At 34.8% G+C, this 70,547-nt stretch overlaps 1 protein-coding gene and 2 long non-coding RNA genes across 24 annotated transcripts; 2 read left to right on the forward strand and 1 right to left on the reverse strand.

Annotated features, from left to right (window-relative positions):
* The first annotated feature begins 26,851 nt into the window (after nucleotides 1-26,851).
* On the forward strand, nucleotides 26,852-33,238 carry LOC114261084 (magnesium transporter MRS2-4-like). 5 transcript variants are annotated; one of them, XR_014362721.1, is made up of 6 exons: nucleotides 26,852-27,085; nucleotides 27,172-28,099; nucleotides 28,744-29,193; nucleotides 30,182-30,287; nucleotides 30,579-30,697; nucleotides 32,031-33,238. XR_014362721.1 is itself a non-coding variant. In XM_082917203.1 (5 exons), exons 3-5 carry the CDS (start codon nucleotides 28,915-28,917, stop codon nucleotides 30,608-30,610), a joined length of 417 nt encoding a protein of 138 aa, XP_082773329.1. In that variant the 5' UTR covers nucleotides 26,852-27,085; nucleotides 27,172-28,099; nucleotides 28,744-28,914; the 3' UTR covers nucleotides 30,611-31,736. The 5 variants fall into 5 exon arrangements, 2 of the variants coding, with proteins under 2 accessions (XP_082773329.1, XP_082773330.1); XR_014362722.1 differs by lacking the exon at nucleotides 32,031-33,238 and having other exon boundaries at nucleotides 27,172-27,303; nucleotides 30,579-31,736; XM_082917203.1 differs by lacking the exon at nucleotides 32,031-33,238 and having other exon boundaries at nucleotides 30,579-31,736.
* A 1,960-nt stretch (nucleotides 33,239-35,198) lies between these two features.
* On the reverse strand, nucleotides 35,199-54,410 carry LOC114298844 (uncharacterized). Of its 18 annotated transcripts, none has more exons than XR_014362733.1 (7): nucleotides 48,706-54,410; nucleotides 48,152-48,265; nucleotides 46,503-46,574; nucleotides 46,322-46,384; nucleotides 45,545-45,680; nucleotides 45,394-45,432; nucleotides 35,199-39,558 (listed from the first exon to the last, which is right to left on the reverse strand). It is a non-coding gene; the product is annotated as an uncharacterized LOC114298844 (long non-coding RNA). The 18 variants fall into 18 exon arrangements; XR_014362740.1 differs by having other exon boundaries at nucleotides 35,199-35,407; nucleotides 39,478-39,558; nucleotides 46,322-46,574; XR_014362730.1 differs by having other exon boundaries at nucleotides 35,199-37,053; nucleotides 39,478-39,558; nucleotides 46,322-46,574.
* Nucleotides 54,269-54,513, forward strand: LOC145820694 (uncharacterized). The gene is made up of 2 exons (XR_014362742.1): nucleotides 54,269-54,377; nucleotides 54,410-54,513. It is a non-coding gene; the product is annotated as an uncharacterized LOC145820694 (long non-coding RNA).
* The last annotated feature ends 16,034 nt before the right edge of the window (nucleotides 54,514-70,547 follow it).

Raw genomic sequence — 70,547 nt, forward strand, 5'->3', positions numbered from 1 at the left:
GGAGTCTTGTTAATCATTTGAGTTTGTTGTGTTCGGAAGTTCTTTTCAAAAGTTCTTGTTCTTATTTATTCTGGCGTGGAGTTTCGTTTGTTCCGGAGGGTGCGAGGTCAGTCCGGAGCATCGGAAATCGAGCTGAGATATTTCCGGGCTGAGGACCAAGGCCGCACGTGCGGGGCCTTGGGCTGTACGTGCGGAATTCAGAGAAGGGAACAACCAGCACACTGCTAAAAATGCAGGTGCGGAAGTGAGGTGTAGGGAAGGGGCCGCACGTGGGGGGATGAAGGCCGCACGTGCGGGGGGCACACTCAGCACGTGAGGAGGTAGGTGGATCCAAAAATGTTGTATTTTCTCCTCTTTGGGCTGATTGAGTGTCACTTTTTGTATGTCTCTTTTTCTCTAAAAACATTTCCTTTTCTTTCTCTCTACATTTCCTACCAAAAACCTCACAAGATCCTTGATTTCTCCAAATCCATTGGGATTTAGATCCAAGTTCCTCATCAAAGTCGGTTATCTAGGCGAGGGCTATGTTGTGTGCGGTGGAGATCGAATTTCATCATCGTTGATTTTGGGGTTTTTAACTCGTTTTTTCTTCAAACTTGAGGTAGGGATTTCCTTTGAGTTATATATATAGTTTTGCAAGATCTAGATGATTTTTGAAATCATCCTTTGATTAGCTTTGAGAAATTGATTGTTGATTTCAAGAAGATGAGTGATTTTGAAAAAGGGTTTATTTCTTTTCCTTTTAAAATAGAAATTGAGGGTTTTAAACCATATTAATTGAAGAAAGATGATTTCGGGGAGATTCTTCTAAATATTTTGGAGATGAATGGTTTTGGTGAGAAAGCCTAGAAATTGGGTTTTTTTTTTTAAAGATGTTGAAAATCCTTGGAAGATGTTGTCATATTTATTTTGTGTACCAAAATAAATGGATGTTTTGAAAATTGGTTATATATATAAATGACGAATTTTGTAAAAAAATGAGAAATGTTGTTTATTTTTGAAATTGTTGTCAAAATGTTGATTTAGTCTTGAATTGACTAAATTGTTGAGATTGCTCGAAATGTGGGAATTATGTTATTTTCTTGAATGAATTGGATATAAAAGTATATATATATATATATATATATATATATATATATATATATATATATATATATATATATATATATATATATATATATATATTTATCTTGTGGAATTGTGTTGGGAATTTTGATCACAATTGTATATTGTGTAGAACAATTGAATATGAAAGTAATGTTGCATTGCACTATTAATCATACATTGGCATTTCAATTCATTAGACTATGTTAAGCTTTGGAAATTTTCATTGAGAAAAGAATTTTGGGAAATGAGTTTTCATGAAAAGATTTTGGGATAAATACGGTGGTAAGTCTTGATAGGTGGTGTAGATGAAATTGTTTAAGTTGGCCTAAATGTCCTTGGTGAAAGACTAAAAAGTCGCACAGATAGGTGTCGAGCCTTCCGGTTAATACCGGTAAAAATGACAATTGGTAGTACTCGTATAGTCTACTTGCAGACACCGACCTAGGGATTACCAGAGTTGTATTTACCGCCCCTTGAATTAAATTGTTAAATTTTGAACAGTTGAAGTTGTATAACATCATCGAGTATGATGGTTTTTCAAACGATGAAGATATGTTTTATTTTCAAAAAGGCATGGCATGGCACGTGCATTCATCTCTTGAGATTTGTATAAAATATATGTACTTTGTTAAGGATTTCCTACTAGGCTTTATGCTCACCCCACCGGATTTTTGTGCAGGAAATGACGTGGTGAATCCGCCTAATTGAGGGCGTGGAAATGGGTGTGTTGAGAGCACTAAAGTTCGCATTTGATATGATCCTATTTGTAAGCCAAGGGCTATGTATGTGTGGGTTTGAATAACCATTTTGTGTAACCGGGCTTAAGCCTTGGAAGATTGTAAACCCTTGGGGGTGCTTATTTGGTTATTTACTTGTTGTTGAATCAATGTTATATCGCATGAGGAACTATTATTATTACATAATGCAAGTATGGTAAGTTATATTTGGTTTTCCTTTAAGAGAGCCATGATTGTTGCATTATCATTTGAGCCAGAAATTTGGGGCGTTGCATAATTTCTTTCCTAAAATTTACACATTTTGCTAAAACTTACACCTTTTCGTGGAAATGCTTACACTTTTTATGAAAAGTTACTCCTTTTGTGAAATAATTTTTTTTCATAAAATTTACACCTTTTATTGGAACTTACACCTTTTGTGAAAACGAAACTTATACCTTTTTAAAAATAACTTATATCTTTTGTGAAACAAGTTACACATTTTTTGAAAATTTACACCTTATGTGTGTAGACACCCCATTTTTGACCGTCCTCAAGACTTGGACGTCATCGTTTGAATACTCGATGATCATCCATGTTCGTGTTCGTTTTGAGTTTCTGAAGGTCTCGGCCGTGCGCCTTGCCTTAGAGCCTCTTGCCTTGTCTGTTTTGTGCTTGGTTGTGCACCAAGAACTTGTAGCATTGCTTCTGGGGGAAGAGGGTGGCCTGTTGACCAACCTTGGTACCCACCGGCCAAGCCTAGTGGCTGTCAGCCTGGCCAAGTTCTCATCGGCCATCAGTGGTGGCTGGCCGGCCTCACTGATGGCCGGTCGGCCATGAGTGTTGGCCGAGACCCCTTTTTCTGCTTTTGCAGATATTTATTTTCCAGCTGGTGCCAGCTGCTGATCACAAAGTGTATCCTCCATACAAGTGTATGGATGGATTCAAGCAAGCTTCTAGCTTCTCAAGGAAGCTTTGGCTTACTTTTCTCTATATAAGGGGAGTTGCCTCCCCCTTAAAAAAGGTTCAGAATTTTGGAGAAGCAAAAACATATACTCTCTCTCTCTATATTGTTGTGCCTTATAGTGCTTAGAATTGCATATTCTTCACACTTTTGCACACAACCTCTTAGCCAAACACTCCTACTTTGTTGCTGAGGTGCTGGAAGGTCTTAAGGGAGCTTCAAAAAGCTGGTTTTTGCCTCAGAAGTGGCTGGCTTTGCTGTGGTTCTTCAAGGGTGAGTCTTTCCCCTTTTAAAGCTTTATTTTGATTGCATACTTAGCCACCTTTGCATGCTTCTTTTGGCTTAACTCTCAATTGCAAAAAGTTTTGTTTTTAAGTGTTTAAGATGTTTGTTTGAGGCCTTATTTGACTCAAGGGTTGTCTACCCCCTCTTGTGCTTATTTTGCTTTGTTTTGAGCTATTCTTTAAGGCCTTCGAGATCATCTTTGTTTGCCCTTTTCACCACTGAATTCCATAGGAATTTCAGTGGTGGAAAATGGGTTTTGAGACCCAAAATGGATGGGGGTGGTTCCCCCATTTTGTATCTTGTTTGCATGTGTTATTGGCCTATCAAATGAGCATGCATTTTTATCCTCTCAAGGCTTAGTTTGAGCATGTTTTTGTGAGTTTTTGGACCTGATATAACTCTGTTTTTGGTTGGTTTGGTTGTATCTTGAATGCTTTATACACTCGTAGTGTAATTCTACTAATTAACCTAACATGCTCTATGCTTTGGACCACCATTTTAGCATGTTTTTGGCTCCACTCCAGCAGGCTTTTATTCATATTTTGGCATGCTTTAGCTCTGTTTTGAGCCTTCTTGGTCGTATGATGCTTGTTGTGCATGCTTGTAGTGCAATAGCCTTGACTAGTTTTGAGTTTTGAGGTATTTTGCATGCTTGGTTTATGATGTTTGGATGATTTTGCGTCATTTAACATGTTATTTCAGAGCATATTTCATTACCACACTCTCACATTTTCCACTCCCTCAATGTGTTTGAGAGTTGTGTCTTTATGTCTTAATCATGAGCTAATTTGCATGCATTCTTGTCTAAGCTCTTGGCTCCATTTCAGCATGTTCTTGGCCCTTAACTTGGCATGCTTGAGCTCTGTCCAGAGCTAGTTTGGTTAGTTGTGCTATGTATTGCATGCTCCTTGTGTGTTGCTCTTTACTAGCCTTGTGCTCTAGGGCCTCTTGCATGCTATACTTGTGTTGTTTGAGTGATATGGCATCATTTAACACATAATTTCAGAGCATATAGTGTTGTCACACTTCCATGTTTTCCACTCTTTAATTGTGTTTGAGAGTTGAGCATTGTGCCTTGTTTGTGGCCTAACATGTATGCATGTTTATTCAGTCCATTGAGCTTCATTTCCAACATGCTTAGGCCTTTGTTTTGGCATGCATGAGGTCTATTCGGAGCTAGTTTTGTCCATTGGGCATTGCATTACATAGCCCTTGTGTTGTGTCCTTCACTTGTTTCAATGCTTAAGGGCTCTAACTTGCCATGCTCATGTTGTTTGCATGTTGTTTGGAATGTTGTTACATTGCATTGTGTTTGGATTGAACGTTAATCCAAACACGAGAAACGAGAGACGTTTCATACTTGAAGTGATGAAACATGACTCATTTCTCGGTCGCCGACCCTCTTGATCATGCATGATAGAGGTAGAGGCCCTTATGTGTTATTTGTGCATTCATTGACATTGAAATTGTGCAAACTTGGCTTCTCGGCCATCGTGCATTGCGATGCTCGGTTGGTGGCCCGAAAGTCGAGTACCGCACTCCCTTGAGCTTGAGAAATGATAGGGAGGGTAGTTGTGCACACATACCTTGCAAATACACTACCATGCCTCTGTTTGTGCTCTGTTGCAGCAAAAGCAGAAATTGCAGGAAGCAGTGGCCGACCGGCCATCAAAGCTGCCGACCGGCCACCAAGTCTGCCGATCGACTATCAAAATTGGCCGATAGCCATAAGCTCTGGCCGATGGCCATCCCTCTTGGCCGACCACCCCTCAGTATGTTCCTACGGTGGATCAGAAGCATCTTGGAAGTTGGCACAATTTTCAGAAGTCCAAAGGAGTGCAAACAGAGGCATCACGAGGCACGGTAGTGGATTTCTAAGCGAAGCCGACCAAGCATGCATCCCTCGTCCCGAGGCCTTTTAACTGTTTTGCTTAGCTAGTTAACTATTTGGTTCTGTACTTAAGTAGTTAATGCACTTAGCTATTCATTTATGTTGTGTAATAATTAGTCTAATTAGTTTAATTAGATTAGTTAATTAGCTTAGCTTAGCTAGCTAAGCTTATTCATTCAGACCCTCCATCGAGAGGGCAAATGTTGTAATAAGTGTGCGTGTGCGTGTGTGTGTGCATGTCTTCCAACTCCACGTCTTTCTCCCTTTTACTTATCTGCTTTCAGTGGTTAGATTAGGGCATATTTCAATTAGCATACTTATGCTTGCATGCGTGCATCATTCATTTTGTCTTGCATGCACCGGGCTCGACCCATCATACAAACTGCATTGTATTTCAATACCAATTTGAATACATGTTATCAAGTTGCATTCATATGCCATTCTAGGAAGCTGAGCCTATCTTAGTTGCATTTTTGCATGTGTTGCATTAGGCATCTTAACATAAGCTAAGATCATGCATGATTTCTAACATAGTTTTTGTTTTGACTCGGGGTACACTGTGAGTGTTTATGCTTTAGCATCCTTGCATTCGTGTAAGTGTTGCCATGTTTAGCATGCTTGCCATGAGGCTAACTGCTTAAGTGTTTAACTGCTTGAATGCATGTGGATGAAGGCTTTATTGCTTGGATTGGAACAATTCATTAAAATGTGCGTTTTAAGCCCACTTGAGAGTGGTAAATCATGTTTTAAGCCCACTTGAGGGTGGCAAATCCGCGTCTTAGCCTACTTGCGAGTAGCATTTCCAGACCATTTTCACAAACAAGCATAAGATGTTTTGTTCCAACTTGAGTGATTGAGTTTATACTTGTATGCTGTGCGCATCACATAGTAAGGTTAGCTAATAATCGGAATAAGAACACATGTGTTTTCAAAAACAACATATCATGTTAGTAGAGGCCGATCTTTGATCGGGCGAGCAGGGGTGCTCATTTCAAGACCTTCCCTTCTCGTACCCAACTTTGGTGATGACGGACACGTGGCCTTAGGCACGAGTCAGGGTTTCCTAAATTTCCCAAAACAAAATATTTAGGTGGTGACTCTGAAATCTGGTAAAGCAGTCAATGTTTGGCGCTTTTTGATTCAAAATTGATTTTTCAAAACCAATTGCCGGATTTAGACTCTTTGGTGATTTATCAGTCTTACATTGCACTTTGTGAGATTAGATTCAGAATCATGACAGGAGTCCGAACTGTAGTAGCATGAACCCAATTCGCGCCCTCGCGCGCAGAGCGGAGTTCGAGCGATCTACAATGTGAAAAATTTTCTTTCATAAAATTTACACATTTTCGTGAAAATACTTACACCTTTTTGTTTGAAATATATATTTTTTTTCTTTATAAAATTTACACATTTTGTTAGAACTTACACATTTTGTGAAGTTACTTATATCTTTTGTGAAAAGACTTACACCATTTATGAAAAGTTACACATTTTGTGAAATAATTTCTTTCATAAAATTTACACCCTTTGGCTAAAAGTTACACCTTTTCTGAAAACTTACACCTCTTCGGGGAAATACTTACACATTTTTTAAAAAGTTACTCCTTTTGTGAAATAATTTTTTTCATAAATTTTACACATTTTATTGGAACTTACACCTTTTGTGAAAACGAAACTTACACCTTTTGTGAAATAACTTACATCTTTTGTGAAACAAGTTATACATTTTCTAAAAAGTTACACATTTTGTGAAAAATTTTCTTTCAAAAAATTTACACATTTTCGTGAAAATACTTACACTTTTTGTGACAAAAAAATTTCATAAAATTTACACATTTTCTTGGAACTTACACCTTTTGCTGTAAGTTTTTAGAAAAGGTGTAAGTTTTAACAAAATGTGTAAATTTTATAACATAAATTATTTTCCAAAAGGTGTAACTTTTCAGAAATGATGTATGTTTTTTCACAAAAAGTGTAAGTTTTGTTTTCATAAAAGGTGTAAATTTTATGAAAAATAGTATTTCACAAAAGGTGTAACTTTTCACAAAAGATGTAAGTATTTTTACGAAAAGGTGTAAGTTTTCATAAAAAATGTAAGTTTTAACAAAAGTTGTAAGTTTTGTGAAAGAAATTATTTCACAAAAGGTGTAACTTTTCAGAAAAAGTGTATGTTTTTTCACAAAAGGTGTAACTAACTTCACAAAACGTGTAAGTGTTGTTTTCACAAAAGGTGTAAGTCCAAACAAAATGTGTAAATTTTTTGAAAAAAATTATTTCACAAAAGAAGTAACTTTTGAGAAAATGTGTAAATATTTTCATGAAAAGGTGTAAGTTTTAAGAAAATGAGTAAGTTTTAACAAAAGGTGTAAATTTGATGAAAGAAATTATTTCACAAAAGGTGTAACTTTTTAGAAAAGATGTATGTTTTTTCACAAAAGGTATAACTAACTTCACAAAACATGTAAGTCTTGTTTTCACAAAAGGTGTAAATTTTATGAAAAAAATTATTTCACAAAAGGAGTAACTTTTGAGAAAATGTGTAAGTATTTTCACGAAAATGTGTAAGTTTTAACAAAAGGTATAAATGTTATGAAATAAATTATTTCACAAAAGGTGTAACTTTTCAGAAAAGGTGTAAGTTTTTTCACAAAAGATGTAAGTAATTTCACAACAAGTGTAAGTTTTGTTTTCATAAAATGTGTAAGTTCCAACAAAAGATGTAAATTTTAAGAAATAAATTATTTCACAAAAGGTGTAAGTATTTTCACGAAAAGGTATAAGTTTTCACAAAAAGTGTAACGTTTCAAAAAAGGTGTAAGTTTTATCACAAAAGGTGTAAATAATTTCACAAGAGGTGCAAGTTTTGTTTTCAGAAAAGGTGTAAGTTTCAACAAAAGGTGTAAATTTTATGAAAATAAATTATTTCACAAAAGGTGTAACTTTTTACAAAAGGTGTAAGTATTTTCAGAAAAAAGTACAAGTTTTCACAAAAGGTGTAAGTTTTAACAAAAAGTGTAAATTTTATGAAAGAAATTTTTTTACAAAAGGTGTAACGTTTCAGAAAATGTGTAAGTTTTTTCACAAAAGGTGTAAGTTTTGTTTCACAAAAGGTGTAAGTTCCAACAAAAGGTGTAAATTTTATGAAATAAATTATTTCACAAAAGGTGTAAGTATTTTCACGAAAATGTGTAAGTTTTCACAAAATGTGTAAATTTTAACAAAATGTGTAAATTTAATGAAAGAAAAATTTTCACAAAAGGTGTAAACACTTCAGAAAAGATGTAAGTAATTTCACAAAAGGTGTAAGTTTTGTTTTCAGAAAAAGTGTAAGTTTTGACAAAATGTGTAAATTTTATGAAATAAATTATTTCACAAAAGGTGTAACTCTTCACAAAAGGTGTACGTATTTTCACGAAAAGGTGTAAGTTTTCACAAAAGGTGTAACTTTTATGAAAGAAAATTTTTCACATAAGGTGTAACATTTCAGAAAATGTGTAAGTTTTTTCACAAAAAGTGTTATTAATTTCACAAAAGGTGTAAGTTTTGTTTTCACAAAATGTGTAAGTTCCAACAAAATGTATAAATTTTATGAAATAAATTATTTTACGAAAGGTGTAAGTTTTCATAAAAGGTGTAAGTTTTCACAAAAGTTGTAGGTTTTAATAAAATGTATAAATTTTATGAAAGAAAAATTTTCACAAAAGGTGTAACCTTTCATAAAAGGTGTAAGTTTTTTCATAAAAGGTGTAAGTAATTTCACAAAAGGTGTAAGTTTTATTTTCACAGAAGGTATAAGTTTTAACAAAAGGTGTAAATTTTATAAAAGAAATTATTTCATAAAAGGTGTAAGTATTTTCACGAAAAGGTGTAAGTTTTCACAAAAGGTGTAACTTTTAACAAAAGGTATAAATTTTATGAAAGAAAAATTTTCACAAAAGGTGTAACATTTCAGAAAATGTGTAAGTTTTTTCACAAAAGGAGTAAGTAATTTCGCAAAAGGTGTAAGTTTTGTTTTCACAAAATGTGTAAGTTGCAACAAAAAGTATAAATTTTATGAAAGAAATTATTTCATAGAAGGTGTAACTTTTCACAAAAGGTATAAGTTTTTTCACAAAAGTGTAAGTAATTTCAGAAATTACACTTTTGGCGACCAAAAGGAATTTAGTCGCCAAAAGTTATATTTTTGGTGACTAAAAAATTTATTAGTCGGTGTTGGTTCAATGTTTGGCTACTATATTATTTTAGTTGATATATATTATTTATTGGCAACTGAAAAATGATTTTAGTCGCTACATATGATGTAAATAGGCAACTAAAAAAATTTTAGTTAGTATAAGTCTAAATTTTAGGGTACTAATCTGTCACGACCCCATTCCGCCCCTGATAGAATGGCGCCATGATGGCCAGTAATCCGAGGCCAACTGACAAAGATGCATACACAATCAGAGTATGCATATGGGGCTTACATATGCGAAAGCAATAAATTTAAATCTAAGTAGTCCATAAAAGCTATGCATAGATCAAATGAAATGACATACATCAAGACATGGTTTACAACTTGGATACAAATAAAATAAAGTACATATTACATCTTGATCAAAAGGCTTCTCAAGCCGAATTATACAAAAGACATGAATTACAACTAAGAAGCATAATCTTCAAGATGCTAGCAAAACATGAATCCAAAATAACTTGCAAATGACATCTAGGCGTCACCGCCCTCTTGCTTGTCACCTACATATATATAAAGAGAGGGCGAGCTTGGATACTCAGTGAATGATATTAGCAATAAAGGTTTGAATGAATGATATTCGAGATCTTTATCAAAACATTACATAGCATATCTTGTATAAATCAAGGGATGAACCAAGTTCATCTATCAAGTCTTTCAAAGCTTCAAGGGATGCTTACAAGCATTAATATAATACAAGGGATGACATTCTTGACAAAACAAGGGAATAATCGACCCGGAATCAATTAGACAAACCCACCCGCACAAGGTCGTTGGTGGCAAGGGAGATATCTCAAACAAGGGTATTAGTTGCATTATAGTCCCCTAGCACTAAGGACTTTCCAAGAATGTCATCAAAACAAGATAGTACTTGATACAAAACTAGGAATAATCATTCATAATTGAACAAACACTTTTTCAAAACGAAGCAAGCAAAGCTTTTATCAAAACATTAGAACATAGCTTTATTAAAAATACCACTCACATAGCTCTTCGGGTGTGGGGATTAAAGCAAGGATCCAAGGCCTACAAGTACATTAAATCCCATTGAATGCATTTCAAGAAGACAAGAAAAGATGCTCAAAGATGGATATGAAATGCATCCCTAGAACAAGTTTTACATGAGTGTAAATGATCCCGGCATTTCTTTCAAAACTAGGTCAAGACAAAGCAAAACATGTGCTGGGAGTTAAAACAATGTTTTTCATCTCGAGAAAACATGGTGGGTACCAACCAGGTCTTGGCCGATGTCCCACACCTCTTGGCCGAGGTGTGGTCTCTTAGGCCTAGGTGCGCATGCAAGATAGACTAAGGTGCAAGTGTTCATGTAAGGTAGGCCAAGGTGAGATACGATGCTTGGCCTAGGTGTGAGGTCTAGGCAAGAGTGGTTTCGGTGACCACACTTAGGGAAACAGTGAAGTTTGAAAATCTGGGTTTCCCCCTTGAAGAACAGGAAGAACATGAACATGAAGAACATGACTGCTAAAATCATAACTTCTTATTCCAAAATCTGAGATTTCATGATATGTGTTCAAAAACATGGACCTTGGTACCCATACTTGGAGATTTCATGAAAACAAACACAAAAACATGGATCTTGATACAAACTTTCGGATCAAAACAAGGTTTTTCTTCAAGAACACATGAACATCATTTTCTCTTTCTAAAACCAACTTCAAATCAATGCATGGCTCATGAATCATGCTAGATCATGCAATGTGATCGGATCAATACAAAGAACAACAAGAGTAGATCAAGAATCTAACCTCAAAACACGAATCTAACGGTTTAAGGTGTGAAGATCAAGCTTGGAAATCTAACTCTCTCTCAAAGAACTTCTCTTCTTCTTCCTAGAGTTTCTCTCTCCCTCTACAAAGCAAAGATATGATAAATGATATGTTTTCTCTCTCTTTGCCGGCTGACTTAACCCTCTGCTGGGACACATGGCAACGACTGGTTGGATCTTCTCAAAAAGGTGACAGAATGACAAGACAAGAGTATGACAAAGCGTATATAACAAGTAAGGTGGCATGGGCACTCTGGCAGGTAATGATCTTGGATTAGGACATAGGCTTCGGCAAGTAAGGTCTCAATGATCTCGGCTAGGAAGGATAACACTCGGCCTAGCTGTGCCACACCTCGGTCTAGGTCATACCAGTCCAGGAACAAGATCACTAGGTGCAAGGATCAAGGATATGGGATGCCTAGATGATAACATCTCGGCCTAGATGATACACATCTCGACCTAGGTGATGCACACCTCGGTCTAGATGATGACATCTCAGACAATATGCCAGGGTGAAGGTGGAGGTCAACCAAAGGGGTTCCAAGATGGTCCTAGGTATAAGAGGTTCAAGGGTGTGACCTAGGCTTAAGATGACCTCGGCTTAACACACACCAAACAAGGAACAAAGCATGCAAGTAACACTTAGACAAAACAAATCAAGGTCTGCAAATGCAAGCTTAACAAGACAAAAAATCATGTAAATGCATGTGAGCATGACTAAGACAAAGTGAGGGTTGTTACACTAATTCTTATTTGCCAACAAATGAAGTTAAGTCGCCAAATAACAAGCTTATTTTTTAGTTACTCTTTGTTGACCAAATAATTTTGTCAGCAAATAAAAATTTTTGGTGACTAAGAAAATTTAGTCGTTGTACGTTCAATTTTTGCAGATGACAAAAAAATTAATAGCCAAATTATACTTTTAGCTACAAAAGATTAGTTATTATTGATTAATATTTATTGACAAATAATAGTTTAGTTGCTAAAGGTTGAAAATTTTATTACCATCGGCGCCCTTCTTCTCTGTTTCATACCAACACTTTCTTTGTTCTCTCTCACACACACAGAGAACAATCACCACTAAACCTCACCCCCGCTCACCACCCAACCGTCGCTAGCCACCGTCGCACATCGCCACCGCCATCGCCATCGCCGCTGCCGCAAATCACCACCGCTGTTGTTGTAAATCACATGTTTTTTTTTTCTCTCTCTCTCTCTGTCGATCTCGGTCTCTCTCTGTCGATCTCGGTCTCTTCTTTGTCGATCTCTGTCTCTTCTTTGTCGATTTCGGTCTCTTTCTCTCTATCGATCTCGGTCCTTTTCTGTCGATCTCTGCCAATCTCGGTCTCTCTCTCTCTGCTGATCCCTGTCTATCTCGGTCTCTCTATCTCTATCGATCTCTGTCTCTCTCCCTCATCCTTCCTCTATATTAAAAACAGGTTCCCTTTTACATTAAAATACTTGGTTGTATTTGGACTTGGACCGGTTATTCCAAGTCCTCACAAACGCCTCTTCTATCTCACATTGCCATTATTTGAACAACACAAATACAGTTTGATTCGATTTTAGGAGCTCTTCGCAATTTTTGCTCCTCTCTCTCTCTACCCGAAAACATCAACAGATCTGGACTTGGATACCTTCTTGGCTCCAATTCGATCAGGTTTGATAACTTCTTCTCTCTTTTAGATCTGGGTTTGCTTCAATTCCGAATTGTGGTGATTGATCGATTGTTTCAGATCTGGGTTTGATTCGTTCTTGGGTTTTTGGATCTCGATTTTGTTGTTTTAACACAGACTGAGCTCTGAATCTATCTGAATTAGGGTTTTATGTTGTTAGATTGGCTATATTAATCATTTCTGTGATCATTTTCATTCATTGATCGTCTCATTTTTTTTGTTTGATACGTTAATATGGGAATTAGATTTGTTAATTGCTTAAATACAATCTTTTGCAATTCTGAAATTCTTATTGTTTCAATTTTTAAATTCAACATTGTAGTAACGACCTCTCTATTGAATTCATTATATACAAAGTTATTTTTTGTCTTTGGAATTCAAATATGAATTTAAGAAAATTTGAGACCTTTGGATGGCCGGTTTATTACGAGTCTGGTTTTATAATTTGAATTTTTTTTTTATAAAAAATATTATGTACTCTTGTGTGTATTATTTAAAAAAAAAAATTAGATTGATTTGATAATCATGACTTATTATTTGTTGCAATGAAATTCCCCATTCATGCTTTACTTTCTCTTTGATTTTAGCACTTTGTCCTTTTCTTCTAATTATGTTGTGAGAAAAAAAGTATTGAACATACCAATTTACATTGGCACCTCTATGATAGAAAATTTATTTAGTGCTCATATATTCATTTAGTGCTCAAACTGTGTCATTTTGCACTATTAATTTGCAAAAATGCCCACTTAAACTATTAACATCAATTCACTTTACAACATTTTACAATGTTAATATTTTTAACTGAATAGCATACCTGCCAGCACACACGTGACTAATTTAGGCTATTGATTCACTTTTACCCATAGTGAGTACACAAATATTTGGATAAATGCAACAAAACACAATCAATTATTTTTAAAATAATCAATAAAATAAAAAAAAAACACAAATATGACCTGTAGGAACAGACGGTGCATAAATAGGACATGTAGGTTGGGAGTTAGAGTAAAAAATGCCTTAAACTTAGTCGAAAAAGGCGTTCGGGGGGCAAAAATACAAAACAGCCCCCCAACTAATGTTGTGATGTAACGGCCAGCTTCCTTGTGCCAAATATGACCTATAGGAACAGACGGTACATAAATAGGACACATAAGTTGGGAGTTAGAGTCCAAAATGCCTTAAAGTTAATCCAAAAAAGGCGTTCAGGGGGTGAAAATACAAAACAGCTCCCCAAGCAATGTTGTAAAGGAGGTTCGGTGGTAGTGTGTGGAGCCGCCTATACTCTACCATTGCTAATCCTCTTGCATCAGGTAACACGCTTTCTCTCTCTCCCTCTCCCTGAATTCCAAACCCTATCTGTAATTTTCAACTTGTTAGATCTTTGCCCCTTTGTTGTTCAACCTCTCAAGAGTTTCTTCACCTTGAATTTGTTAAACCTGTAGTTTTTTCCTCCCGTAATTAATTTGATTGACATGGATTGAAGAAAACCCCATTTCCTTATACAATTGAAATATGAAAACCCCAAAAAATATGCTTAAAAATAAATAAATATATCAGATTACACAAACTTGAGCCCATTGTTATTTGCTTTCTGTGTTTCTTGAAAACCTAGAGACCATGCATCTATTTTTTTGTTTATTATATTTTATTAGTTTCCTTCTAATCTGATTTACTCTTTCATACAGAGGTTCTACAAGTCACCTAACTCAATCGTGAACAAGGCAAGGACTCAAATTAGGAACAAGCAGCGAATTTTGTCCCAGGTAATCTATTTTCAATCAAGATTAAATTCAACATGTCTTTCACCTGCGGTTTTATAGTAATTATTTACCTGTTCAATGTACGAACGGAGGTATCTATATCAATTAAATATGGTTTCTCTATAAAATGTTACAGTTTGTCATATCATGCTATGCAAGACTTTTTGACAAATGGTTACTTTTTCGTAAATTTTTGTCAATGATATGGGTTCCCATACATTTGACCTCATCTTTATGGTGTTTGGAACCTTGTTTTTGTGGTTTGGTTATTTTTTAGCGTATTTTCTAGTTCAAGGTGGCTTGATTGTCAACTGAGCTGCCCATTGGCTAGCTTCTGCTCAATTCAAGGGAGTTTTACCTTTAGATTCGATTCAGAATCCCCCTGCCTATCTTAAGGACTCGTTACTTTTTATTTTCCTTTGTAGCTTGAGGGCATTTCCTAGTTCCAAAAAAAAAAAAAAAAGTTGCTTGATTGGTAAAAATCTTTGTGTCAACAATTTTTGGAGTAAAAGAAACAGCAACCCAAAACAAATGCTTCCATTCCCTGCAACACTAACTACTAACATTGCCAGAATGTTGTTGATTCCCATCTATTAAATCCATGTAATGTGTTGGTTTTCTCGTGCAAGGTAGGAACACTGGATTTGGTTGTTTGTCACGTATCTTAAGGTCAAGTGGCAACTAAATTTGATTGCTGAATGAAGCAGGGTGATTGGTTTTGATCCCTATTTGTTGTTCTAGGACATTCCTTGTTGAATGGCCTTATGCTGTACTCTGTTGGTTACAGAGGACTCGTAGCTCATATTCATTGTATTTTGAGACTGAAAGAATATCCTGAGATACTACTAACATGGTTTACTAACTACATATTCACATTCTTACAGTTTTCAAAGGAAAAAACAAATATATATGAATGTTTGTTTTCCTTTTTTCCCTATTCTAGTAGCAGAGATGATCCAGACCCCCACTTGGGGGTGACCCCCACCACCCCCACATACACGTGGGGGGCAACGAGAGGAGGACAAAAAAAAAATGGACCAATCAGCATTCACTGGGGGTGGTGGGGGTCTCACTCTTTTCTCTTTTAGTAGTAACTGGAGAATTAATAATTAAAATTCAAAAAATATGTGTGCCCAAATTATATGCCTGGAGGTGATGGGAAAAGATTTGAAATGCTTCTTTCTAGGTCTCAACCTGTTAATGGATTCCCAGTTCTCATGTATTATAAAAGTGGCATACCATTATTCACCCATTGTCATTGATAGAAAACAAAAAAAAAAACCTAGTTCACTGAATTTTCTAGCACTCCGTGATGTTATTACACACTTCCCATATGTAAATGAATCTTTAAGTTTGATCATTGTTGTTAACATAATTTGCTCTTGACAGAATGAATTACCTATCTCTTTATAAACAGAGTGCATGAATTATTTGTATGCAAATTTGATATGCAGATTGTAATATTTGTATTGTCATAAATGTTTACTTTATGTGGATATCCTTAGATAGAACATATATCCCTGAGTTAACTTCTGATTCCAATTTCAGATCCAAGCCAGATCTATTCCGCCACTTTTGGAAGGCAAAGATCTTCTTGGAGCTGCAAGGACAGGTTCTGGAAAGACCCTTGCTTTTCTGACACCTGCTATGGAGTTGTTACATCAAATCCAAATAGGGGTAATTGTCATCTGCCCAACTAGGGAACTTGCCATACAGGTAAATATTCTGGTTTTTATTTTATTTTTATTTTTTTACTTATCAATATCAATCTTTTCCCAAGATAGCCTGTGATGTGATTCCAATTATTAATCCTACACTCTAATCCTCTCAATTACAACTCTTTTTGTGATATATGTACTTTCTAAACAAGCAAATTGAAATGAAAAAATCATTATAGAATAAAGCCATCCCTATTGTATCCTTTTTTTTGCAAAGATAATAAATCTAGAAGGTTAATATTGATTATAGAAGTATTTTTCCTTCATCATTTCAACTCTTTCTCAATCTTAGAGTGCATTTAGAATATTATTTTTTGGAAGTTACTTCTTGTTGTCTATGTTAGATCATCTTCTAAGCTTTTCTCAAGAATTTTTTTTCATCATTTTCTACTAATTTTGGAAATCGTGTTTTACCTTCCACTGATTTAATTTCATTTGGTTTAAATCATTAAGAAAAGAAAGATAATCCACTTCATCTTTTCTAATAACACTTCTTTTGTTTTGGGGGTATTGTTGCTTTCTATCTATGCCCGTCTTCCAAATTAGTTGCATTCAATTATAATGGATTGTCATTTTTCTAAGTAATGACCTGGACTAATCTTCAAATGAAATGATGCAGACACATGCAGTGGCAAAGGGCCTTCTTAATCATCATTCATAGACTCTTGGCTTGGTTATTGGTGGTGCAGTTCGCAGGGGAGAAGCAGAGCATATTGTGAAAGGAGTAAATCTATTAGTAGTAACCCCTGGCCAACTTCTTGACCACCAACAGAATACTAAGGGATTCATATATATAAATCTAAAGGTATTTTTATTCACTTATACATGTCCTCAATTTCTTCTATGCTCACCAATTATGTTTGCACAAACTTTATGTGGGACTTATGTAAAATGTACCTCCAACTAAACTTTCTTGGTTGTTTTGTTACATATTCTAATGCAGTTAGTTGTGTTCTTATCCCATGAATTTAAGTTGAAAGTCTAATTGAAATCAAGGTTGTTAAATTTATGTTCTGTCATTATTTGTTAAAGTGATTTCATATTTGCCTGTACTGTGGAGATGAATAACTATTGTAGGCTTTCTTGTAGGAAAAGAAGAGACTCAAAACCAATTTCCGGTTCTGAATCTAGAGTCTAATTCCCATTTGTGAAAATTTGTCCTTTAGAAACTATTTTTCCGAACTGGTTGACACACTAAAATGGTCAAACGGCGTCGGATGTCAACGAAACTTGACACACACGATTAACTAGGCACAAATGACATGTAGGAAAAGACGGGACTTGAAATCGGTTCCCAATTTTGAATCTAGAGCATAATTTCCGTTTATGAAAACTTGTAATTTAAAAACTCTTTTCCGGAATCGGTTGACACACTAAATTGGTCAAAAGGCATCGGATGTCAACGAAACATAACACACATGACCAACTAGGCACAGATGACTTGTAGGAAAAGACGGGACACGAAATCGATTCCCGATTTTGAATCTAGAGCCTAATTCCCATTTGTGAAAACTTGTTTGGAAACTATATTTTGAACCGGTTGACACACTAAAATGTTCAAACGATGTCGGATGTCATCGAAACTTGACACACACGACTAACGTGTAACTCCTAGAGCCTAATCAAGGTTTTTTTCTTCCTGTAAACCTTTATTCGGATGTTACAAATACTTAACCTGTTGATGCCTTTATTTTAGCTGTTTTTGTTTTTTATTTTTTATTTATTTTATGAACCAGTGTATTTTTCCTAATTTGTTGATCAGCTCACACTGTAACTCCTGTGTGTGTGTTGTTGTGGTTTTTGTTGAGAACAAAATACTTGAAATGTTGAAATTTTTTTCTTCCTGTAAACCTCTATTTAGATGTTACAAATACTTAACCTCTTGATGCCTTAATTTCAGTTGTTTTTATTTTTTATTTATTTTATAAACCAGTGTATTGAACAAATTAAACCTTCATATGTAACAAATAGAAATTGGCTTTTGATGATGATAATAGTACTACTTGCATCAAGTCCAAATCATGGTTAAAGTATCAAGACTTGCCACAAAGAATTATAATACAAAATAAAAATAAAACCAGGAACAAGAAGGGAAAAAATAAAAAAAATAAAAACTAAGAAATGTTAGGTTAGGGTTTAGTTTCCTTTATTTATTTTGGGATTAATTTTGGTCATTTTATTTTCTGGCATATGATGTGGTGCTTAATGGACATGAGCTAGTCACAAGACCATTTAAGTGACTTAACAGATGGTAACGCTTTTCAAACTAATTCTATAAACATTTCTCTATGAAGGTTGGCTATTGAATTTTTTTTTCCAGAGTTTGTTTGTTGCTTCCTCGCACGTTCTCTTCTCTCTTCACTTTCTTCTTCCTTCTGCATAGCTTTGAACAAGAAATTTTGTTGCATGTGGTTAAATATTTGATTGGCTACTTAATATCAGTTGATTTAAGCATTATTAAGTGGTTTACATGTTAATATCTTTGCAAATTATATGTTGTCTTGGTTATTTCCATTGATTGGAATGTATATCTACTGGACTTTGGGTGTTTGGCACTATTTTCATGTAGTTCTCCAACTTCATTATTTAGCCATGTGATCTTTATAAATTCAACAAAGCAAAACTAGATCATATAGCTAAAACTTTTTAAAATTTGTGGCCTGTTCAAAAATTGCAGATTAATAAAGAAAAAAAAAATACTAATCAATATTAATGGGTTATACCGAACTTGGAGCCCACTCCATGAAATCCACCCAATGTTGCACATGGCGGTGCGAGCCTAATAATTCAAATCTACAAAAAAAAAAGAAAAGAATTAGAACACAACTAGAAAACAAAATCATTCTCACCAAATAAAAAACAAGAAAATAAAAGCAATTTGATAGACAATTTTACAAACAAATGGTAGCCGATTAACCAACACTGCCTCTAGTGATCCTTTCTTTATAAAATACTAAGCTTGAAGAATGGAAAGAAGTCACGCACAACAAACTTAACTCTAATCAAAACTTTAAAAATTCAATAACAAAATAGAGAAGAGGAAGGTTGGGAGAATGAACTAACCTAGAAGCTATCTACTTCAGATTCAGGAAGTGTTTGAAAATTTCATCTTTCGGGTCCTTAATTGATTTATGCCTGTAGATTAGAATGAACAACAATGAAAACCTCATCTTCAAGCACCCTCCACTATTAATTTAAAAATCATGCAATAAAAACACTTAACGAAAAAATTCACTTTCCCCCTTAAACTGTGTCATTTTGAACTATTATTTTGCAAAAATACCACCTTAAACTATTAACATCAGTTCACTTTACAATATTTTACGAGATTAATATTTTTAACTGAATACCATACCTGCCAGCACACACGTGACTATTTTAGGCAATTGATTCACTTTTACCTATAGTAAGTATACAAATATTCGGATAAATACGACAAAACACGATCAATTATTTTTAAAATATTCAATAAAATACAAAAACACAAATATGACCCGTAGGAATAGACGATATGTAAATAGGACACATAGGTTGGGAGTTAGAGTCGAATTAAACTTAGTCAGAAAAAGGCATTCGAGGGGCGAAAATACAAAACAGCCCCTAAACCTATGTTGTCAAGTAAAGGCCAGCTTCCCTATGCCAAATATGACCTGTAGGAATAGACAGTACGTAAATAGGACACGTAGGTTGGGAGTTAGAGTCGAAAATGCCTTAAACTTAGTTGAGAAAAGGCGGCGTTCAGGGGCGAAAATGCGAAACAGCCCCCCAACCAATGTTGTGATGTAACGTCCAGCTTCCCTGTGCTAAATATGACCTGTAGGAACATATGGTACATAAAAGTTGGAAATGGTCTTATGAATTGTCTAGCTTCTCCTTAGAGTATCTTTTATCCTTCACATTTTCTATTCATTTCATCAAATCAAGGGAATCGTTTTTTTAATCAAATTAAAATAAAAGTTGGAAATGGTTTTGTGAAATGTCCATCCCCTTAATTTACAATGTATTTTCCATTAGTAGCGTGAATTCACCTCTGCAACTTGCTAACGTTGTGCTGAATCAGCAATGTTTTCTATTTCTCTTACTACTTTCTTTCTCTATTATGTCATATATATAGAGTGTTGTTGTTGGAAATCTAAAGGTGCAATACAGAGGGCAGGTAGAAAGAATGGATGCATTAGGGCTCTTTGGAGTTTTATATTTAACAATAAAAAAATATATGTAATAGAGTTTCGTATTGTTAAGTGATAGAGTTAGGTTTGGTTTCAATAGGCAACATGGTGAGAGAAGAGGCACGGTACAGGAAGTCAGGACAGAGAATTGGTACAGGGGATCCGCAGCTAATAATTTAAACATTATACTGTTATTCAACAATAAAATGATTACAATCAAGAACTTTGTCAAAACACATCTTAATAGAGATAGAGCGTATGAAAACCCCAAGGGGTTTATTTCAAAATGGTATGGATGCAATAAATGAACATAAGAGTTGTAGTGGTGTTTGGCTATAAGTACTCCTGAATCATAAGTATTGCTAGGGATTTGTAAACATTCCTTAATTAGGATTACAGGGTTTGTTGTTCATGTCGTATTTGATCATTAGTATTGCCAAAAGGTATTTTCATTACTATGGACAATTGCTACATCAGCAAAATATGCTACAGGATTATGTGAGGACAGGTTATATCACTGAGCTTTGATTTGTTACTTCCTGATCTTGTTGTAGGTATTCACCTTCTGTTTTTGTAATTAAAAATTCTTTGTTAAAGGCATATGTGTCATTGTGCTGCTGGTAAAATGCTTTGTATCTTGTCAAACTTTTTGTTTTTCCTTAATTGTAAAGAAATGCATGTCTATACTGAGTAGTTATAGATCACAAGGGGCATGTGTGAGTGACATGATAAACATGCTTGTTTCAGGAACATATTATGCTGCAGTCATTGAGAATTGCACTGATTTTGTTGGTCATGTGGTGGTGGATGTTGGTGCTGGTAGTGGTATTCTATCATTATTTGCCGCTTAGGTTGTCTAAGTTTTATCTGTGTTTGCGCATGAAAATATATTGACATAATGGATTTATCTTTGTCTGTTGGCCTTCTAGAATTCTATCCCAACTTCACCCTCTCCTTTTCTCTGCCTCATTTTTTTTTCTCATATCAGGTTGGTGCTAAACATGTTTATGCAGTGGAAGCATCTGAAATGGCAGAATATGCACGCAAACTTATTGCTGGGAACCCATTGTTGGCTCAAAGAATTACAGTGCAATTTTTTGTTTTCTTACTTTTCAGTTTAAATGTTAACGGAGTTAGTACACTGTTTCTTATTCTTTTTGGAGCAAGTTTTCACCTAAATTACAGGTAGTCAAGGGTAAATTTGAAGAAGTTGAATTGCCTGAGAAAATAGATATTTTGATCTCGGAGCCAATGGGTAAGCTTATCATGGCATGTGTGTTATTGATAAATTCTATTTAACTATGGCATTTTCTATGATATTATTACTATGCAATTTAGTCACACCATCAATGTTATGTTATCAAGTGTATAGCGATCCCGGGTTTACCCTTGTTGTACAGTGATCCGGACATGTGTCCGTGGATGTTGGTAGTTGTTTATTATCATGTTTGTATCCTCTTTACTTTGTATTTGAGTTATAGGATGTGTTGGGCAGGTTTGTTACAGGTTGGTTGTGCTTGGGAACCTAGTGTTGCTGCCCAGAATTTTGGACCTTCGCTCGAGCGAGGAGTTGGTCGCTCGAGCGAGAGTGGGGTTCGTGTTTGGTGGGTCGAGCCAGAGTGGCTCGCTCGAGCGAGCGGTTGCACCTGGTTTTGGACCTGAGAGCTGTCTTTCTTGGCTCGAGCGAGCTTCCTTCGCTCGAGCGGTCTGGGTTTTTATTCGCTCGATCGAGAAATTCTTGGCTCGAGCGAGAGTTTTCTGTGTCTGGTCGCTCGAGCGACCAAGTCTTCGATCGAGCGAGCGTGTTTTATATCAGCGGACAGTAGCGTTTTAAACATCACTTTTTCACTTCCTTTCTTTGAGCAAAACCTAAATCCGACACTCTCTCTCTCTACACTTATATTCTCTCTAAGATTTGATCTCCCTAGAGTGTGAATCTAGCTTAGGGCTTTTGTTAAAAAGATAGAGGGCGTTGAGAGCTTCGATTTAATCTGAAAAAGTTTGGATTTGGAGCAAGTTGATCTTCGAGTCTTCATCTCCTTTGTGGCTTAAACTTTGAGGTAGGGATACCCTACTCCTCTCTATGGATTTTGTCTTTAAATTTTGGTATTTTGGGATGTTGGGCTTGGTTTGGTAATTTTGTGAAAGTTTGGGGCTTTTGTGTAATTTTACAAAAGTTGGGGTTTTTATTCATAATAAACCTAGATGCATGTTTGGCATAGAGAAATAGAATTAATGTTGAATTATTGATGAAAATGGGACCTAAGGGTTGAAATGGTAATTATGGAAAATGGCCTAATTACATTGTTTAATTAATTGGGATAATTAATTGGGAGAAATGAGGAAATGAAATGTTGATTGAATATCCATTTGTGCATTTATTTTCTGTTTAGAAATAACTGCTTTGGGCTATCGGTGGAGGATAGTCGTGATTGTTGTAGACAATGCATGATGATTAGGCAAACTGAAACTAATCAATGAAATGTGTCATGGAACTTGACGGTTGATAGAATACATTAACTGTATGTATTGGGTGATTGTATATAGAACCATTGTGTTTATATACGTTATGTGTAGAGGAGGAGATAGGGGATGTACTCCGCGGTTTAGGGGAAGATAGGGGATGTACCTCTACACCGGATAGTGTTGGGAGAAGATAGGGGATGAACTCCGTAGATACAGCTCATATGCTTGTCTAAAGAAGTGAAGATAGAGCTTATATGCTTATCTTTGTGATGTGTGGATATAGCTTTTATGCTTATCTGTGGATATTGTTGTCATACATATCTGTTGTAGAATATGGATATAGCTTATTTGCTTATATGAGAATGTGGATATTGTTGTTATACATATCTGTTGAGCATGTGGGTAGTGCTTATATGCCTATCTGTTGAAAAAGGGGAAATAAAAAGTAATTGGGACTTGTAAGTCGTTTGACATAAATATATAATTTATGTGATTGTATCAGTGTTGGCCATCTATCAATTGCTTATCTTTTAGTCATTGTTCATGGTTGGTTTAGTATATTTCTACTGGGCTGTGGCTCACCCTATATGGGAATATCATTTTCAGGTACAGGTAACATGCCACCTCCAAGGACATAGCTGGGAGGCTAGAGGCGGACATACTTTTGTCGCTTAACTTTTGATGTATTACATGTAACTTCAAGCCAAGGGCTTAATGTGTAAACGAGTTAGTACTCTTTTGTTGTAACCAAGTGTTAACTTGGAAAGATGTAAGCCCGTAGGGCATTTTGTTATGAAGTTAACATGTAATACTTATGTAATGGAACTCTAAGGAATAAAGGAATGTGGTTAGTTTAATGTTGTTATTTTGAGGGCGTTACAAAGTGTGTGTTTTTAACCCTCTTTTCTGGTTAAGTAATGGAGACACTTTTGTAACATTATAGAATTAGCATGAAATTAGTATATCCTTGGACACAAGTGAAAATTGGGAAAGATAACTTTTAAAATAATGACAATTTGGATTTTAGAATGGCCCTCCGCCTAGTTTGTATTTTAGAATGGCACTCCGCCCAGTCTGCATGTTGGACAATCTATTCTTGTATATGTTTTTTTTAAAAAATAATTTTAAATATGCTAATATTTAGTCAATAGTAATGATTAATTTTATTTGCACAGATGGTTTTTGGTGTGGAATTGTGGATACGACTTTCTTTGACAAGTATGAAAGACATTGTTTTTAGTCTACGGATTAGTGTTGTTCGTACATATTAGTTTTATAACGTGTTACAGCATAGCTTTTGACGTGGTACAGATTAATTTTGATGCGGTACAGATTACCTTTCGATGTGATACAGATTGTTTCTTTGGCATGGTACAGATTACCTTTTGGCATCGTACAAATTAGTTTTTAGTGGTATAGATTAACTTTTGGATATTAATTTTGTTTAATCCTCTGTTATGTATGGAATTATATTTTTGATGTTGGATTATACTTTGGTTTGTATGGAATTTGTATTTCATTTATAATTTGACGTTAAATATGAATTTTTTTGATAGTTGAAAGTGAAATGTGTGCATGCTGTGGATTGGTTGCTAATTTGATCAATATGTGGATTATTTTATTTATATACAGGGTATAGGGTGCACTAATAATGGAATAAATACAGGTGGTCCATAAATTAATTAAAAAAAAATTACAAAGTTTTTGGCGACTAAATATTTTGATAGCAAAAAATGCAAACAAAGGTTTTTCGTTACTAAATATTTAGTAGTAAAGAAGATGGCACAAAAGACTTTTGGCGAAAATTTCTTGGGTACTCTGTGTTTGTGCGTGCAATTGTAACTAGTTTATTACCCTAATTAATTTCAATAGACTTGATTAACTAATAGTAATTTTAAAACTGTGTGGGAAATAATTTCATAATTCAGTAACTACTCGGTACGGGTATGACGTGTTTGTCGACATACCCTACTTTATAGTCTCGAGATAATTCTAAATGAGAATTTTTATATTTATTTACAAAGTATATATTATTTAAAATCATTTTCATAATTTGGTAGTGTTGGTATAAGAGGTGGTATCCTTTGTCCAATCCATTTGGACAATCATAAGACAGAGTTTGTATGGTGACGAACAATCATTATGGATATGCAATTGTTTATTTATGACAATAAAAAATAATATATCTTTTTTGGGCTTGGCTTATCTCCAGTCTGTGATCAGACTGGAGGCTGCTATTGGGCCCATGGGGGATTATTACGGGTCTTGTTTTGATAATTTGAGCCGTTCAATGTGTAGAATTCGTTGAGTACTATATGTTTGTAAAAAACTACATTGATCGGATATCGATAGCTATCTCATCGGATCAAATTTATGCCAATCATTTATTTTTTCACCGTCCATTTTTTTTTATACAAAACTGATTTGATCACATAGCTATCGATATCTGATCAACGTGACGTTTTACAAGCATATAGTACTCGACAATTTCTACACATTGCACAGTTCAAATTATTTAAATGGGACCCCGTGGCGGGCCCTCACGGGCACAACAGCACCCGCTAGTCCTTAATCGGAGGGAAGGCAGACCCTTTTTTAAAATTTTTTTTTTTTGAAAAACTAACAATTTTTTATTTAGAATTGCAAAAGTTCTTTTTGAATTTTCAATACATTTTTTTTTTGTTTTAAGTGAATTTTATTAATATTTTAACTAACAATTTTAAATTTTAAATTAGTTAATCTAAATATAATTAAAAAGTAAAATATTTATAAAAAAATCTATAAATACAAAAAATAAAAAATAAATATTTTTTTAAAAAAAAATTTATATTTGGTGTAATTTTAATTTTTTAAATAAAATTTGTACTTTTAAATGTATTTAAATTTTGTACTTTTTTTTTTCTCAAACTAAGTCATAAAACTCTAATTAAATAAAAATTATAGACAATAAATAATAATTAAAAAATATTAATTTAACAAACATAACATATTTTTGACATCTACAAAAGAAATTAGAAACAATTTTTTTCACAAAATTTGACCTCAATTTGAAATTCCCTCTCAAAATTTAGGACCCTCCAAATTTTGGCACTAATCCCTCCTACGTTTCTCATGCCTCTTTCTCTCCCTCTCTCTCACACCATCGCCGCAGCCACAAATCACTATTGTAGCTCTTGCAATTGGTTAGGCACGTAACTAACATGAAATTTTTTAATGTTAATATTACCAAGTTTTAATTTTATTTTATAATTATCAAATAAAAAAAAAGAAGATAAATTACTAATAGGTCCTACTTTTGGGATTTATTACCCAAGTCTTATTGATAAATTTATCAGTCCTGTAAGTGAATAAATCTAGTTAACAGGGCTATTGGTAAGTGACTAAAAAAATTATTAACTAACTATAACAATTCAAATAATTATTTTATTAAATTATTAATTTAAAATGTTAAATTACTTTAATGTTACTATTAATTAAATTTGTTACGATTTGTAATAACTATTACTAATTAAATAATAAATTATTAAGAACATAATACTAATTATTTTTAAATATAATTATTATTTATGGATTAAAATCATAAAATTTTCTAAATTTATTTTTGCTTTTAGAACATTAATTAAACTTTAATAAAGGTAAAATTACAAACATTAATAATAAAACTTAAAAAAATGTATAAATTAAGACCTATTTTTATTTCAAAATTTTATTCCAAATTCAAATTTCTTCTCAATATTTGAAATAAACCCTCCAAAATTTTACCTACATTAAAATTCCCTCCTAAAATTTGGCCTAAGGTCTCGTTTGAGAACAGGCTAATTTCGTAACTTTTTGGCTATTTGGCTAAAATATGAGCTAAAAAAAACTAGTATGTTTGGGATGACTTTTTGGCTTTTTACGAAAAGATGTGCAAAAAGTAGAGAGAAAAGAGAATCTTTGACTTTTTGGTATGGGTTGTTGGCTTTTTGGCTAATTTAATAACCTTTTGACTTTTTGGCTAAAAAGGAGGGTTCCCAAACGAGGCCTAAATTTCTACTCCCTCCCAAACAAAACAAAACAAAAAAAAAAAACTAGAGCAAAAACTAGCTGGAGAGAGACACAGAGAGAGATGCGTTCGACAGAGAAAGAGCGAAGACGAAGAAGAGAACATGAAGAGAAGATGGAGGGAAGAGTAGTCATTCGGAGCGACAGCTTTGCTTGTGACGGCCATTGCTCCGTCCGGTCGATGAAGACCCACGAACAAAGCAGACGAAGCCATCTCACCTCTCCCTCCGGCCGGAGCTCTCGTACCTCTTCCTCGCACCGCCCAATTTCAGGTACATGTTCAGATATTACGGTTTTGAGTTATGATTTGAGGCTTTTCAATTTCAAAATTAGGGTTTAAGGTTTTTCAATTTCACAGGTCCCTCTCTATCAGTCTTTCTCCCTCTCTGTCGATCTCAGCCACAAATCACAAGTTTCTCTCTCTCTTGGTCTTTCTCCCTCTCTGTCGATCTCGACCACAAATCACGGGCTCTTCTCTCTTTCTCTCTAGGTCTTTCTCATTCTTTGTCGATTTTCAATAATTTATAGGGAAATTGTGATTTTTGCTTTTGGTTTAACTTGAAATTGACACTTTGAACAGATGAGTAAGGGCTTCAAACTTATATGTGTACTCCCTAATCACTATGCTTGTGGATTTGTATAAGGTCTTTTCACAAAACAAAACAAACTGAAAAGACTAAAATGCTTCGTTTAAGAAAATTACTCCTTTTAATGTTATCTTGTAAACTTTTTTTAGAGCTTTATTTGGTATGGATCGGACAATTATTTGCTATGTTGGATGAGGCAGTTTGTAATGGTGGTTTCTAAGTTTGGTTCTATGTATCCATTGTTGAACTTTTTGAAGGCATACATAATGTTGTAATTATTGAAGTTATAGCTACTTGGTTTTTTTTTTTTTTTTTTTTTTTTTTTTTTGAGATTCATATGTTTATGGAATTGCAAGGAGTGGCTGATTGAGTCTGTGTTAGTCTCTTGCCTACTAGTGAGGGTAGTTGGGTTACTGTGGCAAGGGCATTGAGGTATTTTTATCTGATTTACTGTGGCAAGGGCATTGAGGTATTTTTATCTGATTTACTGTGGCAAGGGCATTGAGGTATTTTTATCTGATTATTTTATAGTTCATGCCTCTTGAGTTTTGCTTGTCCTCTTGTTGTGCTAATTGGATGAGTGATTCATCTCACAATCACTCTGTCAATCTACTTGTGTAGCATCTTTCACACATGGAAGCATTGTGGCGGAGCTCTGATGCGAAAATTGATAAAGCACAGCCAGCCATTAAAATCAGGGTATATGAATGCTTTTGTTGAGTATAAGTGGCATAATACATGAGTTTGAGTTTAGATTACATATTATAGTTGGAGTTCTGGAGAGAATGAGTAGGAATATGGATGTTTCTAAAATTAAAAATGAAAATAAGGCAAGGATGGAAGGGGGTTAGCTCAATAGAACAGGAAGGCTCACACTTTCGGGTCTTTTGAAACCTCATTAATACTGCTGAATATTTGCAAGTACTAAAGTTTTGAAAGTTTAAGTTTATCTGTTATAAATACAAGTCAAAATCACATATCCTTTAGTGATGAGTCGAATCTCTTTGATGTAAAATTTTGAGTTTGAGCATGTTAACTAACAAACTTAATAGGTCACTAAAAGTTTTTAGATTTAATCATTTAATGGGGTTGCCAAACAATTCCGTAGTCCCATCTCTTTTTGTTTCTTTATCCCCTAATAGATTCTTTTTTTTTTTTTTCTGTTCATGTAGTCCAGCATCAACTCATCAAGAAAACCCTTAATCTCTTTTCTGTTATAATGATCTGGGTGGAATTTATTTATTTATTTTTCATTTGCTGCCAGTGATACCTGCATAGATTCATATGTATGTATATAATGATTGGTTGTGATGAGAGTGAATTTGTATTGTTCCCTTCTGCAGCTAGGGAGAAAGCTATAGTTGTCAACTTAGAGTTTATAAAGGCTATAGTTACAGCTGAAGAAGTGTTGTTGCTTGATCCTTTCCGCCAGAAGGTTCTTCCGTTTGTGGATCAGCTGCAGCAACAACTTCCTCATAAAAGCGTGTCCAAAAGTCAAGGAGGGGGTCAAATGGATGTACAAGATAATGAAATGCAATTATCATCTAGGGGACAATGGTTACCCCATTTCTGAAGCCGTTGAAGGTTTGCAGTGTGACCTCCCATTTGAGTTTCAAGTTCTCAAGATTGCATTGAAGGTTTTCTGTACATATTTGGACTCTAGTGTAGCAGACCTTGAGAGAAATGCTTACCTTGTATTGGATGAACTGGTGAGTAATGTCAGCACCAAGAATCTTGAGCACGTGAGGAGTTTGAAAAGCAATCTGACCAGTTTACTTGCACGGGTACAAAAGGTATACATTATTGATTTCTTTTTTCTACTAGTTACAACAGATTACTTCATGGTGTTGGTGCACTTGCTAGTTATTTGTTTATTTTTGTTTTATCAACTTTGATGTGAAAAACTTATACATGAGAAAAGAGGAAAGCCCATGTATCCCCAGCAGTCTGTTTTAAATTTGCATGAAGTGTAAAACTAGGTTGGAGTGTAGATGTCAGTTGTCGGCTAAATTGGCGGCAATTGGGTCTTGTTGCATTCATTTTCCCTCTTTTGTTTATATGCATGTAAAGAATTTATGGATGTGTTTGGTGTATCCTTCTAGTGGCTATTTGGTACGATGAATCAGATGTCCTTTGGGGAGGAGAGGTCCATTGAAGTAGAACAGCGTGTTAAGATAATTTAGAAGTCGGTTTGTACAGCTTTTGTGCTGTTGGATGCTAATATCTAGTGGGAAATTTAGGGCTTCTAATGGTTCAAGGCTAATTCCACTCTCATACACTTTTTGTGCTCTAGTCTTGTAATTTAGTGGCATGCTTCATAATACATGTCAATTGTCATAGATTTCAGCACCCCCTTGTGGTGCCATTCCATGCAAGAGCAGTTAAATATACTGCAGAGAACTCAATATTGAACTATGCATGTATGAACATAGCAAAGAGTTTAGACATGGACTTCTTTTGGCGGGATATGCTCTGATTCCCCAAGTAGTTTGCACATCTATCAAAATTGTGCAATAAATGCAACCGAAGGATCATCAATCGTCATAAAATTGTGAAGGTGTAGCTGAAGTCCCTCAATTTTAATTGAGGCCTATTTCTTGTCATTATTGTCAATTGAGTCATTTCCTTGCAAAGTTCAAATTAAGGAGGCATCTACTGAGAATGTTTTGGTAGCTTTTATACTAAACGTGTATTGAGGTTGTTACATGTGATTGATTTTATGCCTTTTCATTTATTTGTTGTATTACTTTTAATGTGGAGCAAATGGTTGTTTGGTGTTAGGTGCGTGATGAAATTGAACATCTTTTAGATGACAATGAAGACATGGCACATTTATACTTAATAAGGAAATGGATTCAAAGTCAACAATTTGAGGCTTACTTAGCAGGTACAGCTTCTAACAGCATTGTCAGTGCTGGACAACAACTTCGCCATCTTAGTTCTAATAGGAGTGGAAGTTTCTTGTTGAGCAACCATTTCTGTACTCGACTAATTTCACAATACAAAATTAGACTACAACCATGAGAACACACATTCAAGTCAGAAACCAGTTTGTTCCTCCACTGTGTCTCTGATCTCTACTAATATGAATGAACCACTTTGATTATTTTCCTTCTTTTGTTTCGATTACTAGATTTTTATGAATCAGTTTATAATATTTCATTTCCTCTTGCTGCAGTTCATCAATTTTGGCTGCAAGTGGTGTCTTGATATGACTGGCTGGCAAGTGGTGTCTTGATATGAACTGCATCATGTGGACAACAAACATTAGTTTGTAGATTGTCTACAAATGTTGATGTAACAACCCTCACTTTACTCTAGTCATGCTTGCATGTATTTACATGATCTTGTCTTGTTAAGTTGCATTTACAAACCTTGATTTGTTTCGCATGAGTGTTGCTTAAATGCCTTGTTCCTTGCTTGGTGTGAGTTTAGCCGAGGTCATCTTAAGCCTAGGTTACACCTTTGAACTTCTTACACCTAGGACCATCTTGGAACCACTTTGGTTGACCTCCACCCTCACCCTGACATGTTGGCCGAGATGTCATTATCTAGACCGAGGTGTTCATCACCAAGGCCGAGATGTGTATTATCTAGGCCGAGATGTTATACCAAAGTGATCTTGTCCCTGGACTGGTACGACCTAGACCGAGGTGTGGCACAACTAGGCCAAGTGTTGTCCTTCCTAGCCGAGATCATTGAGGCCCTACTTGCCGAAGCTTTGTCCTAGCCGAGATCATTACCCGCCGAAGTGCCCTTGTCACCTTACTTGTTGCTTACACTTTGTCATGCTCGTGTCTTATCAATCTATCATCTTTTCGAGCAGATCCAACCAGCCGTTGCCACGTGTCCCAGCAGAGGGTTAAGTTAGCCAGCAGAGTTAGAAATATATCATTCTGTGTCATATCTCTTCTATGGTAGAGAGAGAAGCTCTAGGAAAAGGAGAGGAAGTTGGAGTGAGAGAGCTAGATCCCAAGCTTGATCTTTAGAGTTTGAGCCGTTTAATCCGTGTTTTGAGGTTAGAATCTTGATTTACTCTTGTTATTCTTTATGTTGATCTGATTGCATTGCATGATCTAGCATGATTCATGAGTCATGCATTGATTTAAAGCTTGCTTTAGAAAGAGAAAATGATGTTCTTATGTTCTTGAGATAAAACCATGTTTTGATCCAAAAGTTTGTAACAAGTTCCATGTTTTGTGTTTGTTTCCATAGAATCTTCAAGTATGGGTACCCAGGTCCATGTTTTCAAACTCATCTCATGAAAACTCAGATTTCGAATAAAGAAGTTATGATTTTAGCATTCATGCTCTTCATGTTCTTCAAGAGGGAAACCCAGATTTTCCCAGACTTCATTTCCTTGAATGTGGTCGTCGGGAACACACCTCGGCCAAGAGGTGTGGGACCTCGGCCTAGACCTGGTTAGTACCCAGCATGTTTTCCCAGAGATAAAAGACAGTGTTTTAACTTCCAGCATGTTTTGCTTTGACTTGACCTAGTTTTGAAAGATATGCCGAGATCCTTTCCTGACATGTAAAGCTTGTTTTAAGGATGCATTTCATATCCATCTTTGAGCATCTCTTCTTGTCTTATTGAAACGCATTCAATGGGATTTATTATGTACTTGTAGGCCTTGGATCCTTGCTTGTAATTCCTACACCCGAAGAGCTATGTGAGTGGTATTTTTAATAAAGCTATGTTATAATGTTTTGATGAAAGCTTTGCTTTGCTTTGCTTTGTTTTGGAAAAGTATTTGATCAAGCATGAATGATTGTCCCTAGCTTTATATCTAGTATTATAATCGTTTTGATGACATTCTGGGAAAGTCCTTAGTGCCAGGAGACTATAATGCAACTGCACCCTTGTTTTGAAAGTCCTTAGTGCCAGGGGACTATAATGCAACTGCACCTTTGTTTTGCCACTGACTGTTTTCCGCGTGGGTTTGTTTGTCCGGAATGTCATCCCTTATATTATATTGATGCTAGTAAGCATCCCTTGAAGATTTGAAAGACTAGATAGATGGACTTGGTTCATCCCTTGATTTTGTATAAGTTATGCTATGTATTGTTTAGAAAAGAGATCTTGAATATCAATCATGCAAAACCTTTATTACTGGTATCATTCACTGAGTATCCAAGCTCACCCTCTCTATATATATGTAGGTGACGAGCAGGAAGGCGGTGACGCCTAGATGATTGTTTGCAAGATGTTTTTGGATTCATGTTTTGTAGCATCTTGAAGATTATGCTTCTTGGCTTGTAGCTATCTCTTTTGTATATGTCGGCTTGAGAAGCCTTTTGATCAAGATGTATTTTGTACTTTATTTTAATTGTATTCAAGTTGTTAGACCTTGATAAGTTGTATGTCATTCCATTTAATCTATGCACAACTCTTATGGACTAATTATATTTAAATTTATTGCTTCCGCACATGTAGGCCCCATATGTATACTCTGATTGTGTGTGGATCTCCGTAAGTTGGCCTTTGGTAATCTCAGATTACTGGCCATCACGGCACCATTCTACTAGGGGCGGGATGGGTCGTGACAGTTGAGCTCAAAACTTGTATTCTTTGTAGGTGGTCATTATTATGTACATGGTTCCTTTGTCATGTTTTATGTTTGCTCAGTATATACTATGTTTGCTAGGATGTGTGATCCTTTTATTTGGCTTTAGTTTTTGGAAATTATTCTCTCTTGTTTTTATTTTTTATTTTTTTTCATTGATGCTTGTGACTCGCAATAGTAACTTGGGTTATTTGCTCTCAAGGAATCACAAAACATACCGAGTCATTCAATGTCTCTCAACTACCAAAGCTTAAATTTTGTAGTAATCAGTGCCTTTATATTGTCGGAACTTATGTTTACAAACAAATGTTTCTTTGAGTGCTAAGTTCATGCATAGTTGATGGAATTGAACTTAAAACATAGGAAACCCAATTCAAATAGTTGAAATGATGATGATGATTTTCAATTTTGTGTAAAGAGATATTCCTTCCCCACATGCTTTTATTAATCCATAGAAGACTCAAGCATATGGGGAAGTGTTAAAACAATCCATGGACCACTCTCTAATCTTAGAACTGGAATCACCGATGATTACAAACATTTCTTTTCCTAGAGTCCAACCCTTCACTTTCATGACTAGCCTTTCCAAGAACTTAAGTGCCTGGAGATAATGGCTGAAAACCAATAGCTTCTCACCACTTGATTTGCACAAGCCTAACAGATTAAGGAAGAATTTTGCCTTCACTCTTTCTCTAAGGGTCAAGTCTTTTTCATTCTTTTGAGGCTTTTCTTTTGTTGACTATTTTAATTCAATATATGCTTGCTTGTGCCATGAAACTAGCTTATGCAAATTAGATGCATCTAATGTTCTACAAGATTTACCTAAAAGTGAGTTATAGGTGAAATTGGTTATTGTTTTCTGAGTGCATATCATGTCAATGTGGAGTGAAATTGTAGAACATTTGATCACCAATCAATTGTGCAATTGAATGAAAATCAATATAAGTAATTGACAATTTCATAACCAATCGATTGGAAGTAAAATTATAAGTCATTTCATCACCAATCAATTATGCAATTGAATGAGAATGAATTTGATAGGTACTTGACAATTTCACATGCAAAGATTATTTACAATAGCTTCACTTGCATGTGTCGCAACATATATTTTTTTGCACTTTAATCAATCTGGATTGACATGCAAATATCATCAAGCTATGAAAATGGCTTGTAAATAATATATACTTTGCAAAAAAATGGCTTGTAAATATATACTTTGCAAAAAAATATAAAAATTCTCATTTAGAATTATCTTGAAAATATGAAGAATGGGTATGTCGCCAAACATGTCATACCTGTACCGGGTAGTTACCGAATTATAAAAAAAAAATTCACCCAATCTTAAAATTACCATTAGTTAATCAAGTCTATTAAAATTAATTAGGATAATAAACTAGTTATACACTACAAGAAATTGCACATTTGGAAACTAAATTTTTAGTCGCTAAAAATCATTTTTAGTCGACGAATGTAATTCCTAATTAAATTATTTAGTCACTTAATTGGTCGTTGACTAATTGTCTGGAAAGTATTGTCGACTAGAATTATTTTAGTAGCCAATGAATATCATTCGGCGACTAATAATTTAGTCGCCATAAATTTTTCTATAAATTTAATTTGAATTTTTATCCACTAAATTTTTAGTCGTGGATAAATTATATCACTACTATGTTTTATTTAGTGATTAAAATATAGTCACCAATTCTTTTTTCCATTATCAGCGACAAATTTATTATGTAGCCAAACATCTATTTGACTCCTTTAGCTAGCAAACCAAACTTTTTTGTAGGCAAAAACTTCAAATTTTTTAGGCTACTAAATATTTAGTCACCAAATATAATTTATTTTTCATCTAATTTTTTTTTTTTACAAGAAACTATTTAGTCACCAAAAATATTTTCTTTCTTTTGGCTATCAAATATTTAATCGCAAAAATGCTTGATTTCCTTTTGGCTAAATGTTTAATCGTCAAAAACTTTCTTGAGTGTTTTTTTAGTGTTTTTTATATATATATATATATTAATTTCGCCACAATTTGTATTTATTCTGTGCAACCTGTACCTTGTATATAAAGAAAATAATAACAATCGAAGAAAATTTAACTTTTAACGTCAAATTCGAAATATAATAGAAATTCCACATGCATCAAGCATAATCCAACTTAAAATAATAATTCTATACGAAACAGATGATTATACAAAAATCATGTCTTCTGTACACAAAAAAAAGAAATATCCACAATACCATGTCAAATCGTAATCTATACCATGCCAAAAGTAATATGTTCTATGCCCAAAGCAATTAGTATCACGCCAGTAGTTATCTGTACGAACAATAGTAATCCAAAAAAAAAAAAACAAAGGACAACATAATAAGAGATTATAAAAAAAAGTCCTCTGCACATAAATAAGGAATATCCACTTTTCCACGCCAAAAACCATCTGTAAAAATAAAATTAACCATGAGTATTGATTGAATAACGTCATCATTTCAAATTATAAAAGAAAATTATATAAAACTCGAATGTATATAATCTTTTCAAAATTGTATAGTCGTAATCATATGTTGCATGTCCGGACAAGTTTCCCCCAAGTTTCCCCCTCCCAAAATGCAATTTTTCAGTTAAGTTTAAGGCATTTTCAGCTCTAACTCCCAACCTAGGTGTCCTACTCACAGGCCGTATATCCCCATATGTTCTATTAGGCATGAGGAAGCTGCCCGCGCAATCCCCAGAGTGGTTCGAGATTGTTTAGCATTTTCGGCTCCCCAATGTACTTGTTCAACTAACTTTAAGGTGTTTTTTACTCTAACTCGCAACATACGTGTCCTAATTACATCCCATATGTCCCAACAGGTCGTACTTGTCACAAGCAAGCTGCCAGTGACATCCCTATAGTGGCCTAGGCACTATTTCGTATTTTTGCCCCCCTCTAACGCCTTTCTTCAACTAAGTTTAAAGCATTTTCAACTCTAAACCCTAACCTATGTGTCCTAATTACATGTTATCTATCCCCACAGGTCATATTTCTCACAAGCAAGCTTACTGTGACATCCCCAGAGTGGTTCGCATGCTGTTTCGCATTTTTGCCCATCGGATGCCCTTTTTTGACAAAGTTTAAGGCATTTTTTACTCTAACTTCCAACCTACGTGTCCTAATTACATGTCTTTTGTTCCCACAGGTCGTATTTGTCACGATCAATCTTCTCATGACATCCCCAGAGTGGTTTAGGAGCTGTTTCACATTTTCACCTCCGAACGCCCTTTTTCAACAAAGTTTAAGGAGTATTTTACTAACTTTCAACCTACATCCTAATTACATGTTGTCTGTCTCCATTGGTGTATTTTATTGTATAAGCCAACCTTAACGAAGTAAAAATATGAAATTGTATTACAAAAAATGGATGATTATTATTGAAATTATATTTGTCATCCATTATTTTAAAACAAATATGTGAGAGAGAAAGGGTTCCATATAGGAGGTCAATAACCCATTCCATCTATTTCTAGCCTCAAAAAAAAAATATTGGATCAAACTCATCAAAATGAAGAATAATTAAAAAGTAATACGAATGATAGTTGAAAGAAAAAAGAAGTTATTTGCAAAAAAATTATGCAAGGTTCCATGAGAATCAACAAAGTTGTATTTTGTAACATCCGTGACAAGAAACTTCATGTCTTTTACCGAAGAAAAAACTACTTGAGCAAAGGGCATAATTCATACAAATATAGATCACACTAAAGCTATTAAGCATAACAAACATTTTGTTCCAGGAGATGATTGCATTTTTATTGAGTTCTTAATATATTTATTTCATTTTCTAGACTTGTTCGGTAAATCAATTTTCTATTCAAGAATGAGCTACTAACTAGCCACCATGGGTAGACTGCATATAAAAAAAAAGTTAATTGCAAAAAAGTATGCATAATTATGAGAATCAACAAAGTTGCATATAGAAACTTGGCTCAACAAGACCTGAATTCCATATATTAAACTCATATACTTGCCACATTGCAAGAGAAATTGTCAATTTAATTCTTCAACATATCCAATCAACTAAGAGTTACAATCCACAATGATGGTTATACCTGCCACACTACAAGAAAAATTGTCAATTTAATTCTTCAGCATGTCCAATCAACTAAGAGTTACAATCTACAATGGCAGTTACTTTAGTAAGGATCAAAACCCAAGCAAGGGCCCTTGATATTTGATAATATTTTCAAGTTAATATGAACAATATAGAAAAATCTAGTTGAAATCCAAAAATTATAGAAGCCAAAAGCTTACTAATTCAACAATGACAATAAATTGGTAGACCGCGGAATTAAGATACACCGGCAACATATTAAAAGATCTTAATTCAAGTAATGTTGAACAACACAATAATCTCATTTTTTCTTCACATAGAATATATCATTCACTTTCCACACATTCCATTCGTTAAATTCAACAATGGTCATGAACTAAACTATTTTAACCAAATCACCATAACATGCAAAATCTATAAATATTAAAATCATATTTTTTTCAAAAAATACATTAAACCCATTATCACCAAATAGAGAAGAATATAGCCAATTAAAGCCATTAAGGAAGAATTGACAATGCCCTTCCAAACACAAACAATTAGCCACCCCTTTCTTACATTTATTTTTCTTCATTCATTTCGTCATTTTTTTTTCCTTTTTTCTTCTTCTGTTCGTCAATATCAATTCCCCCTTTCTTCCCTTTGTGCTTGTACAAATAGAGTTGGGTTAACAAACCAACTATGCAATGCAAGTGTGCATGTGTGTGTTTTGAATTATTAAAGCACACCACATATTCTACAATTAACTTGGAAAATGAAACTATAACTACAAGGAGCAGAAATAGAATTGATTTTAGAAGTGTAAAAGAGATGGAGAAATTGATCGATCATGAAAAAAACATAAAGTCGGTGCATGCCAAAAATCGATTAAGAGAGATTTTTAGGGCTTCTCAGAAATCGATTTGAGAGAGAGGGGGAGGGGGGTTATTGTTGCAGATGGAGGGATTTTGAGTTTTGGAAGTGGTAGAGGGGTTGCAGTTAGGATGAGGCTTTGGTAGAGGGAAATCATTAAAGTGAAGGGGGCAAATAGAGAGATAGAGAGAGGTCCATATATACCTGATATCTATCTGGTTGAAGAGAACACCTTCACTTCAACAATGGAAGCCAATAGAGGCTTGTAGTCCATTGTGGCTGGAACTCAACAGAGGCTACTAGTTATTGCAGGAAATTAAGGATTACACAGAGATGGTGAGAGCAGCAGAGGAGGAGTGAGAGACAAGAAAGAGAGAAAGAGTAGCATAATCGTTGTGGGTGTGGGGGAGTGAGAGGAAAATAGGAGAGAGAGTTAACCGGTTGCTCAGGTTTCCCATTTTCTACCATTAAGCAATTCAATGGTCCTGATCAATTGAGTTTGTAATCAAAGGGCAGATAATTGGGTTGCATATGATGTGCAACCTTTAATGGGTTGCACACCCAGACAGCTCCCAAAAGATTGAAGCAAAAATATGGTTCCAAAACACAACAACAAATGTATACATGCAAATATATAACATATTCACAAATTATTGCATTACAAGAAAGCAATCAAAACTTCTTTATCGCTCTAAAAGTTGACTCGAAATTGATAGGCAGAGGAAACCAAATAATCTCATTAAAGAAAATCACAAATAAAGAACTATTAATAAGTGGTGTTGATTTTCCGAACTATAATTGCATATTTGGAGCATCCATGTGACAATTGCGGAAAAGGGAGAAAAAAAAGCCCAAGAAAGAAAGGAGCAAAGGATATCATTATTACAAAATATAATTGCTAGACAAATCTAAATCTCACTGGTTTTAAATAGAAATTATGGAGAACTTCATGTTTTCCTTGAGTACTTAAGTAGATATTAACAAGTTTAATTAATAATAGTCCATAGTAATGACACATACTAGTAGAGTGAGTGGCCACATAAACATCTTCTCTAACATCAGAAAATTGCTTAATTCCCAAGTAAACAGTTATATATATATATATATATATATATATATATTGTGTTAGATTGCAGAGAAAATATGAGAAAACCACAAAAGTTCAAGTTTAGAATATGAAAAATTTAACAAAAAAAGAACAAATGAATAAACAAAATCTGCACAAGTTAGCATATTGCAACTCAGCAAACAAAAGTATGGAAACTTGGATCTATTCTTTTCTTTGTATTAGGCTTTCCAAGTAGCCAAAAATGAAAGGGTAGTGAAAATTATAATAAATAGGTGATATGGGTTTCACCCCCTCAAACAATGAACTTAAAAGAAGCAAAAATCAGCAACTAAAGTTCACATAATGCAAGGAGAGAAAGAGAGAATATATGAGCCAAAGAATATGCAGATACTTCAACTTCTATATATTAACACAAGCATAACCAGAATAAGGCTCACAAAATGGACCAAAATATATAAAGATTTTAGGAAATACAAAGAGAGAGAGAGAGAGAGCTGTGACCTAGGGCTTTGACAGGCAAAGTCCAAGGGATTCTGCGCCAAGAACGAATGCAGCAAAATCCTGTGCCAAGAGGGTGGTAGCCTTGCAAAATATGGAGTTCAAACCACACTGGTGTTAGTTCAAGCAATGACAACGCAGCCACAAGGACCAAATCCAAACAGAAATTTTCAATTTTACTATGATTGACACCTATATGAACATTATCTTGTCCTCCCTGTATCACGATAATCAATGACAATGCAACCAATGCAGCTTCCTACGAATGGCAACTAACTACTAAGGATGTATTACAAATTGCATAGGAATGAAACTAATTATATTTCAAAACTCAAATTCAAAATGTAATGCTTAATAACCAGACACACTTGAAAACAGAGTGTAATTGCCACCCATGTGTTTCACATTTCAAAACAGTGTGTAATTAGTGGCAACGCCAGAATTTTTTTATTTTATTTTTTTCCAATGGGTATAAACTAGATCAAAGAACACACTTCATTCAAATAACTAAAAAACACACATGCAAGACTACACTTTAAACCACATTATGACCACACCTTCAATCGCATCATCAAGAAGTGTAAAATTTTCATTAGTCTACATAGACAAAATTTAATAACATAAAATTATATAAAAATATGCACATCAAGACAGTAGAGTTTACCTGCCCGCGATATCCTCATTCACTTGATATCCTTATTATTTTCACAAAAGTAATTTTTTTATCCTTATTATTATCCTCATTCCTTATTTTGTAATTTTTTTGTGATTTAATTTTTTTGTAATTTAGTTCTAAATATATATTTTTTGATATGTTAATTCTAGTTGTGTGAGATTTAATTTTATAGAATTTTACAACATGTTTGGGACTCACAACATGGTATAAAAGTCCAAGCATGGCATAAAACCCAATAAATTCACACCTCAATAGAGTATGATTGACAATAATAGTACACTTCAGAGCATCTCCAATCCTTAACTATTATCAATTGCAAAAAAAAAAAGTATCACACCTGGTAATGCCCTATTATCAACTAAAAGAAAACAAATAAATTAGCACATCTGCCAGTATCCTGTTATCAATTAAAAGTAAATAAACAAATTAGCACACCCGCAAGTGCCATGCTATCATTTAAAAGCAAACAAAATATCATTTTGCACATATGCTTTCACATTAACAAACCACATAAGCAATACAAGAGATGAAACTTTTAATGCATTAGTTTGAATTATCAATAGCCATTACGTAAAGACTTAGACTACGTACCAAAACCAACCCTTCAAGCAATTAAAACAAATAAATAAAAAGAGCCAATAGCTAGGGAGAATATGATATGCAACCCTTAAGGGGTAGCATATTGAAATGGATTCTTTTTTTCATGGATTTTTCAAAACGTGAATGGATACAACTCTTGAGTCTAGCCATTAGCATGGAAACTTACGTCGAAGTGGGGCACATAAGCTCTAAGTCTCAAGCAATTTTTGTATGGATTTTTATGCACAAGTCAAAACATTTAGATACCAAATAATCAATCTTGACAAAGCTCACATTCTTTATTGTTTTACTTGTTGGTTCAACCATTTAATAATTTATAGAAATACATAACACAAATATTCTCTCTTTTATTCTTTATTTTTAAAAGTTTGATACATATTTCTTCATGATTTTTCCTTTTTTTTTTTTTGTTTTTGGTCACTAAAGTGTCAAGCCTTGCTCTGACTAATTTCTTGGGTACATATAATTCTTCCACTCCATACATATCATGCAATTATCACGCCAAAACATTGGGAGTAGATCATCACCACCTTGCATAGTTTGGACTTGTATCTTTTAACAATAGTGAAGAGAGAGATGGTGCAGAGTAGAGATGGGGAGGGACTATAGGAGTTTGGCGGGTTCCGATGGCTTGGGTTTGGGTTGATTAGGGTGTTAGGTTGGGTGGGGTTGGAAGGGGCTTGTGTAGAAGAGGTAGACGAGAGTAGCGTGAGGAACTGATGGAAATGGGTGGGGAGGGGTTTCAAGTGGTGGAGCAGGGAAGGGACAGGTGGGTGAGGGGTTGGTGGTGGCAGGAAAAGTGTTGGGGTTGGTCAAGGAGGGAGGAAATTGGTTGTATGGGACTCAGTGACCAAATTTCCAAAGCAAAGGGAAGGAAAAAGGAAGAAGAGAAGGATATTTTGGTAAATCAAATAGGCGATTGCCATTTCTTTATATTTACTTTTCACCTTCTCATTTTAGTTGTAATTATAAAAAAATATCTCATTGATTAATTAATTGCAGCCCTAATGTCCTTGTGATGTAGTTCCCCAAATTGAAATTACTAAATTACACTATCCTGATGATATTCGTCCCTCCTCTTAGTCCCTCCTCCTAGGCATATGTATGTAAACAATCCAACTGAAACCAATCATCTAAGATACTTGTCACAAAAAATATAGCATTTATAAGATAAATTTTACAAGTATATAATACACATATATAAAGGAAATGCTACTATGCACATCCCTTATCATAAGAATGTTACTTGAAAAACAAAGAACAGTTTGTTAGGTCAAAATTAACCAAGTGTAAAAAGCAACATGTTTAGATAGGAAATCAAAAGTGACAAAATAGTGAAAAAAACATTCTTTGTTTTTTACAAGAAACATTTTTGTATATTTTACAAGAAATTGAAAAGCAACTTACCATCTTGCTATGGATTGTACACAAAATTTAACAATCTTACATTTTCCAACATTATCATGATAAATTTATCATGCAAGCAAACAAGGAAGAAAAATTCAAAAATTTTCCTTTCTGACATTACCTACTACTTCAATTCTAAAGTTTCGCACTAATCTTTCTTGGTTGCTAGGAAAGCCTCCACGCTTAGAGGGAAGAAAATAATTCATGGATTCTCTTAACATCAATATACTTTCAAAAAAGGATGTGGAAATTCATTTTATTAAGCATAAGCTTCACATCGATTGCCTTTTAGCTAAAATTTAAAATCATATACTTCAATTCCTTTTACTTTTCAAAGTAGCTTTGTTGGTTAGAGTCACTTTCTCGGTATCTTGTCAACTGCTCATGCTTAAAGAAGATACAAGTGAAGTTCAAGCACTATTTGATTAGCATTTTTGGAAATATTTCTATTGTATGTGAACTACGTTCGCTTTTCAATACATACATACATATATATATATATATATATATATATATTTAAAAAACAATCAAACAAAAGATTTAATTCAGATGGCTATTTAATTCAACTAGAACAATAAGTACTACACATTACCAAAAACACTTGGAATAACTATTTGCCTTAACTTACAAATTGGGAGGTCCCGACCACAAGTTACAGCTGCTTCATGTGAATATCACTAAATATATTTTGGGATAAATCTTCGGAGAACATGTTAAATCAATCACAAGTTTTCAACATCTAAATGCAATGAAAATATAGTTACAAAATACTTTTGTTAAAATTGCTAACAAACTAGGTATTTTTACAAACATCTTAAATGCAATCAAAATTCACATAACATAATCAACCCTATAAGTTTAATGCCAAAATAAGACAAAATATTTTGCAACAAATCAAGAACAAGTCATGGAAGCAACAAAATGGTTACAAAATACTATATCAATTAATGTAAAATTGATTACTTCATTACAAATGTCAACCGAGATATATAAATAGCAAACTAGAATAAAATGCTTACAAAGCCTTGCTTCATTCGTACAAATTTCGAATCAGTGTGAGCCAGGAGAGACTAAAATACAAATTCAGAGAGGGAAAACAAAGTAAAAAATGGGGAAGAAGAGAGTTTTAGACGAGGGAGGGTTTCAGAAATAATCAGAGGGAGGCATACCTTGTTGATTGCCCTTCAAAAAACAAAAATCCTTTGTTTTTTTAGAAACCAAACAGAGGCTCACTGGGTTAGATTAGGATTTTAAACAGAACAACCACTTCAGCATGCATTCAGTCGAGCCAGAGAGAGAGGAATGAGCGCAGTAGAGAGAGAAAAAAGCGAGAGCAGCAGGGGAAGAGATGGAAGGGGCAGCAAAGAGAGCAAGAGGGGGCGACACAGAGAGAGAGAGACGAAAGTGAAAGTAGAGAGAGATTACACTATGGAAGAAGGGAGAATAGAGATGGGTCAACCGGTTGCTCCGGTCTCCAATTTTTCAAAATTAAAGAATTCAATGGTCAGGATCAATTTGTGTAATCCAATGGCCAATAATGAAGGTACATTTGGTGTGCAACTCTTAAGGGGTTGCACACTGCAACAGGACCCCTCATTTCATTGCCTATTACCTTTTCTAAAAGCCTAAATGCAAATTCCTATTGGATTTCCTATAGTCCATATCAACCCATCAATCTTTCCAGAGTATATGCAGCCTCAATTTGAAATCAACACAAATAAATAAAGAAAATGTGCTTTCCTGCTGGTTTCCTATGGCAGATTTGGAAGCAATATGAAGGCCGAAACATTGCGGTCTTGCATTATCTTTGCTATCTTTTGGACCATTTTGTTGGAAAGAAATGATAGGATTTTTAATGAAAAGGAATCTGAAGTTGATGCTCTCTTGGATAAGGTGACACATCTCACGTCAGTTTGGGCCTGTGTGTCTCCCCCTTTCAAGGACATACCCCTTTTTTCGATTACTACAGATTGGGCTGCTGTTTGTTATACTTAGGTGGTTTATTTTATGTTTTAGTTGACGCTTCTTAGGTTTTTGCGTAGATCTCTCGACTTTGTACAAGGGCATCTTGTCCACCCCTTGTTTTCACCTTTTAGTTCAATAATATTGTTTTCTTGCTGTTCAAAATGGAAAAAAAGAAAAAAAGAAAAAAAAAGTGCTTTGTAAGTAAGTTTTTAAACATCTATGACCAAACTTTTTAGTTTCAGTAAGATAATGTATAGGATACAACTGCAAATCAATTCAATCTCCAAATTTGTTTCTCTGTTTCCATACTTGTTCATATTATTTACAAATTTTAATACAAGGCTAAACCCAAAATCATCTGTTCTCACTTAAATATAGTAATTTTCAAAACAGAGTAAACCCACGCATTTAAGACCAAGAAAAAAACTCCCTTCTATGTTATTCAACCATTCAATCAAATCTAATTTCTCAAAACAAGAAAACCTATAAATATGCAAACAAAATTCAAGTTTCTTTCTAACAAATTCACAATTTAATATGATGTTAATCCATGTGAATAAATTGAAGATGAGAAGAACATTTTCACATCAATCCTAAGCAAGACATCTAACCCATTAACACCAACACATCCACCATGTATACACTTGGAAGATACAGGTAAAAACTCACAATTCAACCACATAATTAAATCGAAAAAGAATCAAAATGTCATAGCCCTCAATATATCTGGCAACTACTAGAAATTATTTATAAAAATAAAAAATAAAAAAAATCATAATTAAAATTGGAACAAGAATGATTTCTCTTTTTAATAATTAAAGGACACGCACAACTAAAAAGAGTGGGAATATATCGCCACGACAAGGTTAACATGGTTCTTGAAAAATAGAATTATTAAGACGATTCTCAGCAATCTTAAACCACATGTAACTAATCCATCAGGCTTCAATCAAAATTCCTTGTGAAGAAAGACAAGAAAAATAAACTTCTAATATCTTTGATTAGGGAAAAAACAAACAAACAAAAATCTTAAAGGTTATAGTACATTCATCAGTTGACATATATACTTAATGTGGGAATTGAAAATATCCTACATCTAGGTTGTACAATACATTCATCAATTGCACCACATGCACACATGAATGGATTTGTTGAATAATAATCTAGTTAACAAACACTTGGACTAAGTTTCCAATGTAAAAAAGAAAAACACTAAAAAAAAATCTAATAATAAGCAAAAAATGATACCCCAACTGCGTAGGTCACATTACCTTAATAAACAGACTAAAGTTTGAGTCTCCCTACCTTACCTAACAAAAACATGACAAAGGAAAAGAAAATACTATCAAAACATTTTATAAAAAAGAAAAAAGAAAAAAATGAAGCAAGAGGAGAATAGAGATAAGGGACAGTATATCATACAACACTAAACTCAAGCTGCTATCCAGCTCAATTTGCCCAAGGTTTAGTTTGGAAAGCCAAGAGCATGCAGGTCGGGCCTCCACCAAGGAAACTAACAGCCACTATAACACTTGTTTATCTATCCTAATTGATGTACCTATCACAAAATTAAATAAAATTTAATTTCATTAAGGCAATGTCATCTTACTAAGTGAACAACCTCAACCTCAACCTCATCATAGGGCACAATCAATGCTAGAAACTATCAAGTTGTGCTAGATACAGTTTAATTTATGAATTCAATTTTACCCTTCATCTGGACTAATAAAAATTCATAAAAATTTAAATTGAATTGCTTATTTACCATTGCTCCACGAGCATTGAATAATTTCTCCTATTTACCAACTGAATGAAAATCAAAATCAAGTTACACAGACAATTTAATCAATTAAAAATATAATAAGTTAACTACAATGGATACAGAAATAATCCCAACCCCAAACCTAATTTTTTCAATCCCTAATTTTTCAATTGAAACCCATGAGGCCATGAAACAAATATTACATTCAAACTGTAAATAGGCAAGAGACGAGATAAAATATAGAAAACAAAAATTAAAAAAAGAACAAGTAAGACAGTAACCAACTAGGCAAAGAATCCATTATTAACTAATAATCTATCAAATTCTACCAACAAATTTCACCCAATATATCTTATAATCAAGTTGTGCGAGATACTGTTTGATTCATGAAATTGCCTATTTATCGAGAAATAGGGCTTTAGGGATTTCAACCATACCTCTTCAATGAGAACTCTTTTGAACCAATAAGCTACCAGAGAAGATAGAGATCCTCAAGAAGCCTCCGAAAGCAAGAGACGAGAGTGAGAGATGATAACGGGCAAGAGAACGGGCAGAGAAATCAGAGAGAGAGAGAGAGGGAGAAACCATAGATTCAGAGCAAGGGGGAGAAAATTTTACCTCTTCAATCCTTGCACAGCCTGCGACTTCGATCTCCATTCGGGGAAGTCGACCAGAGAAGAGAGAGGAGTCCTGTTTAGCCAAACGAGAGAGAGAGAGAGAGGTGACTGATGAAAGTAGAGAGAATGGCTGGGAAAGTTTCAACCGGTTTAGCAGGTAAATGGTATAAACTGTATAAAATATTGAAGGGTTTAGATTAATTTAATCAAATCTAACGGCTAAGAATTAACTTGCATACAAGCCTTGCACACTACAACGGCTCCCATTGTTATTTTCCCCATTTTACTCTCCCTCATCCAATTAAGAATTTTATAGAACAAACGGTAGTGGTACAAGAAAAAGGAAGCAACTTTATTTCAATAGAGATGTCACCTGACATTTTTTACTCTTTCTGGTGGGGTATATCAAGGGAGTACAACAATGTACAATATGATTGACAATATCAAAAAGCATAAAAAGCCCAAGCCCCATGGAACTGCCTTAGAAACCCACATTTATATTTTCCAAATTAGTAAACGGAAATACAAATATAAATAAATCAATCAATCAAAAGACACATTTTACTACTTTAAAAGTACTCTATGTTTCCTCTTTTCAAAAAAGAGACGGTGGAAATAGCACCTTTTTGAGATGAAAATAAAGACTAATTGACTAATGTAGAGAAGTCCTATACCATAACTAAGGCTGCAAACGAACAGAGCTGTTCATGAACAATTCAGGCTCTGCTCGTTAATAGCTCATTCGAGCTCGGTTTGATTAGCTAATAAATGAGCTCAAGCTACATTTCCAGGCTCGTTTGAAGACGTGTAATAAATTATACATTTAGTAAAAAATTTAAATTAAAAAAAAAAAACTCTCATTCAAAAACTAAGTCATGGTTTCACTAAACCTCGTTCAAAATTTTGAGATAATTCGGAGAATGAGAAAAAAAATAGGATAAAAATGAAAGTGAACAGAGTTTGTAATGGAAGAGGGAAGGATTTAAGAAATAACCACTAGACTATAGATACGCATACCTTCAGATTTCAACAGAAGTAGAGCGGATGAGGGAGAGTATAGCCGGGAGGGGAGGAGAGGGACCTAGATATCGTTGTAAGTTTTCATCTCTCTCTAACCCATTTTTGTCAATTTGATAAATTATGACCCACTTCAATTTAAAATATCAAATTTAGTAAATAATAATTTGAATCTGAATACATAAAGATATCCAGTTAAACTAATCTAGAACAATGAAACTCTCAACAACCAATCAGGAAATTCTAAGAAAATAGAAAGACTTTTGCTAATGAGATTAATTAAAGCTTGAACAGTATGATACCACAAATCTAAACCAATTAAGTCATGAATTTAAAAATCAATTAATTTAAAAAATTAACTCATGAATTCTATAATTCTGTTAAGAGCCTATTCGTTGAAATAGAAAAAATGAAATGTGGTTTAGATTTAACTGAGACAAAATGTAAATATATATATATATATAGTTGATTTATTAAATCATTCATTCTTTCTTGCTCCCCCTACCCCACCCATCCCAATTTGATTTTAATAAACCAAAATAATGATAATTGTAAGGAAAAAAAAAACTATACTTATAAATTTCCTACACAACCAACCAAAGAAATAAGTAAGAATATAAATCAAATACTTACCGCAATGTTTGGATATGAAAGGTCTTAAGGAAGTCCTCAAGCTGCCTAATGTGAGCCTATTAAGCAAACATAATGCTTCAGATTATTGGTTTGAATTTGTGGAAATTAGCAAACCTGTTGGAAATTAAGCAAACACAATGCTTCAGATTAAGCAAACACAATGCCTAATTTTAATTAACAAACCTGCTGGAAATTAAAGATTAACAAACCTCAAAAGATATCCAAAAATTAGAGTCAAGATTATTGAAACAAACCTGCTGGGAATATACTTGCTTGACCCAAAAAAATTAATACTGAAGAAAAAGAATTAGACACCTCAAAAAAATACTACCAGACTCAAAAGATATTGGTTTGAATTTGTGGAAATTAACAAACCTGCTGGAAATTAAGCAAACACAATGCCTAATGGAAATTAACAAACATGATGGAGATTAGAGTAGAGATTATTGAAACAAACCCGATGAAAATATACTTGCTTGACCCAAAAAAATTAGATACTTGCTGGAAAGAAAAAGATACTTGGGTTAAAGATAGAAAAAGATTGGTTTACTCACCTGAACATTATTTATACTAGATTCTTCCTTTAGATTCTTTCTTTTGCAGTGGCTCCATTCGGTCGGCACTATTGATGAAGATTGAGATGGCGAAGAGAGAGGGAGGAAGAGAGAAGATGAAGAGAGTAATAGGGGGTTTGGGGTTGGGCTCCGACAGGGAACTGAAGAAGAGCATGGGAATGGGATCCGATGGAGGTAGAGAGAGGGAGGGAAGGAGGGTTTGTGTTCAAGATTTGAAATTTGAAAGAGAGAGGGGGAGGGAGGGAGGGTGGATTTATTATTATTATTATTATTACCACTACCTCAATTCTCTCCAACTATTTCAAATAATTGCGCACACGTAGTGTGTGCCCACCTCTAGTTACTATTATGTATACTAAGTTCTTAATAACAAATGTATATGTCATAATTTAGTTGGTAAGAATTAAAAAAGTAGGATAAATTACAAAAATTACATTTACCATAAAATATAAATATATTTCGTACTATACATTTCGTAATTTTAGTGTGCTTGTATGAGAGTTCGTCCAATGATATATTAAAAATAGAAGGTTGATAAATGTTCCTACCTTTCTACTTTAGACCCCCCACTTCTTTGGCCCCCCACCACTAAAATTGCTTCCCTCTTTATTTTTCTTTGGACCCTTACCATAATCTCAAATATACCCTTTGAACCTCACCCCTACACCTTCCACCTTCAACTCCTCCTTCCTCCAGCAATCCCTCTCCTACTGTGGCGACCCTCCCTCTCCAGCAACCTACTCAAACAGCAATAACAACAGAGCAACCGTCTATTACCTCGGAATATCAGATTGATGCGAACTATGTTTCAAGGAATGTAACAACCTTGGAAGTGTAATGGGTCCAAGTTCGAAGGGTGATTCCTTCATTGTCGAGAATCACATTGATGTTACTGAAGATGAATGATGGATAACCAGTTCAGAAAACCCATTTTTTTGCCTTCGTTTGCCGATGTTCGTAAAACCAATTCCGAACAAAAGCTTAATGTTCAGTACTATGTAGCCGAACAAAAGGCATATGTTTAGTTGTGGAGCACCGAATATATTCAACAAGTTCAGCTCTGTGTAACCGAATGAAGAGAAATTGACCAACCTGTGAGGTAGAGAGAGAAATCGATGGGGAGAGAGGGAGTTGCCCAGAAAAGAGAGTGGGTTCCAAAGGATGAAGATGAAGATCGCGAAAGAGAGTTTGTAAATCAGTCGCTCCTTTGCGACCGCCACCAAAACCCTAACCTTTGCCGCCATTGATAGTTTTTTAAACAACAGGTGGTGGCGAGAGCCTCACCGAAGGAGGAAAATAACAGAGGTGGGTTGGTGTGACGACCCCACTACGTAAAATAATTAGCATTTAATTAATTAAGGAGAGTTAAATTTTAATTGCCTATTATTCTGATTTAATTTGGGATTTATAAAAATTATGGAGACTAATCCGTATATGTTTCTATCGAGAATTTATATTGGAATTAGAAATTGGAAGCCTAAATGGCTCAAGAGAGTATAATTGGTGAACTGAATTATTTTAATTTCGAGTATTGGACCATATGGGAGTTTAATTAAATATTCAATTGAGTTTAGGAAAATTGAGATTTGATCAATTGGGTTCAAATTGGAGTTAATTAGGTTGTGAGAATTGAGAATTAAGATTATTATGAACTAAATTTACTTATGAGGCGATCAATTGAATATGTAATGTATCGATGGAGATTTTGGGTTTGATCTAAAATTGAAGACCCTAATGATGTGAGAAGCCAAAATTGATGAAGGTAATAAGTTTAATTTGATATTTGGAGCCTTTTGGGAGTTTGATAAAAAATCTGATCAAATTGAGAAAATTAAATATAATTAATTAGGTTCTAATGAAAGTCAAATTAGATTAATTAAATTATGTGGAACTTGTGATTAGTCATGATTAATTTAATTGTGCTAATTAAGATTTATTAAGACCATAAATTGAATTATGGAACAATGTAGAATTGAGGGTGCATTTGGGTGTCGGTGTGCAAAGAAAATTCTGTGAGAGAAAGCTCACCTCATCTTTGTTGCTGGAAAAGAGCCTTCTGAAGAGTAAGAATTCAAGATAAACAACTAAGAAAACAAAGGGGAAATAAAGAAAAGAAAGGAAACTCAAGAATTTGTGAAGAGATTCAATCATTCAACAACTTTAGATAAGATCTCTAACTCCAATCTTGGAATTAATCCTCCCAACATCACAAATCAAGAAGAAGTAGAATCAAATTGTATGTAAATTTGAATATAATGAAAAGAAAAACAAAGTTCAATTAATTTAGAAATTTAGTAATTGAGTTTAATTTGTGTTATTTTTCATGAATTTGGACTTTATCTTTACATGCATTATAAATTTTGAAGAATTTGAGTTAATCAATTCCATATTTTGAAGAGAAGAAGGAAAAGTTTTATAAATATTAAAATCCATGGAAATCTAGAATTAATCTTGAAGATAAATGAGGTTTTGATTTTAAATCCCTAATACATGCATGTAATGTAATTTAAGAGTCTTACTTGATTTAACCATATTTTGGAATATATATTAAATTAGTTAGTTTATTTGAATTACATACATGCAATATTTGCTAGGAAAATTGATAAGAAAATGATGAGTTGGAGTTAAGATCAAGTTTATGAAAGTAAAATTAGAAAGTAATTATTTTGGGCTTGATTTTGAAAAATTATGGTTAAATTATCATAAATTACATGCAAATATTCTTCTAAGAGTTTTATAACTTTAATTTCATGTTTTGAAAATCAAGGAAAAATATTTGAAATCTTTGCATGAATGAATCACTGATTTAGTAAGATTAAGAAGCCAAGTTAGAAATCGGTCCATTTGGAAAAGAAGGATTTAATAATGAAAGAATATGTGAAACGAGAACCCGATTCATTTGAATAAAAAAAGAATAAGTATAGTAGAACTTCAGATTATTTAGACAGAAATCGGATTACTAAGACAGAAAAAGACAAGAGAAGCCAAGTTGAATTAAGGAAGTGATTTTGCGTTTCAATGTGTATATGTTATGTGTTTGTGTAGGTCGCTTGCAAGAGGAGTATCATCCGGCCAAGCACTGTGAGTAATTTCTTTGTAAATATATTTTCGTATCTAAATTACTTTGAGAATGACTAGATTATCTGATAATTTGGGCCACCAATGTTTTGTTATGAAATGTTTATAAAATGTTGATGCGATACGTTTGTGAACAAGAACCTTGGAACCGTTAAGTTATACTTTGAAACTCTAAGACGTGTACGATACGATATGTCTTAGAAAATGAGGTTTTGTTAGGAGTGAATTAGTAAGATATGATAAGTTTTTCAAAAATAGAATTTGTTTAAGAAGGAATGAGTTCCTTTTGAAACGATAATGCCGATCTTTTATGATCGTTTCACATGATTTCGATTGTATTGATTGTTTCGCATGATTTTGATTGTATCGATCTGTATGATATCTGCCCGTTATAGACGTTTTGAATAAAGTCGCCGAAGTGGGCATTTCACATATGCGCGTCCTATATGGATGTTTTGTACCAAGTCATCCCAAGTGGACATTTCGCATGAGTCGTCCAATAAGGACGTTTTGTATAATGTCGTCCTATATGGGCGTTTTGCATGAAGTCATCCTATGTGGGTGTTTTGTATGAAGCCGTCCAACGTGGGCGTTCCGAATGTTTCGTTCCACCGTGAACGTTTTGTGTGGTATTCCGAAAAGTTTTGATAAGGCAATTGGGTACTACAAATTGTGGAAAGATTTGATGATCCATATTAGCAATTGGGTACTCAAATGGATATTTTATATTTATTATTTACTTCCGCTAGCCCCTAATAATTTGTTTTCTGTTTAAAATGCCTTCGGTAATCTACGGATTACTGGTTGGTTACGATACTAAACCTATAGGGGAGGGTTTGGTCGTGACGGTTGCAAGAGGCTGCTGGCAGGAGTCGAAGTGGTGGTGGGATTAGGGTTAGGGTTAAACTTGGAAGGTTAGGATGAGAACAAAATTGGAATTTGATGTTAGGACAAAATTGTAATAAAATAAAATATAAAAAATGGGGGTCCAAAGTAAAAAAGTAGGGACATTTAGTAGCCCTCATTAAATAACATTTGTAAATTTACCAATTACCCCATTATCTATTTTGTAAAATCTAATCAATTAAAATTAGTTTAAATCAAAAATCAAACTGGAGTACCAATGACCTCAATTTTTGAGTCACCTCTTAAATAAGACTTGATCGCATCAAACACAACTTTTAGATCTTCTCATACTTCTCTTAGAATCGACTGACCATATTCAATTATTTTTTTAAAAGTTGGATCAATTCAACATTTGGCTGACTTTGAAGTCATTCTCTTAATTTGACCACGTTACTATAGACTATTTTTAATCTTTAGTTTTCAATATAAAAAATTTAAAACTAATATATTAAATAAATAAAATGAATTTGTATATAAAACAACTTAATTGGAAACAGCCCATAGGCCTATGTTTTTTGACATGTGCCTGGCAAAAAATGTATTGACTATTCTAATAGACTTGAGCCTCGATATTTGAAGGTTTTGACACTTTGAGCCAGGATGGTTGCCCAACCTGTAATGAGCATAATTAGGGGTGTTCGCGGATCGGATTTGTGCGATTTGTAGTTTAGTTTTGACCCACCCGCACCTATGCGGTTTGGGAAAAAGTCAAACCATAGCCGCCCGCAATGTAGTTTGCGGTTTGTGCGGGTAGGGTTTGCGGATGTACGGGTGGTCTGCGGTTTGGATTTTTTCCTTTAAAAATTAATTTTTTAGGTTTTTTCCCCATATATGACTCCAAAGTACCTAATTAAGAACCCAAAAAATGATTAAAAAAAAAGAAGAGACCAATAGGGATTGAAAAGTAAATGCCAAATATACTTTCTGTTCAGAGTCAAAAGAGTATATGTTGAGGGAACTTAAACCCTAAAATAGAACAGCGGAAAGAGGGAGAGAGGATAAAACAGTAAGGATAAAAATACAATATAATTCAAAGATTGGAAGCTGCAAAATTTGATAGAATAATTTGAACAAATGATCTTTGCTCAAAATAATGCATGCCCCATAACAAATTCTTAGATCAAAATCAAAGAAATTTTATATGAGATTATACAAATGTGTCACACCAGAAATTAAAAAAACACAAACAACATTAACATAAACTGAAATTTTTGAAGTGAAATAAAATAAATCCCACCAGCACTCCATGAATCCAAATCAAATCAGAGAGACTCTCTAGAAGTATTACTCTCTCTCTCTCTAAAAGTATGACCCTCTCTAGATGAATCTAGAAAGAGACAGAGTGGCACAAACATGTATGAAATACCATAGGAAATTATCAGGATAGCTAGCTAGCTCTATCAAAAACCTCCAAACAATCGATTCCAAGCTGTGGATGGCGAAACACTTTCAATGTCTTAGCAAAGAGATTTTGATCTCTTCTTCCTCCCAAATATTTGTGGCCCAAATCAGTAACAGTCAAAAACAGAGCAACCCAACTCTTGAAATCTCTTTTGTTGCCTAAAAACAAATCACAGATCAGGGAGAGAGAGCGAGACAGAGACAGACAGAGAGAGTCCTTACCTGAGAGTTGAAGAAGAGAGAGAGTCGATTGCGAAGGTCGATCAGTGCTCTCAGTGCTGCGCAGATGAAAAACGAGGTGCTCTCAGTGCTGCGCAGATGAAAAACGAGGGAGTGTGATGAGAGAGCGAGATGAGAAGATAGTGCTCTCAAATGTTTTGATTTGAGAGATTTTTCTCAACTGGTTTTGTTTTGGCAAAAATATCTACATAATAGATGGAAAAGATGAACGGTCCAGGTTTTTCCCCCCCAAAAAAAAAGGGCAAATTACATATAACTCTCTCGAGATTTAGCTAAATTACAGATATTCCCCTAAGGTTTCGGAAATTACAGATACCCCTGAGGTTTATATTTTCATAACAAATTCTCCCATGAGGTTTATATTTTCATAACAATTTGCTCCCTAATTTGTTATGCAAATAGTACATTCAGGGGTATCTGTAATTTCTCAAACCTCAGGGGTATCTGTAATTTTGCTAAACCTCAAGGGGTATATGTAATTTTCCCAAAAAAAATAGTGCGGGTGGTTTGTGGCGGGTGCAGGTCAAATCCGTAACTCGCCTGCAAATTGAAAATTTGAAATATTCTAAACCGCATCTTATCCTATTATATTTGCGAAACCATCCATACGTGTGCTGGTAGGGTCGGGTAGGATAGGTTGTGCGGATCGGATAACCCTATACCCAGCCCTAAGCATAATCCACGCTTCAAATAAAGGGTAATAGTATCATGCCACATCACTTAAAAATTTAAAATTTATATATCTTTTATTCAAATAGTTGAGAGTCAAGTGTAGATGGGTATGCAAAAAAAAATTCATAGCATTTTCAAAATTCTCTCTTAAAAAATTTAATTTTTAAATTAGATTTGGCTTAAATATTTTAAACTTTCCATCTAAATATTTTTAAAATTTTAAATTAGACATGATTTAGATGAGCCAATACATACTTTTGGGTCATAAGAGTATCTCCAACCACACTCTTTATTTGAGGAAAGATTGAGGAAGACTGATCCCCTTGGTCAAGAGGTTCATCCATTTCATAGTCAGTCCCATCATTCATCAAGTTGGTGAAATATGCACCATTTTGTTGTTGATTCATCTATAGACAAGGTAAAGAAAATTATGGCAACATCTATTGGGTTGGAGAAATAGATTCCCAATTGGAAGCAAATTAATTAATAAATGGAGATCATGTAAATTCAATGAAAAAGGATTCAATAATAGTTGCAACCAACTCTCTAATGATATATAACAAGAACTCTAATTCTGCTAACATTCTATCAAGCCTATATATTATAAAACTAATATACACTACATGCTTATTCTATCAAGCCTATATATTATCAACCCAAAGCAGCCAGAAGCACAGCATAGACAACTACAGCAGAGACAACTACATCAGCAGAGACAATATAGAATCACCAGCAGAGACAATACAGAATCAGCAGCAATAGTCACAGCAAAATTAGGATCAAACCAGCAACCACAATACAGCAGCCAAATTAAGGTCACAGAGGCAAGACTGAGGATCACAGAGGCAATATATAATCATATAATACACATAAAAATATTAATTTATTAGCAAAGCCTGCAACAACAAATGCAAACTTCCAAAGAGAACCAAATCTAATCTTGGTAATAACAAAAATTGGTTCAACAGAAATTGGCATGGGGGACCTTAGGCCTGTCACAAACAAAATTCACTTGTCTGACAGCCTCATCATCATCATCATTCATCCCTTTTCAACTTTGTTCACAGAGACATGATCTGTGGTATTCCTAAAGGGAGTATCTTCTCCATCCATATTCAATTTAACCTTTTGTCAGGTTGAACCTCCCATTACAGTTCCTATCATGGATCATATATATTATTCAAGGTGGGTCCATGAGAACATGTGGAGTTTTTAAAGAACTATCCATGTTTGTCCCCCACTTTCATTCCCATTCCCAAACTCTTTTTTCACTATTTATTTATAATTTGTATGAATGCCAGCAACAACACATGTCCTTCCATGTTTCTCCCCTGTTCATTTCATTCCCAAACTATTTAACTTTATGTTAATAATTTGTATGAATGGCAACAAAAAAAAATATGTCCTTTTGCTTCTTATAGAAAGAAAAATAAAAATGATGCACAAATATAATTGTTAGTGCATTTTAATCTTTGATGATCTATAAGGTGTATAATTGTTAATACCACATGAGTGCCCTCAGAGTATTTTATAACTACCAGTAAAAGTGAAAAAAAAATTAAATAAAAGAAAAACATTCTCTGAACTTTTCTTAATTTATATAATAATAAATTGTGCAGGAGAACCCAACATTACATGGAAAAGGATAACAACATGGTATATGCATAGAAATACTAATAAATTGTGCTTGAGACAGCTTTAGAGTCGTATTGATATTAAAGGGACTAAGAAGTTCACCAATGGATAAATTATTAAAGAAAAGAAAAGAAAAAAAGAGAGGATAAAATCAGTTAAGAGATAGTGCTTCTGTGTCTCATTATGAGCCAAAGAACAAACAAGAATTTTGACTTTAAGAGGCACATATGCATCCAAAATTGTTATGAGCCTTAAAAAGTCGTACATTAGGATAAAAGAAAAGAAAAGAGAAAAGAAGAGGATAAAATCAGTTTATGAGTCAAAGAACAAACAAAAATTTTGACTTTAATGCTGTGTTTGGTTGGAGAATTTGAAAAGGGATTTGGAAAGGGAAAGGGAAAAAGGTGTGTGAAACTATGTGAAATATAGACAAGATTTATTCACATTTCACCTATCTTTTCCATTTCCCTTTCCAAATCTCTCCTCAAATCCTCTAATCAAACACAGCATAAGAGCCACATATGCATCCAAAATTGTTATGAGGCTTAAAAAGTCGTACATTGGGATCATCAATGATACTAATATGACCAATGTTTAGCCAACCATCCTCATCTAACACTTGTTTTGTGGTTGATTAATTCTGATCCAACAAGAGCATAATAAATATTTTTTCCTAAAAAATGCAGTAGATGAAGTGAACTTTCCATGACAGAAGATAGATCACCCACTCACATGAACCACACAGACTAAAATGTAGGAATTCAAAGATTAAAACAATGGTCCACTGATGACAAAATCTGTAGTGCCGTAATAAAGTGTTGGAAATGGTTATAAATTCTGGGTAAAACCAGAATTTTATCCTAAGTTCGGTCTATTTTTTAGGTGGGCCCCGAGCATCGATTTACTCGGGTCAAAGTGGTAACGCGTTCCATGCCGCGTTGTGATTCACGTGATATATTTGGTTGCTCAAAACCATTACCGAGTGAATGGGAAATTGAAGCCAAAGTGTGCTCCATGGAAATGGAGTTATGGTGGAAATTCCTTAAGGTTGTAACTTGGCTTGTCCCACATTGATTTGGTGGGAAGTTTTGAAAAGGTTTATAAGGCTTGGGTGAGATACTTGGGGTGCGCCCCAAAGGGTACCCAAGTGTTTTAGAGGGAGAGGTTATGGGCAAAATGGGCTAGACCCATTGGACCCAAAAATCACCACGCGCGGACGGACGGCGTCCGGTTGGGCTTCTAAATTTAATTTTATTTTTTCGTAAAATAAAATCCATAATTCATATTAAACTGGTTTGGATTTATTGTTCATCCAAACAGGCCCTTCCCATTTTCAAATAGAATTAAACTGGTTTGGATTTATTGCTCATCCAAACAGAGCCCTTCCCGTTTTTATCTGTTTGAATTATTAACCCAACAGATTCAAATCTGTTTAAATTTGAAACTAACAGGTTTCATACCTGTTCAATTCAAAACCAAGAGCCACCTTTACATCTATAAATAGACTAGCCTCCCATTTGGATTTCACTCCAATTTTTGTACTCCATTCTCTGCTTTAAATCTATGCATTTTGCTGTATCCTATTTCTGAAAGAAAGAGTGTAAACACTTAGTGTGTTCGTAAGGCAAACAATTTGTAGTGCTGCTATTGTTTGTGGTAAGATCATTTCATCCTGGGAGATAGACGTCCAAATTCTGAAAGCACCGTGGAGAGGACGAATCTGTCTTAAGGACACAGTGTTAAACACTAGACTTGATCAGAAAAGTTATTCAAATAAATTAACCAAGTAAGTTGTTTAATTTTATTCTGTTTTTTATTTGTTTATTTAATCAGATTTTATTTTTGTTTTTGTAACAAAATAAAATCTGTGGTTTTATTTATTTATTTTTATTTCGAGTTTGATTTTTGTAATCAAACAAATTCTCTCCTTTTCTTTATTTCTTTATATTCTTGTTGTTGTTTTGTACACAACAGAATTTAATCTTTTTAAATACAGTGAAGATTGTCCTACAATCTTAAGACATAATCCTTTTTGGTATCTTCATTGTATTTAATTTTTTGTGTTTTCAAACTAATATTCTGGTTGGAAAAACAAATAGTGATTTATGCTATTTGACAGATAGAAGTAATATACTGTCTCTTTTCTTTGACAACTAGTAGTAATATCCTGGTGCCATTAACAATTGCAGAATATTATTTGGTGTTACAGAAAATTATTTTGCTATTTTATTTTTCAAGTTTTAGTAACAAGGAAAATAAAATTATATTATTTTCTAGTTTTTAGTAACAATGAAAATAAATTTATTTTGTGTTCTAATTTATTTTCTGATTTTGGTAACTAGAAAAAAAAAATTTTGTGTTTGTTCTGATTTTTGTAATCAGGTAGTTTTGTGGTATTTTATTTTCTAGTTTCAGTAACAAGAAAATAAAATTACAGTATTTTCTAGTTTTAGTAACAAGAAAAATAAAATGATTTTGTGTTATAATTTATTTTCTGGTTTAAGTAACTAGAAAATTAATTTGTGGTTTGGTTTTCTGATTTTTGTAATCAGATATTATTTCGGTATTTTATTTTACTAGTTTTAGTAACAAGGAAAATAAAATTATTTTGTGTTGTAATTTATTTTCTGGTTTTAGTAACTAGAAAATTAATTTTGTTAATCAATCATGTAACTTTGTGACTCGGTCACAATCTGTTAATTTTGTAAGTAAATTATGGTTTCGTTTGGTAGACCACTTATTTTTTAACCCTTTGTGAAAAAAGTGTTAATTATTTTGACTTTATCATAGTTCATCGTGAGTTTACATGGAAGAATTTGTTTCTAGAGTAAAATATTAGTTTTACAAACTAATTTTATTTTTATTACAATGTGGATTCATAGTCTTGAATTGTTTCTGCACTTGAGTCGGAAATATATATATATATATATATATATATATATATATATATATATATATATATATATATATATATATATTCACAAGAACATTTTAATGCATATTTAATTTGTTTATTTATGTACAAATCAAACTTATTAAATGAATGTATGTTTTGTCATTTTGAAGTTTAAAGTTTAAATGCGTTGGATTTTATTTATGAGTTGAGAATCCTTTTATTTCATGATGCAAGTGATAGGATCATGCATGATTAATTTATTTTGTTAATTCATTATTTTTAGTTGATGCGTTTGATATACATGTATGATATCAACTCAAGTTATTTCTTAACAATAATTTCAAGTGATTTGGAATGATAAATTGTTATGTCGACTTTGGACATAAGCATGTTAATTTGAATATTTCTAATCAATTTTGAATGGGTGTTTAAACACCAGAGAAATTTAAACATAAAGATGTATGTAATTATATTGGTCCGTTTAATTGGAAGGTAATTTAAGAAATCTTTTATGTTGATTATTGAATTATGTGACATGAGATGTCATTAATAATTATTTTACTTGCGTAGTAGAATTTGTTAAACCATGAACCATTTTATTAATATGGGGGTGTATCTCTTGCATTAGTTGAGATAAGTTAATTTTCTTCTGTCACAAATATTTTTATAACAGTGACATTTATTTGTTATTGAGTTGCAAGAATGTATACAATCAAACGGGTTTTTGAATTGTTTGATTCTTAGGCAAAAATTTTTATGAGGATATGATTTTGTCAAAACATTAATTCTGACTTGAGTAGTCATAATTATTTTGGTTTTTTCTTGAATTTGTTTTAAAAATTCATTTATTTATAATAGAAGTGATAGGGGTGGTGAATATGATGCACCATTAAATGTATTTTGTGCACAACATGGCATTATTCACCAAACTACAGCCCCTTATTCTCCACAGCAAAATGGAATTGCTGAAAGGAAGAATAGAACCCTCAAAGGAATGGGGAATACCATGTTACTAAGTTCAGGTTTACCACAGAACTTGTGGGGGGAAGCAATAATGTCTGGTAATTATGTTCTTAATAGAATACCCCACAAGAAAACCAACAGCATTCCTTATGAATTGTGGAAAGGTCGACCGCCTTCCTACAAATACTTAAAAGTGTGGGGGTGTTTGGCAAAAGTTGAAGTTCCTGTTCCTAAAAAGACTAAGATTGGACCAAAAATAGTAGACTGTGTGTTTATTGGTTATGCTCAGAATAGTAGTGCATATCGGTTTCTGACTTATAAATCAGAAATACCTGATATAAATGTGAACACTATTATAGAGTCAAGGAATGCTTTATTTTTTGAATATGTCTTTCCTTACAATAAAGGACAGGAATTAAGTTCACAGAAAAGAACTTATGATTGTACACAAAGTCAAGAGACTAATGATAATCAAACACAAGAGACTAGTAATAGTCTCGACCAACAGGATTTAACTAATGATGAACCAAGACGAAGTAAGAGAGCGAGAACATCAAAATCCTTTGGTCCAGATTTTCTGACATACTTGTTAGAAAATGAACCTCAAAGCTTTAAGGCAGCAATGACAGGTCCTGAAGCACCTTTGTGGAAAGAGGCTGTTAATAATGAAATTGAATCCATTATGCAAAATCATACTTGGGAATTGGTGGATCTTCCACCAGGTTCTAAACCTTTTGGATATAAATGGATATTCAAGAGAAAAATGAAAGCAGATGGTTCAATTGACAAGTATAAAGCAAGACTTGTTGTTAAAGGTTACAGACAAAAGGAAGGTCTGGACTATTTTGACACATATTCCCCTGTGACAAGAGTAACATCCATTCGCATGCTTATTTCTATAGCAGCGTTGTTTAATTTAGAAATACATCAAATAGATGTTAAGACAGCTTTCTTAAACGGTGATCTAAATGAAGAGATCTATATGGAACAACCCGAAGGGTTTGTAGTATCAGGGCAAGAAAAGAAAGTTTGTCGACTTGTAAAATCCCTTTATGGATTAAAACAAGCACCTGAGCAATGGCATGAAAAATTTGATCATGCAATGCTTACTAATGGGTTTAAGATAAACGAATGTGACAAATGCGCCTATGTTAAAAACACTGACCAAGGATATGTCATAGTTTGTCTTTATGTGGATGACATGCTTATCATTGGAAGCAGTCAAAACATGATCAAATGAACTACGCAAATGCTTAACAAAAGATTTGATATGAAAGATATGGGGGTCGCAGATGTTATATTAGGAATGAAAATTACTAAAACATCTGACGGATATGCATTATCTCAATCTCATTATATTGAGAAAATTCTTGATAAATTTATCAAGGATGATTTGAATTTAGCTAGAACACCTGTAGACATCAGTCTTTATTTATGGAAAAATAAAAGGTGATGCAGTGTCTCAGTTAAAATACTGCCAAATCATTGGAAGCCTAATGTACCTAATGAATTGTACTCGCTTATGCTATCAGTAAATTGAGTAGGTACACTAGTAACCCTGGAGAAGACCATTGGAAAGCGATCATTCGGGTTCTTAGATATCTAAGATTTACTCGTGATCATGGTTTGAACTTTACTCGATATCCAGCAGTACTCGAAGGTTATTGTGATGCCAATTGGATATCGGATACTAAAGATTCAAAATCCACTAGTGGATATGTCTTTACTCTAGGAGGCGCTGCTGTTTCGTGGAAATCCATGAAACTAACATGCATCGCACGATCCACAATGGAATCCGAGTTCATTGCTTTAGACAAAGCAGGTGAAGAAGCAGAATGGCTTCGTCACTTCTTAGAAGACATTCCAATGTGGCCAAAACCTGTGCCAGCTATTTGCATTCGTTGTGATAGTCAATCTGCAATATGTAGGGCACAGAATCATTTGTATAATGGTAAGTCACGACATATTCGTCGTCGACATAATACCGTAAGGCAATTGTTGTCAAACGAAATAATCTCAATAGATTATATAAAATCTAAAGAGAATATTGCGGATCCGTTAAACAAAAGGTTTGACAAAAGAGCTAGTGTATAGTTCATCAAAGGGGATGGGATTAAAGCCTATTACATAAGAGTCGTCATAATGGTAACCCTACTTATATGACTGGAGATCCCAAGAACTAAGTTCAAAGGGACAACTAAGTTATGTATGGCTCACTAGAAATCACCAAGGGATTAAAAATTCCCTACCCATTCCTATGGTGAAAGTGATATCTGCAACATATGTTATATGCAGGGGTATAAGGATAAGCTTTGCTTTTAATGATTACTTATATCTTGATTAAGGTGTAAAATCAAGATGAGTATAAGGAGATACTCACAATAAGAATCACCTATATGAGTGTTGAACTGGGGCCGGTTCTATGAGAATGAAAAGACTAAATTCTCTAGAAACACTTATGAAAACCAGGCGCGTTCAAGGCCAAAATGAACACAACAGTGAGAACCACGATGTGTTAGAAGATATTTTGTGTGAAATCTATTGTCTTGGCTTACACAAACGGCTGAAAAATTCAAGGCATCGCGTCCATTGGTTAGCCAGTAAGTCCGATAGGTTATCACTAGGGAAGGTTCAAGGCCGAAAACTACCTATCCTGATGCAAGATATTTTCGACTTATACTCTTTCGATAAATCTGCATATTGTTGCATTTCCGTTGTCATCAAATTCCATTCATGTGGGGGATTGTTGGAAATGGTTATAAATTTTGGGTAAAACCAGAATTTTATCCTAAGTTCGGTCTATTTTTTAGGTGGGCCCCGAGCATCGATTTACTCGGGTCAAAGTGGTAACGCGTTCTATGTCGCGTTGTGATTCACGTGGTATATTTGGTTGCTCAAAACCATTACCGAGTGAATGAGAAATTGAAGCCAAAGTGTGCTCCATGGAAATGGAGTTATGGTGGAAATTCCTTAAGGTTGTAAATTGGCTTGTCCCACATTGATTTGGTGGGAAGTTTTGAAAGGGTTTATAAGGCTTGGGTAAGATACTTGGGGTGTGCCCCAAGGGGTACCCAAGTGTTTTAGAGGGAGAGGTTATGGGCAAAATGGGCTAGACCCATTGGACCCAAAAATCACCACACACGCTCGCGCGCGCCGCTGCCGTCCGTCCGTCCGGTCGGGCGCGGGTGTGTGGTGTGTGGTTGGGTTGAGCTTCTAATCTTTTTGGGCCAAAAACATTTGAATTTAATTTTATTTTTTGGTAAAATAAAATCCAGAATTCAAATTAAACTGGTTTGGATTTATTGTTCATCCAAACAGGGCCCTTCCCGTTTTCAAATAGAATTAAACTGGTTTGGATTTATTGTTCATCCAAACAGAGCCCTTCCCGTTTTCATCTGTTGGAATTATTAACCCAACAGATTCAAATCTGTTTAAATTTGAAACTAACAGGTTTCATACCTGTTCAATTCAAAACCAAGAGCCACCTTTACATCTATAAATAGACTAGCCTCCCATTTGGATTTCATTCCAATTTTTGTACTCCATTCTCTGCTTTAAATCTATGCATTTTGCTGTATCTTATTTCTGAAAGAAAGAGTGTAAACACTTAGTGTGTTCGTAAGGCAAACAATTTGTAGTGCTGCTATTGTTTGTGGTAAGATCATTTCATCTTGGGAGATAGACGTCCAAATTCTGAAAGCACCGTGGAGAGGACGAATCTGTCTTAAGGACACAGTGTTAAACACTGGACTTGATCAGAAAAGTTATTCAAATAAATTAACCAAGTAAGTTGTTTAATTTTATTCTGTTTTTTATTTGTTTATTTAATCAGATTTTATTTTTGTTTTTGTAACAAAATAAAATCTGTGGTTTTATTTATTTATTTTTATTTCGAGTTTGATTTTTGTAATCAAACAAATTCTCTCCTTTTCTTTATTTCTTTATATTCTTGTTGTTGTTTTGTACACAACAGAATTTAATCTTTTTAAATACAGTGAAGATTGTCCTACATAAAGAAGAGCCTCACAGTCCTGAAATGTTAGACTGAAATGTTACTAACACCTGAAAGCAGCCTATCATCTAACAGTTGTGTAATGTACAGTTTCAGCCACCTTAATACCAAGCTCTGAATGGAAGCAGTGTAGCTTTCAGTGAGTGAATGGACAACAACAAAAATAGAGAGAAAAAAAAATTCCTTTCAAAGAAAAGAAATCCGAACTTTAAGGTAATGGAACAGGAGACAAAAGTCTAACCACTTTTCTTTGCAGTTTCCAGTCCTTTAGATTTGTTAAGCACAAAAAGAAACATTTTTAAATAAGCAAATAACATAATCCCTAAAAAAATTTGTTTTTAAGTTTAACTGATTCTAGAATAAATTGTCCAATACATATTTGTATCAAGCCTATTAAGTACATGATGCACATAGATATAATTCAGATGCCAAATTTATTTGAAATGAATTAGTTTACCTTGTAGTAACCCTTCATTACTTATTTACAAGAAAAAGACTCAAAAAATGGATATTCTTCACTCTATCTTATTAAGAGAATAGTCCCCTAGGAAACCCCATCAAGTAAAAGTAACAAAGAAGTCAACTCATTAGCCTTCTAATCATTAGGATTTCTGAAAAGATGAAAATTCTAAAACATAGGAACACATCAAAAACTAACATTAATCATTTAAAGTGAAATTTACCAATCAGGACAACCTCTTCAACTAGACAATTGTTACAGAAATTTTATTCGAGGAAATCGCTGACCAATGATTTGCAGGTTACATGGCCAACACTAGTTTATGAAATTCAGGACATAAACATTGAAAGTTTATGACATAAACTAAAAACTAAAAACTAATAATGTTATCTCTGACCTATTTCATAAACTAAAAACATTGAAATCGCTGACCAATGATTTGCAGGTCCTTATTCATAAACTAATTTTATCTCTATGTCCTGATTGCTGATCATTGAAAGTAAAATTCATAAACTAAACATCATCTATATTCAAGGAAAGGCATTCAGTTCTCATTGTGAGGAGTTTTTTTACTTTCATTAAATCAGATGCCTTTGATAAGTTGGTCTTTTAGACAAGTGTAAATAGTATATTGACACTGTTTTAAATTCAGATGTATAATTTTGGTCTAGACTTTGATGCTTTACATTATATAGAGGAAGATGTGCATTGCATTCAAGTTGTCGATATTCCATACGGCGTAAATATGAGATTAAATACGGAATTTTTAATCAGATTGGATGCCTCTAGGGTTGCAGATTGCTTTTCTTGGAGAGAGAGGGTTTATGAGTTGCATAAAAGGCTGTACGGGAAAGAAATAAACCTTCTCGTATAATCCTGTTGATCAAGTCTGCGCTCCTCCGTACGTCGTCGCTTTACTCCCTGAAAACACAAACGTGAGCTAGCCGGCGGGTGTGTGCCGGATACCTCTCCGATGCCTAAGTCAGCAAAATAGACAAAGACAAAAAGCTCTGTGTATTCGAGAATCAAAGTTGGGTGTTACCTCTCTATAGGTGATGTTATGAGCTTTTATAGGTTCTGCATGGCACAATCCTAATAGGACTCTTACTCCTCCATGTAGGGTCTTCCTAGGATTCATACTCCTGAAAGATAATGCTTATCCTTCAGCACCCCCCTCACTGTATAAACCAAGTCAGATGGTTTTACCATGGCCAGACTCCAACATGGCCGAGGTAAGCATGGCTATGCTAAGCCGCAGACTAGACCGAGATAAATATACCTCGGTTCTTCCATTCACTGCTCCTACCACGGTTTTCCCAGCGTTGACCTTAGTATTGCTTAGACCGTGCTAACCATTAGCTAGGTCCGATCGAGCTAGTTGCGCTATACCGTGACCAAACTAACTCAATGTGCGGCATCCTGGCGACCGAGCTACCCGTGTACTCTCCTAGACCGAGATAACACTAGGTTCTCTGGGTCCAGATTAACTTTAGGGCCATCTGGAACCGGACTAACTTCAACGCCCTGGGACCGGGCTAATCTTCAAGGCCTTTTTACTCTGCCCTCCGTATTGTGGTCCATAACAGCCCATTACCCAGCTCGGCCCACTTTTCATATAAATTTCCCTCTCAATTGCCCCTTAATTCCATCTATGCAGCATGATAGGGATTACCTTGTTCTACGAGCCGAGCTAAAAACTTTAATCTTACTACTGAGCTAAGCTTTTAAGCTTTTCCAACCGAGCTAAAACTCTTTTAGCCTTTCCAGCCGAGCTAAACTCATTCCGGGCTGTAGCCGTCCGAAAAAAACGTCTCTTCAATCATAGCAACTGAATCGCTTCTCATTCCTATGACACGTGGCCCCCTCTGATTGGCCCAATGCAGCTGTCACGCCGTCTTCGTACTCTGTGAATTTTGAACAGTTCCCGCCTTTGTTCTTGCACCAAAACAAAACTCTTTGTTTTTTGAATCACTTACCACACTATTCATTTCCTCTTCTCTCTCTCTCGTTCCTAAGCTTCTTCAACCCTGAACTTACTGAGTTCGTGTTCTTCATTGCTGTTGCTTTCATCTCTGATTTCTTCCTCTTGACTTGGTAAGTTTACTCAAACCTGCCTTGTTTTTGTTATTTTCGCATTTGCTTTTACAATACATGTATTTTGTGTGTTTTTTCAAAACACATACCTTTCTTTCGTGTAATAGAACCTCTGGCTTTTCACGAATAAACTAAAACACTGATTTTGATCCAAAATCACTGTATAACTGAACTAAAAAGTCGTTTGTAGTTGATGTCACTCTAGCCAGGCTATTCAACCGAACTAACACTTCACGTTATAACAATAGTTTCAACAAATCAAACCACCTTTTGTTTTAACTCAACCGAGCTAGCCATCCGCACGAAGTCTGCGTAATAGTGCGCCTGTTAGTCTCAACCACGGCCGAGCTATAACTTGGGGCTAACCCGGCCTTCGTAGTTAAAACCGAACTAAGAGTGCTGCCCCTAGAGGTTCAACCGGGCTAACACTAACCTTTGCACAAAACGGGCTAAGACACGTAGCATTTCACATAGCCGAGCTAAGATTGGATATACCTTGCCTTTATTTCTTTTTAGCACGATCCAACAGTCTGCTTAACACCTTTGTTTTTTCACTTTGCAGACTTTAGGTTGCCCAGGCACTCCTTTGAGCGCTCAACCGAGCTACTCAACACCTTTCTCCGACCGAGCTATCACAAGCTTAATTTATTAGCAACTTAAGACAAAAATAGTTAAATATAGGTTTTTAGTAGAAACACCTGGTAGCCTGGCCGAATTTTGAAGGGAATATAACATTCCTGACGACGTCCATCTCACCTTAGCCAAACAAGATATCATACCTTGGGAAAACCCTGGTTTTGTTCCCTTCACCCTCCTTTCCATTGTAGAAACGTACTAAGATTCCCTGTACAGCCTTTACTTTGTGAATTCCTTAGGCAAACTAAGATATGCCCTACCCAGCTTTCCACCAACTCATACCGTATAATAAATGGCATAGCCGAGCTAAACTGCCGGGCTGGCATTTACCTCGGCTTAGCCAAACTGTTCCACCAATACTCCATAGGATCAAAAGAAGATGGCTGGGTCTATTATCTAAGAATACGCCACTGCCAAGAAAAAATAATAAAGGATACACCGGACAAAGACTTGAATGATGATAATTTTTTCTGGGTATCTGGGAATTTTGAAGACCACCAAGCCCAGATCCCTGGTGACCGAATAAACTGGAAAAAAGGAACCCCCGGTATAATTACCTCGGCTCTTTTGCATGTTTCTCTTTATTTCGGTCTCCTATTTATGAACCGAACTAACAGTTGCCTTCTTTATGCAGATTTAGACCACCTTCAATCATTATACAGTTACCCCAACCTAGACACATTTCGCGCTACACTACGATACCCTGAAAGAAGTTGGACCAAACTATTGAATTTTGAGTCGACGTATAGATATAGCAGCCGACGAAAAGTCAGAGTAATAGATTTTTTGCTAGAGGCCTCTCCTGAACCGGACCCGACCTTGCCACAAATCAACCTAGTCCGTACTACTGTTGAAGAAGGAATGGCGAAGAGGAACAGAGTGAGGGCCCTCCTAACCGAAACACACCCAGCCGAAGTACCACCAACCACCCAGACTCAAGAGACCGTGGTGGCTCTTCCATCTCAACAACCCTCCTCATCTCGCCCTTGCAAGCGTGCCCGGACTACCCAAACCGAGCAACGCCTTGTTGATGAAGATGAAACCACTCTTCCACTGAGCCCTCCATCGATCACTCAGCCGGAGCGTTCTGACCGGGCTAGCTCCTCCAAGTGGGCTCCAAAAATGTCTTTCCAAAACCGCGCTATTCGTGATACTGACTCAGTGGTGGTTGACAAAGACCATATGCTAGCCTTCAATTTGGCTAAGAGTGTATGTCTGCCCCCTGATATGGAGCATCACAACCAGTTAACCGAGCTCAAGGCCATCCGGTCTGCAACGAAATCAATGATCCTGGTAAGCAGCCCCTCTGATCTCTCTAATTTTTCCAACTTTTTGCTTGGTTTTGTCATTAGTTTCTTTCCATTCTTCTTCAGGCCATGCAAAAGAGTCAAATTGCTCACAAGCGTGTGTTGGAGCTCCGATAAACAGCAAGGCAAGCCATGGCCGAAGTAACTGAAAAAACTGCCGATCTAGAAGAGGCTAGGAAGCAGCTAGCCGAGCTAAAATTCGAGAACGGTCATCTGGCCGGTCTTGTTAGCTCGGCTGAGGCAGAAAAACAAAAAGCTGCAGCCGTGATCAAAGACAAATATTTGCGTGAACTTGCTAAACTAGAAGGAAAGAAGAAAGCCGAAATTGAGGAGATGAAGAAGAAGCTGGAGGGTGCTGAGACCCTCGGTTTTAAGGAAGGTGAAGCCCTTTATATTAAGCAATGTGATGCGGCGAAGGACCTTTTCTTCAAGTGCGGTTAGAGGGCGGCCGTGACTCGGCTCGGTCATCAACCAGAGACCGAGATCTACAATCCTTCACTATATTTCATACCGGGCTCAATGGCGGAGTATGCTACGACCGTTCAACAACAATTTCTTGAAGAATCAGATGAGGAAGAAGAAACCGTGCCCAACGATACCTCGATCGTTATTGACCCTGCCGATCAGTCAGCTCGGTTGGAGCCAATAGTAGAAGACCTGACTGACGAGCTGCCTACTGAAACCATGCTCACAACCGGGATTGTGCTGCCAGCTGAAACCGGTCTTAGAGTTGATCTTGACGCCGATCTAGACGCCGAAATAGATGATCTGTTTAACTGACTTTGTATTTTTCTTCTTTTTGGAAACAAATTGTAACCGGGCTAAGGCCCCACCCTTTGTACTTGCTTTTGAATTTTTCAATGAAGTCTGCTTTTTTGTTCAACTCTTATTTCGGTTGATCTTCATGCTTGTACTTTAATTTCTAACCGAAGTCTTGGATGAGGTACAACATTCACTTGCCGAGATACTTATTTTGGTCTTGATCTTGCAATCTAATTATAGCTGCCAACCACTCTTTAGCCGAGATACCTACCTCGGCTGAAGAGTACTAAGAGTTGGTTTAATCCAACCAACCACTCTTTAGCCGAAATCCTTACATCAGTTGAAGAGTACTAAGAGTTGGTTTAATCCAGCCAACCACTCTTTAGCCGATATCCTTACATCGGTTGAAGAGTACTAAGAGTTAGTTTAATCCAGCCAACCACTCTTTAGCCGAAATCCTTACATCAGTTGAAGAGTACTAAGAGTTGGTTTAATCTAGCCAACCTCTAAATTGGTTATTCTTGCCAATTTAGAAAAATATTTGGTTATTCCGACCAAACGTCCTGCAGCCTGGATCCTTATCCTGGGCTTAGGAAAGGTGTTGGTTTTTCCAGCCAACCTGTAGATTGGTTTTTTCCAGCCAACCTAGGGTATAGTGTTTGGTTATTCCGACCAAACGTCCTGCAGCCTGGATCCTTATCCTGGGCTTAGGAGGGGTGTTGGTTTAATCCAGCCAACCTCTAAGTTGGTTTTTTCCAG

This window comes from Camellia sinensis, chromosome 2 (genome assembly GCF_055761805.1).
Source record: "Camellia sinensis isolate YWXY chromosome 2, ASM5576180v1, whole genome shotgun sequence".
NCBI classification, from domain to species: domain Eukaryota; kingdom Viridiplantae; phylum Streptophyta; class Magnoliopsida; order Ericales; family Theaceae; genus Camellia; species Camellia sinensis.

What these genes read in the sequence shown, in the direction of transcription:
- LOC114261084 (XM_082917203.1), top strand. Translation starts at nt 28,915, where the DNA reads ATGTACAAGATAATGAAATGCAATTATCATCTAGGGGACAATGGTTAC. An exon ending in TACTTGCACGGGTACAAAAG is followed by an intron (nt 29,194 to 30,181) that starts GTATACATTATT and finishes GTTTGGTGTTAG; the next exon opens with GTGCGTGATGAAATTGAACA. An exon ending in ATTTGAGGCTTACTTAGCAG is followed by an intron (nt 30,288 to 30,578) that starts GTACAGCTTCTA and finishes CTCTTGCTGCAG; the next exon opens with TTCATCAATTTTGGCTGCAA.